Below are 67,559 nucleotides of genomic sequence, written 5' to 3'. Positions count from 1 at the left end.
TTTGATTCCATCATGAGTGGAGTTCAGAATGGTCTCTGATTGTAGGTGAACTATAAATCCCAGCAATCACTACTCCCAAATCTCAACTCTATTTTCTCCAAACTCCCACCAGTGTTCACATTTGGAAATATTGTGTATCCATGCCAAGTTTGGGCCAGATCCATCATTGTTTTGAGGCCACAGTACTCTCTAGATGTAGGTGAACGGCAACTCCAAAACTCAAGGTCAATGCCCACCAAACCCTTCCAGAGTATTTTCTGTTGGACATGGCAGGTCTCTGTGCCAAGTCTGGTTTGATTCCATCATTGGTGGAGTTCAGAATGGTCTCCGATTGTAGGTGAACTATAAATCCCACCAACTATAACTCCCAAATGTCAAGGTCTATCTTCCCCAAACTCCCACCAGTGTTCACATTTGGGCATATTGAGTATCCATGCCAAGTTTGGTCCAGATCCATCATTGTTTTGAGGCCACAGTGCTCTCTGGATGTAGGTGAACTATAACTCCAAAACTCAAAGTCAATGCCCACCAAACCCTTTCAGTATTTTTGGTCAGTCATGGGAGTTCTCTGTGCCAAGTTTGGTTCCATTCCATCACAACCTCTGAGGATGTCTACCATAGATGTAGGTGAAATGTCAGGAGAGAACGCTTCTGGGATATGGCCAAACAGGCCGAAAGACTTACAGCAACCCAGTGATTCCAGCCATGAAAGCCTTTGACAATACAATTGCATAATTGGTAAAGTTCAGAATGCTCTTTGATTGTAGATGAAATATAAATCCCAACAACTACAACTCCAAAATGTCAAGGTCCATGTTCCCCAAACTCCACCAGTGTTCACATTTGGGCATATTGAATATCCGTACCAAGTTTGCTCCAGATCCATCATTGTTTTGAGTCCACAGTGCTCTCTAGATGTAGCTGAACTACAACTCCAAAACTCAAGGTCAATGCCCACCAAACCCTTTCTAGTATTTTCTGTTGGTCATGGCAGATCTCTGTGCCAAGTTTGGTTTGATTCCATCATTGGTGGAGTTCAGAATGGTCTCTGATTGTAGGTGAACTATAAATCTCACCAACTACAACTCCCAAATGTCAAGGTCTATGTTTCCCAAACTCCCACCTGTGTTCACACGTGGGCATATTGAGTATTCGTGCCAAGTTTGGTCCAGATCCACCATTGTTTTGAGGCCACAATGCTCTCTGGATGTAGGTGAACTACAACTCCGAAACTCAAGGTCAATGCCCACCAAACCCTTCCAGTATCTTCTGTTGGTCATGGGAGTTCTCTGTGCCAAGTTTGGTTCAATTCCATCCCAACCTCTGAGGATGCCTGCCATAGATGTGGGTGTAATGTCAGGAGAGAATGCTTCTGGGACATGGCCAAATAGGCCGAAAGACAGCAACCCAGTGATTCCGGCCCTGAAAGCCTTTGACAATACAATTGCATAATTGGTAAAGTTCAGAATGCTCTTTGATTGTAGGTGAACTATAAATCCCAGCAACTACAACTCCAAAATGTCAAGGTCCATGCTTCCCAAACCAGTGTTCACATTTGAGCATATTGAGTATCCGTGCCAAGTTTGGTCCAGATCCATCATTGTTTTGAGTCCACTGTGCTCTCTGGATGTAGGTGAACTACAACTCCCAAACTCAAGGTCAATGCCCACCAAACCCTTCTGGTATTTTCTGTTGCTTATGGGAGTTCTCTGTGCCAAGTATGGTTCAATTCCATTGTTGGTGGAGTTCAGAATGCATTGATTGTAGGTGAACTATAAATCTCAGCAACTACAACTCTCAAATGTCAAGTATTTTTCCCCAAACTCCCACCATTTGGACATATTGAGTATTTTATTTATCGTATCAGGAGTGAACCAACGCATTTGAGAAAACACAAAGTTTAAAAACTTGGCATTCTATTAAATGTCCTTTGACCAGTATCTGGCCACTTGGAGTGCCTCTGGTGGTGCTATAAAAAGGTACCCCATTGTGCATGTGGCAGGGCTCAGGTTGCATTGTAGTAGGTGGTCTGTGCTTTGCTCTTCTCCACACTTGCATGTCATGGACTCTACTTTTTAGCCCCATTTCTTAAGGTTGACTTTGCATTTCATGGTGCCAGAGCACAGTCTGTTCATTACCTCCCAAGTCACCCAGTCTTCTGTGTGCCCAGGAGGAAGTCCCTCATTCGGTATCAGCCACGGATAGAGGTGCTAGGTTTCAGCCTGCCACTTTTGGACTCTCACTTGCTGAGGTGTTCCTGTGAGTATGTCTGTAGATCTTAGAAAACTATTTCTTGATTTAAGGCGTTGGCTTGCAAGCTGATATCCGAACAGGGCATGGGCTGAAGATGTCACTGCCTTGGTCCTTTCACTATTGGCTGCTGCTTCCCGGCGGATGTCAGGTGGTGCAATACCGGCTAGACAGTGTAATTTCTCCAGTGGTGTAGGAGGTGCAGGCACCCCGTGATAATGTGGCATGTCTCATGAAGAGCCACATCCACTGTTTTTAGCGTGGTGAGATGTGTTCCACACTGGGCATGCATACTCAGCAGCAGAGTAGCATAGTGCAAGGGCAGATGTCTTCACTGTATCTGGTTGTGATCCCCAGGTTGTGCCAGTCAGCTTTTGTATGATATTGTTTACAGCATCCACTTTTTGCCTGATATTAACACAGTGTTTCTTGTAGGTCAGAGAATGGTCCAAGGTTCTGAATAAGGGAAGGGGCGAGCGGCACACTGAGGGTGCGAATATACTTCAATTTGGTGGAAGGATAGAAAGGAGAGGAGGGTTAGGATAAAGTTTAGGGTTTGGGGTTACGGTAAGGGTTAGAATTAGGCTTAGAGGTTAGGTTTAGGGTTTGGGTTACGGTAAGGGTTTTACCATTAAAGAATTCTTATATTCCTTCTATAATATCTGTATCCCGTTCTGCGTTCCGCAAACAGCGCTTCCGAAGGAGCGAAGCGGAAAGAGCATAAGGCTCTGAGCTTCCGGACCCGGCTTTCATACTATTGGGTTGTTGTAGGTTTTCCGGGCTATATGGCCATGTTCTAGAGGCATTTTCTCCTGACGTTTCGCCTGCATCTATGGCAAGCATCTTCAGAGGTAGTGAGGTCATACTATTTCATCCTATTACCGCCAAATGCAACATTCACACTTGCCTCCAACAGAAAAGAGTTCTTTGTCCCACCCTGGACACTCCACAAATATATAACCCCCATTTTCCTAGTTTCCAACAGTCCTCACAACCTTTGAGAATGCCTGCCATAGATGTGGGCGAAACGTCAGGAGAGAATGCTTGTGGAACATGGCCATACAGCCCGGAAAACTCACAGCAACCTTATGTATAGATAGTTTAGGTTTGGCGCATTGTGTATCATTAAGACCCGGATGGTGGAATATGTGAATGTAGAATCCGTGGATACGGAGGAACGATTGTATATGGTACTCAAAGCCTCCTTTCAAAATGGACAGGCAACAAAAATGTATCAAAACCTGTAATATAACACAGTAAGCGTATTGCAATATACTATTTTGAAGCAAAAAAGCAATGTGAAAAAATTACAACTTAGCATCATTTTTATTATTTCTGAATGTACTAAGATGTCGGTATACAAAAGGATACAAAACACGTGACTTTACAGTTATTGTTTTCAGTGCAAGTTTTTATCCCGGAAAGTGAGAAGATGGAATTCATGGATGTCAGTTGGTGCCGAAATATATTGCACTATATCTTATTCTTAGGTTATATTTACTACAGTGATACTTAAGGTAACACATACAAGATTCTCAGGTATTTCTCATCTAATCACAGGCAGTTCCCAACCCACTAACTAGTTACAATATGGTTATTTGGTATTTGTTGGGAGCGAAGACTTGATATTTTTGTTAATAGTACAAAAGAGAGAGAGATATTGACAAGCTGGAATGTGTCCAGAGGAGAGCGACTAAAATGATAAAAGGTCTGGAGAACAAGCCCTATGAGGAGCGGCTTAAGGAGCTGGGCATGTTTAGCCTGAAGAAGAGAAGGCTGAGAGGAGATATGATAGCCATGTATAAATATGTGAGAGGAAGCCACAGAGAGGAGGGAGCAAGCTTGTTTTCTGCTTCCATGGAGACTAGGACGCGGAACAATGGCTTCAAACTACAAGAGAGGAGATTCCATTTGAACACGAGGAAGAACTTCCTGACTGTGAGAGCCATTCAGCAGTGGAACTCTCTGCCCTGGAGTGTGGTGGAGGCTCCATCTTTGGAAGCTTTTAAACAGAGGCTGGATGGCCATCTGTCAGGGGTGATTTGAATGCAATATTCCTGCTTCTTGGCAGGGGGTTGGACTGGATGGCCCATGAGGTCTCTTCCAACTCTTTGATTCTATGATTCTATGATTCTAAAATGTTAACTCTTGTTTCATAGGTTATGATTCTGTTCAGATAGATGGGATACCTGTATTTCACACAATAATGTTGGCAAACGTTATGTAAAGTTGAAGAGAAATAATTGATAAACTGACCCTTCCCCAACTTTAATTTAAAATGAGACCAATCTTTAAGTGTGTATAACCTGTTTTATTGGTTATGTGTGATATAGTGATACACCCAAAGCTAATGATTGCCATCTTTAGATTAAAAATTGGTCTATTAAAATGTAGAAAGATGTAAAGTAGTATTTTTAACTTGTTTATTTTGAACTCTTACAATAAAACTGAATATTGGAAGAATAAAGGAATCATTTTCACTTGCTGAATAGAAATTGCTGCATGACCACCATGCTAAAAAATAAAATTTTATTTGTCGTGTCAGAGCAACCAGTCCATTATATTACATTTCTAACAGAACAAAGCAAACAAACAGAAAAATACAGAACTTGTGAGTTTGATAGTTGGTTAAATGTCCTTTGACCAGTATCTGGCCACTTGGAGTGCCTTTGGTGTTGCTGCAAGAAGGTCCTCCATTGTGCATGTGGCAGGGCTCAGGTTGCATTGCAGCAGGTGGTCAGTGGTTTGCTCTTCTCCACACTCGCATGTCGAGGATTCCACTTTGTAGCCCCATTTCTCAAGATCTGCATCTCGTGGTGCCAGAGCGCAGTCTGTTCAGTGCCTTCCAAGTCGCTCAGTCTTCTGTGTGCCCAGGAGGGAGTCTCTCATTTGGTATCAGCCACTGGTTGAGGTGCTGGGTTTGGGCCTGCCACTTTTGGACTCTAACTTGCTGAGGTGTTCCAGCGAGTGTCTCTGTAGAACTTAGAAAACTATTTCTAGATTTAAGTCGTTGACGTGCGTGCTGGCTGATACCCAAACAGGGGATGAGCTGGAGATGTCTCTGCCTTGGTCCTTTCACTATTGGCTGCTGTCAGGTGGTGCAATACCGGCTAAGCAGTGTAATTTCTCCAGTGGTGGTACTCAAAGCCTCCTTTCAAAGTGGACAGGCAAAAAGCAGACACGTCATTGCCAGATCGTCTCACGTGGTGCGAGGTTGTCCAATCAAGGCATCGAGTTCCTTCTGCGTCGAACGAAGGTCTTTTCCACGTTCGACAAGGCCTCAATCACACTCAAAGGGGGGGGGGGGATCTTGGCACGTGACTCGGCCTCACTCTCTCTCCATTCCCTCCCGTTCACTCACTCTATAGAACACTCCCCGGAAGCCGTGGCAGAGAACTGGCCAATAGGAGAGTCGGAAGCGCCTTTCAGGAGCTGGCCAATCTCTGCTCGAGGACGAAGGAGCGCGAGGGGAGCGCGCGCAGCAGGGGCAGCCAATGGCGTGCGCGGGAAAAAAAAGTGTGCGTCCCGTGAGCCTCCACGGCCGGGCTGGCCTGCGTGCCTTGCGTCGCGGGGACCAATAGGAGCGGAGGACGCTGTGGAGCCTTGGCAAGGTGAGCGAGGGCGGGAGGGGCTCGGCTGTCTCTTTCTGTGGTGCTCGGAGCCGCATTGATTCCTCCGGAGAAGGTGAGTCCTGCAGAAGAGGGGCCGAGGTGGGGCCTAGGCGGAGAGAAGCAGAGAAGGAAGCGTGCCGGGAAAGGAAGTGGGTTGAGAGGGACCGAAGGAATGCAGGAAGGAAAGGGAAGACCTGGGTTCGAATCCCGGCTCGGCCGCGAAACCTATTGAATGACCTTGGGCCAGTTACACCCTCTCAGCCTCAGAGGAAGGCTGTGACAAACCTGTGAACGAATCTCCCCTAGAAGAAAAAAACTCATTTGACATTGTATTTTTTATCATTCTATATTTGCATTATTTTATATTGATTAAATAAAACCGGGATAGGTCTGACGTTTTGTTGTCATAGGTCGGGAAGGACTTGAAAGCCCCAAATAATTTTTTTTCAGAGATCAGCAATGGGTCAGTCATCCCTAGGCCAGGCAGACCAGTTTGGATTTTTAAAAAATTGTATTGACTGACAATAAATATAAAACAAAAACCAGACTACAGTTTTCAGATGCATAGTTTTATTATGCATTTTTAATCCACTGTAAGCCGCCTTGGGCCCTTAAGTGGGGAAAGGCAGGGTATAAATTTCTTAAATAAATAACAGTTTGTTGTGTAATCCAACATACTTATTCTAGCTACATTCATGTGGCTTAATGTAACAGATCAACACATAATAATAATAATAATAATAAATTGTGAGCTTAATAGGAGGACATACATTCGTTGTGTTTGAACGTATCTCCTCCTGTGAACCACCTCGGAGATTAGGATCATCTGGGGAGGCTTTGCTATCGGTTCTGTCTCCTTCACCAGCACGACTCATGGGGACAAGAGACAGGCCTTCTCCGTGGTGGCCCCTCAGCTGTGGAATTCCCTACCCAGTGATATCAGAGCAGGTCCCTGACCTTCAGAAGGAAAGTGAAAACCTGGCTCTGGGATCAAGCCTTTGGAGATTAACTACAGTGCAATAATAGCTACGGAATTATGTGCAATGACTTTTTGGAACACCCCTGGATTACGATTGTGAATGGCGTGATTTTTAATTGTGATTGTAATGTTTTATATGTTTTTAATGTGCATTTATTTTTAATTTTAAAACTTTAACTTTATGTATGTTGTTCAAAGGCATTGAATAGTTGCCAAATGTAAAGCCGTCCTGAGTTCACTTCGGGGTAGAGAAAGGCAGGATACAAATAGTGTAAATAAATAAATAATACATTAGGCGTTGATCTGTTACAAAGCCATATTGAACCCAAGTTGACTGACTTCTGGAGAAATATTCACCAGAGCTGTGGTTCCCTGTCTTTGGTTCTCCATATAGTTCAGATTACCAAACGCATAATCCAGATTATGTGTTTCAGTTGGATTATATGAGTTTACATTGCCATATAATCCAGTTCAAAGCAGATAATCTGGATTTTATATGGCAGTGTAGATGGGGCCTTAAACTTCAGCGACCAGAATTCCTAAGAAGTGGCCAAGATGGCTGGAGCTTCTGGGAGTTGAAGTCCCAAACATCTGGAAGGCCAAAGGTTTGGAATCACTGTACTATACTATGATCTTATTATACCATGATTACCTGTGGATTTTGAACTCTAGAGAGCATGGCTTTCTGGTACTACAACATCTAATTAGTCTTTTAAATGTCACCACAAGTCTTTTGATTCTCTATATGATATGCATGCCTACATTTTTAGAACTGTCATATAAAGGTAACTGCTGCATTGCATAACCTTGTAAATGTAATTTTTCAGTTAGGTGATATAATTGAAGTCAGCAGCCAGGAGCATTGGCTAATACTACTAACACAGTCCAAGTACTTTATGATTGAAGTAGATGACAGTGTAGATATGGAGAGAAAGGGCTATATTAAAATGCTTAGGGTACATCTCAGTGGCTGAAGAATATAGCAAAAACTGAAAAACAAGTTAGATAAAAAGGTGAAAGCTGCTTGGTGATAAGTTTGGTGGCATACTGGCTGTTTTCTGGGAGGGAAGTTAAAAAATTAATGTACTGCAAAATTTGTGACCTAGTCTCAGTTCTTTTCTTATGAACTCATCACAGAGCAATTATACACTTTAAATCCTGTGACTGCTTATTGCAAAATGGTGGGGTTTGTAGTTTAGTGATGTCCAGGACCTATCTGGCAGAGCAGTTTAAAGGTCCCTCCCTAAACTACAAGCCCCAGAATTTTGCAGGAGACCTACACAAGATTTAAAGTGGATAATTGCTCCAGTGCACTGGTTTGGTCTTCCAGTTGTTTTGGATTCAACTCCTAGAAATCACAGCCAGTTTACCCGCTGTTTGGAACTGTGGGAGCTGAAGTCCAAAATACCTGGAAGACCAAAGGTTGGGAACCACTTCTTTAGTGTGTTGAGGTTCTAGCTGCCTGTTTTCAGGTAATAAAACCCCTTGCTGAAATACTCTATAAAGACACCAAATTCCATCTGAACATGAAAGCTTAAAAGGGTCATCCCCAGTTAGAATTTGTATGGGAGATCTTCAGCAACTTTCAAGTGCTGTAGTAGGCTACATCTCAGAAAAAGAATCTGGCAAAGATCATCTTTGAATATTCATTCCTTTTCTAAGAAACAGGTGACACACACATGTGCACAAAACTATGTTTAGCATCTCTTCTAAAGAGCCATCTTTCAATGTACTATAGTTCCAAACATCCTTTTCCCTGTGTCTTATTATTTCTGTAAGAGAAGAAGAAACTTTTCATGGATGTTACTTACTTTGTTTTATCATTTTCTTGGCCCTCTTCCACACTACCTCTATATCACAGGATCTGATCACAAATTATCTGTTTATCCCAGATTATCTGGCAGTGGAGACTCATATAATCCAATTCAAATAAATTTATCCGGATCAGATCCTGGAGGGGAGGACAGTGTGGAAGGGGCCTTGGTTGTCACATAGGGTGCCAGTCTACAACTGGTGAGGTGTCACTGTTGCACAGTTCCTGGCTGTCAAGTAATTCTCCCTTAGTTCTGGTGGATAGACAGATTGATACTGTTATTGCAAGACTGATTTGACTTGGATTTGTTTTGGATTAGCACTTAGTAAATACCCTTATAGAAAGAGGGTTTTTTTCCTGTTGAAAAACAAAAAACAAATGGATTAGGAAAAATCATATACTTGTTTTTGGGAATGACATGACTATTTATTTTGTGTTATGTGTAAATCTGGCTTTTCTTCTTTTATTCAGGACAATCAATATGCAGGCTCCACTAGCTCTTATGGCTTCTCCAGCCCTGGTAAGAAATGTTTGGGTCAAAGATGTCTTAAACAGAGATTTATTAAGCAACCTTAATTATTTATTTTTCTCAGTTTATCATTCCAATTTTGCAGAAGCTGGCTAGGAGTAACTTGACCATAGAATATATTTTGGCTGAGATGCTACTTGAACCCATAGCAAGCCACAGTGGTTTCTGAAGTAACCTCGGGCAAGTCACACTCTCACCTTAGAGCAGTGGTTCTCAACCTGTTGGTCCCCAGGTGTTTTGGCCTACAACTCCCAGAAATCCCAGCCAGTTTACCAGCTGTTAGGTTTTTTGGGAGTTGGTGCCACAATTAATATTTATTAAGAAAATGTTTGGCCTGCCCAAGACTAGTTCATCCCTAATTGCAATCATATTATGTAACATTTAGCAGATTTGGCATAATGCATCAAATGGTGCAGTTTAATGTGAGTTCATACTGACTCAATGAGACTGAAAGTGGTCCTTGATTTAAGTGTTCCTCTTCTAAGTCCAGCTAAATTAAGATCCATCCCATTATGGATAAACAAGTGTTCTGGAAAATTGGCTAAATGGTGGAATGAAATTGTAAACTATGAATAAAAAGGTAAACTAAACAAGAACACAAATATTCAAATTTTGCTTACAATTAAGTAAATTCATATTCTTGTGCCTCGGCTGCTCTGTATTGTTCCCACTGGTTGCTCTATGGCTAGTGATCCTTAAGACTGAACTATACTGTGGTTATGTTCAGTACTCTAGAGTAGGAATGATCCCTTTATTAAAAAAATAAGATTATGATTCTGGTAGAAAGTGTATTTTGGGAATGTTTGATCCAGGGTGGTAGCCACAGCCTTCCGGGTGTTGTTGAACTATAACCCCCAGGTTTCTTTGCCATTAGAATTATTAGAGATGGTGTGTGACAATACCTGGGAGGCTACATGATTTCCTCTCATGTTAAATCTTTGGCCTCTACAATCTGAAGGTTTGCAGGGAGACTTAAATTTCAAACCCTGAAGAGCTGTGGGCATTCAGAATAGACAATACTTTATAGAACTGTTCTTCTTATTTTGATTGTTTATTTATTTCCTTTCCCCCCAGTTGCGCTGCTGTTCTCGAGCTTTAGCAAGGCCAGCTTCCCTTTCTATATTCAGCAGGCCAGAAACTCAGACTGTGCAGGTGAGAATAAATAACATGGCTTCACATTGTTGACTTATGCAACTTTTCACTTTAGTGTTTATTTGCATCATTTCTTCTTCTAAAAGGAAGACTAAAGTAGTGAACATGTTACAAAAACAAATACCCATCAAAGCACGTAAATGTCGCAAAGTAAATGTGCTAAAATAAGGGAATAAATAGAGAATATGTATATATATTAATCAATTTGTGAAAGCTAGGAGCCCCCGGTGGTGCAGTGGGTTAAACCCTTGCGCTTGCAGGACTGAAGACTGACAGGTCGCAGGTTTGAATCCGGGGAGAGTGTGGATGAGCTCCCTCTATCAGCTCCAGCTCCCCATGCGTGGACATGAGAGAAGCCTCCCACAATGATGGTAACACATCAAAACATCCGGACGTCCCCTGGGCAACGTACTTGCAGATGGCTAATTCTCTCACACCAGAAGCGACTTTCAGTTTCTCAAGTCGCTCCTGGCATGAGAAAAAAATTGTGAAAGCTAACTTCTTGGTCACTGAATATTCCAGTTATCTAATCACATTACAGGAGGCATCAGAAGACATGAATGTGATGGGTGTATCCCATGAATATGCCAGTTTTACCCCTTCCCAAGGAAAAGTTGGTATCAAATGAATCTTGTCTCATGTGGCTTGCAGATGTTGTTTGAATTGCACTGGAAGCTGCAGCTGTTCACACACCCTAAATACAATCTAACAAGGGACAATTTATTTGGCAGAAATAACTATTTCCAAAGATAAGAAACGTGAGGCTTTCTAGATATTGTTGGCTGTCATTTCTTTCAGTCTTAGCCTGCATAACCAGTGGTGTAAGCTGAAAATTGTGACTCCTAGTAGGCCATACATGACCAATGAGAGAGGGTTGGAGCTGTCATAAAAATATAGAAGACCAAAAGATCCCAATTTCTGTCCTAACTTACTTTAGGGAGAACTGGCTGAAATGATGTTGCTTTCATATTGCTGGCCATATTAACAGCTTGTTTTTTCTACAGCCCTTTGGCATTTCCAATCATCAGCTGGTTCATCGGGAATTCCAAACCAGTGCGGTCTCTCGTGACATTGATACTGCTGCTAAATTCATTGGTGCTGGTGCTGCTACTGTGGGAGTAGCAGGTTCAGGAGCAGGAATTGGGACAGTGTTTGGCAGTTTAATCATCGGCTATGCCAGGTAAACTAACTTAGAAAACCATTTCCACTTCATCACAATGGGCAGCTTAGAACCCCCCCCCCCCCCCCCAAGTAAAATACTTTGATCTAATTACACGTTTTGAGAAGGTCAAAGTTTTGAGGGACATGCAATCCTTCCAACTTGCTCAGAGAATGGCAGGTGAGGTTGGTAGTGGTAAAGAGACATGTTGGCACAAGTCCACTGAAGCCAATGCTGTTCACTGCAACATATTTACTTTAAAAAAAATCTTAATAGCCAAGGATATCCAACCTGAACTTCATGTAGCATATGCCATTTTATACTTTTTTCTTTGAAAACGCAATATGTTTCACACAAGACATTTATTCCCATGTAAAACATGTTTATAAGCTCTGCAGAATCCAGCACCATTTTAGTTCTTTTGTTGTTTTGTTATAATTAAAATCAGTTCAAAGTCTTTATAAGAAATAACAGCTGCATAACTTCTACATGGGGTGTTGTTCTAACATATAAAGCGAAAAAGGTGCAAGTTTTAACGATGGAGTGGTAACAGAAAGAGAAAAAGAAATGGTAATTGTGCACTTCACAGTTACAACAATAAGGTTACCTTATTGTATATTTTAAGGTTTTAACTATTGTTTTGGTTTTATTCTAAACCACTGTGAGTCTTGTTTAGAGATAAAAATGCAGGATAATAATGCCTAAAATGTAAGAGGATTATGTTTCAGACCCAAGATTATAATTTCTAACAAACAACCTAAAGGGAATACTATGCTCTTATCAGCTATTTTCCTGACAAGATGTACAGATATCGTGGCCAAACCAATAGGTTCAGTGAAATCCCACTTGAAAATTCAGAAAATAATGTTTTATTGTGCTAAAAAACCCCAATAATTTTATATGGACTGTTCATAAGGAAACAAAGTATGCACAGGATAAAAATGGTAACTGTTAAAATAGGGAAAGTAGGGGAAGGGAATCACTAATGTAATTTAAAAGGTAAAGGTTTCTCCTTGATATTAAGCCTAGTCATGTCCGACTCAGGGGGAGGAGAGGTGATGCTCATCTCCATTTCTAAGCTATAGACACCTCCAAGGTCATGTTGCTGGCATGACTGCATTGAATGCCGTTACCTTTCTGCTGGAGCGGTACCTATTGATCTACTCACATTTGCATGTTTTCGAACAGTGGGAGCTCACCCTACTCCCCGGATTCGAACTGCCAACCTTTCAGTCAGCAAGTTAAGCAGCTCAGCAGTTTAACCCACTGCACACTCCTCCAATATAATTTGGTTGAGGGCAATTGCATAAATAAATGAGCTCATTAGGACAAAATGGATTAAACCTACACAACTAAATACCTAAGCTCTCACATTGTGCTATAAAAGAAAACAGTAAATGATGGTGGCATAGAATGAAACTAGTAAAACTGATATTTAAGATTTTTCAGATATACAGGAAGTCAGCAGGATACAGATAATATAGGTTTTATGGGTTTGTTCTTAAGCTCAATTTGTATGTAAGTTGGAACAGGTACATTTTAAAGTGTAACCCCAGCCAATGTTTCTTTTAGTTTTTAGTAGCATAAGGAAAGGTTAATATCCCTGTGGTGTTTGTTTTGCTGTCTGTGCCCGTTTGAAGATTTCACCTCACTTTCTGGTCCTGTGAGAATTGGATTTTGAAAAAAATTAGCTTGTTGTGGAAACAAGGATTGATGACAAAGTTTTGGCAAATTTCCTCTCGCTACCTGTTATCTCACTCTCATTCGTAACTTATGAGTTGTATTCGAGTTGGATATCTGTAACTTGAGGATTGCCTATATATGATTAGGCTTTTGAAGAAAATGTAACCTAACCGGGCTTTTTATCTGTATACTATTTACAGGAACCCATCCCTCAAGCAGCAGTTGTTTTCTTATGCTATCCTGGGCTTTGCCCTCTCAGAGGCCATGGGGCTCTTCTGTTTGATGGTGGCATTTCTCATCTTGTTCGCCATGTGAAATCCTTGGAACTATGCTGCAGCTGCTGTCTGTCCATGTCCTCACTGGTTTGAACTTGCCTCCCTGTGCTAGGGTGTTCCAAACTTTCTCTAAATAAATAAGATTAAAGTTTTTTTGGTCTTGTGCCTTACTTCATTCTGCCTTTGCATCCTACTTTGTGTGGGTGTGTACGCACACATCAGTTTCATTTTGCAGTGAATAATAAAAATAGAATCCTCACACACACACTCTTGAGCTACCGAAGCTGAATTCTATGAAATACAATGAGTTTTAGTTTTCAGGGTGTTTCATCTTCTCTGTTAAAGACTGCTGGTACCCTGCCAAACAGCATTCATTCTACAATGTAGACGCAAAAAAAACAAAAGCTGGGGTTATGATCAGGCCATGTCCTGGTGACCTCTAAAACTCCCTCAACCAATATTTTTCCTTGAAGGTGATGGAGGGATTACCCTCCAAACATTATTTTAAAAACAGAAAAGCAATTTAAACTCCGCTCTCCACCTCAATAAGGAAAGTGGAAGGATGGCTGCAAAGGTTCCACTAATGGGAAAGAGAAGAGGCAGGCTTTGGCTTTAACTTTAAGAAGCAAGCCCTGATTTGCTGGAGGGCTGGTCCTATAAGACTGCAAGGAACAACCAAGCTGGAAGTTTACTGCTAGTGTGCAGGCGCAGCTTCATCCTGGTACATTGATGTGGAAAAAGAGATTTAGAAAGACTGGGTGGATGCTTAGGGAAACATTTCGACTCATGGCTCAATGCAATGGATTCATGGGATTGGTAGTTTGGTGGGGCAAAAGCACTATTTGATAGAAAATGCTAAAGACCGTGTAAAACTATTTATTTTAAACATTTATATTCCACTCTTCTCACCCTTCAGGGGACTCAGGGTGGAGCACAACATATATATATGGCAAACATTCAGTACCAGGATATAAAACTATAAATATACACAAACATTAAAATCACTTATATCCACTTTAAAATCAGTTGTTTAAAAACAATCTCAGGACACCATTCTATTATTGCCTCATTGCACTGCCCCAAAGGCTTGGTCCCACAGTCAGGTCTTCACCATCCTCCTGAAGGACAGGAGGGAGGGAGCTGATCTAATATTGCCAGGAAGGGCTTTCCATAGCCAGGGGGCAATCACTGTGAAGGCCACGTCAAATGTGCCTGTGATGGTGTCGAGACAGAGCAGGGACTTCCAAATCACCCAGTCTTGAGTATGCCCAGGAGGGAATTTCTCATCTGGTATCAGCTACTGATTGCACCACCTGACATCCGTCAGGAAGTAGCAGCCTGTAATGAAAGGGCCAGGACATTGACATCACCAGCCCATCCTCTGTTGGGTTATCAGCCAGCAAGCCAAGAAATAGCTTCTAAAGATTGACAGATACTCGCAGCAACACCTCAGCAAGTGAGAGTCCAAAAGTGGCAGGGAGAACCTCAATCAGTGGCTGATAAAAGATGACAAACTCCCCCTCCTGGACACACAGAATATTGACTTGGAAGACGCTGAACAGTCTGTGCTCTGGCACCACGAGATGCTGAGCCAATTTTAAGAATTGGGGCCACAAAGAGGAGTCCATGACATGTGAGTGTGGAAAAGAGCAAACCACAGACCACCTACTACAATACAGTCTGAGCGCAGCCACATAACACAATGGAGGAACTTCTCACAGCAACACCAAAGGTACCCAAAGTGGCCAGCTTCTGGTCAAAGGAAATTTAGTATAGGTAATGCCTAGTTTTCAACTTTGTTTGTTGTTTTTTTATATATCTGCATTCTCAATTTGCTTCTTACATGATCAACAAATAACGCCACTCACTGAGGTCCCAAACACCTGGAGTACCAAAGTTTGCCCAGGTCTGCTCTGTACTGTGCTGTTAGGCTGATAGGAACGACAGGAGTTGAAGTTCAAAGCACCTGGAGGACCAAAGTTTGTCCATGCCTGGTCCAGAATAACTCCCAAATATGTTGGTAACGGCGTCCATGCAGTTATGCCGGCCACATGACGAAGGTGTCTATGGACAACGCCGGGTCTTCGGCTTAGAAATGGAGATGAGCACCAACCCCCAGAGTCGGGCACGACTGGACTTAATGTCGGGAAAAACCTTTACCTTTATGGTGATGTACTGCAATACTCAAGTGGGATTCCTTCCCAGGTAATCCTCAGTGCCTGTGAGATAGACACATGACCCTTGCTCTGCTGAAAAAGGAGTCTAAGGAGAGTTGGAGCCCCCAGTGGCGCAGTGGGTTAAACCGCTGAGCTGCTGAGCTTGTTGACCGAAAGGTCAGCAAGTTCGAATCTGGGGAGCAGCATGAGCTTCCACTGTCAGCCTCAGCTTGTGCCAACCTAGCAGTTCAAAAACATGTAAATGTGAGTAGATCAATATATACCGGTCCGGCGAGAAGGTAACGGCGCTCTATGCAGTCATGGAATCATAGAGTTAGAAGAGACCTCATGGGCCACCCAGTCCAACCCCATTCTGCCAAGAAACAGGAAAATCGCATTCAAAGCACCCCCAACAGATGGCCATCCAGCCTCTGTTTAAAAGCCTCCAAAGAAGGAGCCTCCACATTTCGGGGCAGAGAGTTCCACTGCTGAACGGCTCTCACACGAAGTTCTTCCTAATGTTCAGATGGAATCTCCTTTCTTGTAGTTTGAAGCCATTGTTCGTAGTCTCCAGGGCAGCATAAAACAAGTTCGCTCCTTCCTCCCTATGACTTCCTCTCACATATTTATACATGGCTATCATGTCTCCTCTCAGCCTTCTCTTCTTCAGGCTATTGTCTATTATCTAATGTTTATTGCTATTGCTTTAATGTTTATTGTTTTGCTTTATGAGTTTTATTGTTGTATTTGTTATGCTGTTGTTTTTTGAGGGCCTTGAACTTTTGTAAGCTGCACCGAGTCCTTCGGGAGATGTTAGCGGGGTATAAATAAAGTTAATAATAATAATAATAAACATGCCCAGCTCCTTAAGCCGCTCCTCATAGGGCTTGTTCTCCAGACCCTAGCTGCCCTCCTCTGGACACATTCCAGCTTGTCAACATCTCTCTTCAATTGTGGTGCCCAGAATGGGACACAATATTCCAGGTGTGGTCTAACCAAGGCAGAATAGAGGAGTAGCATGACTTCCCTGGACTTCATACCGGCCACATGACCTTGGAGGTGTCTACGGACAACGCCGGCTCTTCGGCTTAGAAATGGAGATGAGCACCAACTCGAGAGTTGGACACGACTGGACTTAATATCAGGGGAAAACCTTTACCTAAGTAGGGGTTGTGTATAACGTTGACTGGCCCTCTTGATCCCTGCGGCGTCGCTGTCCCGCTCGACTTGCAGGCGCTCTGGTCTCCGTGACTCTATGGCTGTGGGCGGGGCTTAGCGGTCCGCTCTGCCCGCCCCTCGTCGCTGGTGGCGTGTCGGAGGTCCCGGAAGCGTCGTCGTCGTCGTCGTCCTGGTCTGTGGGCGATGATGGCGGAGAGTCCGGCGGCCGAGGAGGCTGCGGCGGCGGTGCTGGGCGGCGGGCCCGGGGCAGGTGGCGGCAGCGGGCCTGCGGGGCCTGGCGGGGGCCCGGGCGTGTTCCTACCGGCCGAGCTGTGGGCGGTGGCGGGGCTGGGCTCGGGCGGAGGGGGCTCCTCGGCGGCTACTGCCGCGTCCGGAGGGGCCTCCCCTGTGCCGGGCATCCCTCCCTCCGCCGCCGCCGCTGCAGCTGCCGCCGGCGTCCTGCTCTCGCACTCGGCCTTCTGGGACCCCACCACCAGCGGGGACTGGGACGGCGAGAGGCCCAGCGCCGCCTGCCTCCTCCGCATCAAACGGTAAGCAGCCCGCCTGGCTTGCAGTGAGGTGAGGCCCGGAAAAGAAAGGCCTTGCCAGGCAACAACTCCCAGCATTCCGTCGCATTCAGCCGTGGTGGACCAAACTGCATTCATTCTGCTTCACCAAACTACAACTCCCAGCATGCCGTAGCCTTGGCAGTTCAAGCGAGGTCAATCTGCACCCGCACTCACTTCCAGTCACCTTCATGGTAGCAATGAGGGACCAGTCAGATCTTCCTCACACTCTTCATATCTCATGGCTCATTGGTGTTGTGATATTTATTTGTTTGTTTGTTTATTCCTTTATCCATTGATGAGGAACCTATATAGACCAATGTTTCTTAACCCTCCTAATACCGCAACTCCTTAATACAGTTCTTCGTGTTGTGGTGACCCACAACCATAACATTATTTTCTTTGCTACTTCATAACTGCACCATGCACCATAGAGGTTTCATTTAGCCCGGTGTTTCTCAACCTTCCTAATGCTAAATGAAACCTCCATAGTGCATGGTGCAGTTATGAAGTAGCAATGAAAATAATGTTATGGTTGTGGGTCACCACAACATGAGGAACATGTTCCTCATGAGTTCCTCATGTTGTGGTGACCCACAACCATAACATTATTTTCCTTGCTACTTCATAACTGCACCATGCACCATGGGGGTTTCATTTAGCCCAGTGTTTCTTAACCTTCCTAATATTGCAACCCCTTAATACAGTTCCTCATGTTGTGGTGACCCCCAACCATAATATTATTTTCCTTGCTACTTCATAATTGTAATTTTCCTACTGTTATGAATCATTACATAAATATCTAATATACAGGATGGATTTACATTCACTGGACCAAATTTGGCACAAATGTCCGATATGCCCAAATTTGAATACTGGTGGCATTGGGGGGGAGACTGATGTTGTCATTTGGGAGTTGTAGTTGCTGGGATTTATAGTTCACCTACAATCAAAGAGCGTTCTGAACTCCACCAATGATGGAATTGAACCAAACTTGGCACACAGAACCCCCATGACCAACAGAAAATATTGTATATTCTGACTGTCTTCAGCAACCCCTCCAATACCCCTTTGCGACCCACCCAGGGTCCCAACCTCCAAGTTGAGAAACACTGCTATAGACCAATGTTTCTTAACCTTCCTAATACTGCAACCCCTTAATACAGTTCTTCATGTTGTGGTGACCCACAACCATAATATTGTTTTCCTTGCTACTTCATAATTGCACCATGCACCATGGGGGTTTCATTTAGCCCAGCGTTTCTCAACCTTCCTAATGCCACAACCTCTTAATACAGTTCCTCATGTTGTGGTGACCCACAACCATAACATTATTTTCCTTGCTGCTTCATAACTGTAATTTCCCTACTGTTATGAATCATTACGTAAATATCTGATATGCAGGATGGATTTTCATTCACTGGACCAAATTTGGCACAAATACTCAATACGCCCAAATTTGGATACTGGTGGGGTTGGGAGGGGATTGATTTTGTCATTTGGGAGTTGTAGTTGCTGGGATTTATTGTTCACCTACAATCAAAGAGCATTCTGAACTCCACCAACAATGGAATTGAACCAAACTTGGCACACAGAATGCCTATGATCAGCAGAAAATACTGGAAGGACTTGGTGGGCATTGACCTTGAGTTTTGGAGTTGTAGTTCACCTCCATCCAGGGAGCACTGTGGACTCAAACTATGATAGATCTGGACCAAACTTGGCACAAATACTCAATATGCCCAAATGTGAACACTGGTGGAGTTTGGGGAAAATAGACCTCGATATTTGGGAGTTATAGTTGCTGAGATTTATAGTTCACCTAAAATCAAAGAGCATTCTGAACCCCACCAATGATAGAATTGGGCCAGACTTCCCACACAGGACCCACATGACCAACAGAAAATATGGTATTTTCGGATGGTCTTTGGCTACCCCTCTGACACCCTCTCACGACCCCCCGGTTGATAAGCGCTGCTATATATACTATTTTTAGTCTCCTCTGCCAAAACATGCGGATGCCTCCCCAAACTACAAACCTGAGCATTCTGCAGAATTGTGCTATGGCAGTTAAAATGGTATCAAAATGCATTTGTTCTGTAGTGTAGATTAGGCATGGGTAAACTTTGGCTCTCCAGGTATTTTGGACTTCCAACTCTAACAATTCCTAACAGCTTCAAGCCCCTTACTTTCCCCCCCTCAGCCGCTTAAGTGGCTGAGGGAGAAAAGGAAAGGGCCTGAGGCTGCTAGGAATTGTGGAAGTTGAAGTCCAAAACACCTGGAGGGCCGAAGTTTGCCCATGCCTAGTGTAGATTCACCCACAGTGAACAATTTGGGGGTGTTTTCGATTTGGGTAAACCAGATAAAGAAAGCACAATCTGGTACAACCATTTGCTTAATGTCCGCCTTAAATTGAGAGTCATAAACATCCCCCCCCCCCCCAAAAGTATTATATATTGTAACATTATCGAAATTTGACCCTAGATTTATCCATCCTGTATATAGTTTTCTCACTATGTTTTGTTTACTTGCTGGTATGTTTTTACATATGACAATTTTAAGGTGCATCTACATCAGGCATGGGCAAATTTTGGCCTTGTGTTTTGGACTCCAACTCCCAGAAATCCCAGCCAGTTTACAGACTGTTATGAATTGTGGGAGGTGAAGGCAAAAACACCTAGAGGGCTGGAGTTTGCCCATGCCGTATCTACACTGTAGAATTAATGCTGTTTGGCATTTGACTGCCATGGCCCAATGCTATGGAATTATGGGATTGGTAGTTTGGTGAGGAACCAGCAATCTAGTACAGAGAAGGCTAAAGGCCTTGTAAAACTACAAATCCCATTATTCCATAGTCTTGAGCCATGGAAGTCAAAGTGTTGTCAAACGGCATTAATTTTGCAGTATAGATGAACTCACTTCCTTTCACCCTTCTTGCATTTTGACCGCTGCTCAGGAAAGATGCATCCTTAGAATACTAGATTTAATAGGAATGGAAGGGGTGCTGTTTCTGTACATGTGCAGAATGCATATTCCTGTCATTATCTGGGTGTATTGCTTTCCTCTTACCTTTTTGAACGAAGAGGGAAGGTATCTTCTTCATGGTGCCATAAAGCTCCTCAAAGGATGTTAAAGGAAGGGTTGCAGTGCCTTTACACCTACCTGGTGGGTAACTGGTGTGGCACCAGGGTACTCTGACATAGCACTGATTTGTTGCCAACTGCTTTCAAGTCGACTTATGGCAATGCCATGAATGTGAGTCCTCCAAGCTCTCAACAACCCTGCTCAGGTCTTACAGATTCAGGGCTGTGGCTTCCTCATTGAGTTGATCCATCTGGAATGCAGTCTTCCACTTTTCCTGCCAGACTTTATTGTCATTTCTAGTGAGTCATGTCTTCATGATATGTTTAAAGTACAGGGAGTTCCCGAGTTACCAACAAGATAGGTTCCGTAGGTTTGTTCTTAAGTTGAAGTTGTATGTAAGTCAGAACAGGGATATTTTTAAAGTGTAACGCCAGCCAATAATATATATTTCATAGAATCATAGAGTTGGAAGAGACCTCAGGGGCCATCCAGTCCAACCCCCTGCCAAGAAGCAGGAAATTTGCATTCAAAGCACCCCCGACAGATGGCCATCCAGACTCTCTTTAAAAACTTCCACAAAGAAGGAGCCTCCAGCACACTCCTGGGCAGAGAGTTCCACTGCTGAACGGCTCCCACAGTCAGGAAGTTCTTCCTAAAGTTCAGATGGAATCTCCTTTCTTGTAGTTTGAAGCCATTGTTCCGCATCCTAGTCTCCAGGGCAGCAGAAAACAAACCTGCTCCTGCCTCCCTATGGCTTCCCCTCACATAGTTATACATGGCTATTACGTCTCCTCTCAGCCTTCTCTTCTTCAGGTAAACATGCCCAGCTCTTTAAGCCGCTCCTCATAGGGCTTGTTCTCCAGACCCTTGATCATTTTATTCGCCCTGGATCTAGACACTATACACCTATTGATGCAGGCCATTTGTTAGCTTTGGATGGCATAGGGAAGGTTTAACACCCTTGTGGTGTTTGTTTTCCTGTCTTTGCCCGTGTTCAGAAGATTTCACCTCACTTTCTGCCCCTGTGATAATTGGATTTTGAAATACACTATTTGGCTTGCTGTGGGAACAAGAATTGGTGAGAAAGCTTCAGTGGAGACATATTTCCCCCATGATAACTCTCTTAGGAGTGAATTTCCCTTTGTAGGGGTAGATTTCTCTAACTTCCTGTTGTCTCACCCCTGTTCATAACTACGAGTTATTTGTAAATTGGAAGTTTGTAACTCAGGGACTGCTTGTACAACAGTCTCAGTTTAGACATCTTAGCTTTTAGGGAAAATTGCTGTAATGTCCATTTATTAGAATTTTTAGCAGTCCACAGTATCTGCAGAACCCATCTCTCACACTTCAAATGAGTTGATTTTGTTCCTAGCAGTGCTTTTTCCTGTCCAGCTATGCCTTGCCAGTCGAAACCCGATCTATCCGAGACCTACTTGCTTTTCGGAAAGCCTGTAAAACCAACAAGCTTTCGATGGGTGGATAACTCGGGACTATGTCTGTTCTTGTTTTATTGTATTTTAAAGTTAATTGTATTGTTTTAATCTACTGCTGTAAACTGCTTCGAGCTATATTGGGAGTAGCGGTATACAAGTTAAATAAATAAATAACTGTACATACAATTATCATGACTGTACAAAATACAGATCATTCCTACTTCAAGATATCTTCAGGATCTGGCCTAATTCCTTCACCAAGATGGAGATGGGGAGCCACACCTTTTGATTTTCTATTCAACTTGCAGTTTCGGTTTTCCATCTTGTCAGGGTTTCTTTTTTGTGGTTGATGACAGTATTTAGTACATGGGTTTAGTGAAAGTTCACTAAGTTGTATGAGGCCCCTCCCTAGTATGGTGCCTCTGACAGCCTTGAAGAGCCTATAATCGACTCTATATGAAGAATATAGCCTTTTAGATTGTTTCCACCCCAAGCTCAACTTCCTTGTTGTGCTTCAGATAACAGTTCTTATAGAAGATAGTTACAACCTCATTGCAAGTGAGTAATCTAAAAATGAATGCATTCCCCCTTCTGTTCCTTCCTGGAATTCATGTATGACTCAAACCACAAAACTGGCCACACTTTCAGTTATTGTCTTGGTTTTGTTTTGTCCCCTCCCTGAGCTTAGTTTATTTGATTTGTATATACTGTAATGAAATACTGTGCGTTGGCTGGATGTGGAAGTTGAAATCGAAAAGGCAACAGAACTGTAAAGTTCTGTTTGCAGTTTTCTGCCATAGATCAAGACCAGTCCCTCTCCTAAAGCAGGAAGCATTTTCTCATGGTTGTAAATCTAAAGAGCAGGAGGATGACAGTGCTTCTATGATTCCATGTGCTGCTCTTCATGCTGTTCTTTTGGTTTATCATTTTTAGATCAAGCAGTGAAAAGTAAGTCTCGCAAATAGATGTTTTGTTTCAGAATAAATGCAGATGCAGGGGCTCTATTTTGCAAAATACAAAAGAAATCTTGAGAATATGGTTTACTATATTAAGAATATGGTTTACTATGATTGACAGGAGGGTTACATCACCTTAAAACTGGGCTAGATGATCCTGCCTTTGTGCCTATAGGCAATAAACTATACAAGGACAGGCCTGTAATGAGCGACATGAAAGGCCTCATACCACAATACAGTTTGGGAATTTTTTTCTCCTTCAGGTTTCCATAATTCCCATTTCACTACTGAGAATACTGTTCAATGTGCTTAATCCTTGGCAAAAGGGAGAATTTGAAGGCAGATTTCCAAATTCACCTGCATGACCTGTTAGCTTTCTTCATTCACCTTTTTGTGCCATAGTACATGTTAATACTTCAACAAATATTAAAGTCTCTCCAAGTGCCGCACCCAACATACCATTCTAGGTAGAGAAGAAAATGAGAGCACAAATGCTTCAGGTCCAAGAGTGAACAGTTGATTGGCCTCCAGATATTATTGGATTGCAATTGACTAAGCTGGCTAGAGCTGATGGAACTTGGAAGCCAACAGTACCTGGGGGAGGGGGGTCAAATATTACCCACATCTTCATAGTTCCCCACTTTAATGTACTTGGGTCATGCCACAAATTCCCATATAAAGGAATTCCTACCCGATAACTGTTGAAAATGTTTGTTTAATACAGACAAAATCTTTGTCATTTCCAAGTCTGTATAACTTGATAAGACCTGCCCGCGATGTTCTGGAGAACTGGTTGGTGGCAATTCTGCATGGCTGTAGTTCCAAGGCAGATGTTTTGTCTAACTCCAGAGCCTTATTTGTATGTATGTATGTGTATATATTTGGGGGTGGGGGCAGTGAAGATGGACAGTTTCGGTTTCTTTGTATAGCTAAACTTTAGGAGCAGTTTTGCCAGTTTTATGTAATCCCAGAAACAAAACCTTTATTATTAAGACTAACAAAGGACCATGAAATGAAAGCAAACTGTCTTACTTCTTAGGAAAGGGTGTATAAGGTTCCTGGTGTGTCAGACCAAAGTAGCAGCCGAGACTTGCACTACGCACATGACCTCCATCAGGAAACCTGTGTCAGAATTTGGAAGTGTGGATGTTCTGGGAATTGGATGCTAAAAATGTAACTTTTCCTAATTCTGGCCTACAGTAGTTGTAATGTTCTGTAGTCATTTCTTTAACACGTCAGACTAGTTTGCAGGTTTTTAACAACTAGCCTTGCTCATTATTCTGTGAAAGAGTAGTTTTCAAGTTACATTGTCTGGCCATCCACTTTTAGTCTGGCATTCTGTGTTCAGGTCAAAATATGGACATAGTTATACTTAGTAAGAGAGCAAAGTTCTGGATAGGTTGCAGTAAGTATGATATGTGCCTTCCTATTACAGTACTTGTTTTTCCCTCTCCCCTTCATTTTGTGAAGTGTCATGATTCAAGGTGTGGCTTGAATCATGACACCAAATATATATAAAAGGTGTGGCTTGAATCATGACACTTACAAGGTTTCATAATCATGGTTTTTCTCTTCCTTCCTCTTCCTCTCTGTGAGTAGCTTATATGTTGAATTTGTTTGAGGCTTCCTGTGAAAGTATATCATGCACTGAGTGTAAAGAGTCTAATGGCAGAAAGAATAAAGTATTGATCAAAATAGAGAGAAGTGTAAGAGCTAGGAGGGTGTCTGCAGAAAGTGGGATAGAACTACTCATGATTTGGGACTTTTACAAAATATTTTGGGGAAACTGCTTTACCTTAACTACAGGGGCATCTTCTGGTAGATTTTTGTTCATTTATTATTTAATAATAATAATTTTATTTTTATACCCCGCCTCCATTTTCCTGAGGGGACTCGGGGTAGCTTACATGGGGCCAAGCCCGATCAACACAATTAAAACATAACACATTTAAAATGCATAACAACAGTATAAAACAAAATAAGAACAACAACAGACATATTTCTAAAGAATTCAGAAAGAGACTTTGAGGGCTGCAGTGGCAAGCTGGGTGCATAGGAGATTGCACTTGACTGAATGCTTGTTTACTTTCCCCCCTCTACAGGGACATCATGTCAATATATAAAGAGCCACCTCCTGGAATGTTTGTTGTGCCTGACCCCCATGATATGACCAAGGTAAGTGGGACGTGAATGTTTTCTCCTGTAGTGCATCTTTCTGAACGGGGTTAGAGGGAGCCTGCAGGTTATAGAAGGAGGTTGCTGCATTAGAGTTTCTTACAGTGACCTGTAATTCCATTTAGTCAGAAGTCCCTGGGAAGAGCAGCAGAGAAACTGACCATCTTGCTCTGACAGAGCGACATTCACTTCAAGTCTCTCCACCTTTTAAGTACTTTTCAGCTTGTCCTGTGTTCATGCTGAAAAACAAATTGAAATGAGGAAGAATGAAAGTATGTGGATACTATTAGAACAATTCGTACCTAACCATCTTGCTGCTAATTCTTCTATGTTACTCAGGTGCTGTGTGTAAATCAAAATACAATGCACAGTGTGTGGCTTCAGGCTTACAATGGAAAAGAGGAAAGGGAAGCAGAAACAAAATGGAAAGGAGAGAGAAGAGTTTGAAAAACCAGGAAAAATTAGTGAGTTGTTATCAAATAGAGACCTTTAAATAAGGCTGCCCCCGGCCTTTCTTTTGCAAATTGAGGACTGTGTGATCTTTGAGGGACAAATCCAGGACATCCTCATCTTTAAAATCAATTCTTTTGTGCCAGAGGCTACCCCAAGAAAAGTCGAATGGTACTTAAATTGTGCAGACTCTTCATGTTCTCATATGTTTTGCTGTGTTTGCCTTTTTCTGCCTAGTCTATCTGTGGTTGAGAACTCGATTTAGAATCAAGCCAAAGTGAAAATCAAAGTCAAAGCCAACAGACAAACCTGCCTGGGAAAGGCATTCCACACTCAGGGGATCGCCACTGAAAATCCTTATTCTTGTTTCACCTCATTTGACCCTGGAGATTATTTTACATAACTGAAAAAATATATATAAAAGATGGGAGAATCCTTCAGGTTCCCCAACCCCAGCAGCTTCAGGACTTTGACAGTGAATGCCTTATCTGAAATGTTTGGGTGTTTTGGATTTTTATTTTATTATAGAATGCTTGTATTTCCATATACATACATAATGAGTTATCTTAGAAATGAGACCCAACTCTACACACAAAATTCATATACACCTTATAGTCTGAAGGTAATTTTATACAATATTTGTAATAATTTTGTGCATGAAATAAAGTCTGCTTACGTTAAACCAGGCATAGGCAAACTTCAGCCCTCCAGGTGTTTTGGACTTCAACTCCCACAATTTGCTGTTAGGATTTCTGGGAGTTAAAGTCCAAAACACATGGAAGGGCAAAGTTTGTCTATGCCTGCGATAAGCCACCTGAAAGTAAGCCTCAACCACCCATCTCAGCCATAGCTCAATATCTCAGCCACCCATCTGAATGATTTTGGAATTTTGGATAAGGGATGCTCATTTTGAATTGGGTCCACAAACAGTTTGAGAAGCGTGTTTGCTTCCAGTATATATTGTAAGCCTTTTGGGTTAGGAACCAACCTCTAATTTTTGTTGCACTGTAAAGCACCACCATCATCCAGAAGTAATTAGTAATGGCACCAATATCTGTGTCTCCTTATATAAACATTGTTGAAAGGAGTCTTGCAGGTATGATGTCTTGGATCAGGGCTGTTCATTGTGAGGACACAGGACGCTGGCTTTTCACAGTTCCTTTCCCCAACTCACACTGTTATAAAAAAAAAATCTCATTCAGTTATGAACCCTCTTTATTCGGTATTCAGCCAAGCCGTTACTATGGTCTATAAAGCAACTAGCAGAATATTCTTGGTAGCACAGCAGTAGGGCAGCCCTGTCCATTACTTTTCATTAGGGAAAATTACCAGTCCCATTTGGTGGGATTCCACCTCTAACACTGTATTGTAATTTCTAGATGTTTGGAGGAGTGTGAAATAATTTGATGGATTATTCTGTTCATAGATGGATTCAGGTAGAATTCAAGTAGTCATTTTAACTTGGATCCTAAAATGGCCAATGCACACACAAGGCTAATGACTAATCACATGAATTACCCTAAGATGTTTTGGATGCTTCTCTGAGGAGCCTTTGGCATGTGGGCTGGGCCAAGAAGCAAAGAGCCATAATATTGGTGTTTGGCTTCTTTATTTGGAAGTGCGCATTTTGCCCTTGGAAGTAAACATTTCCTGAAGGCAACTCACACAGGCTAGAGAACCAACATCTAAAACCTAATAGAAATCATAGACATGCAAGGATTGAAATCAAAACTGTAGAAATGTCACCATTAATCAGTAGAGAAATGGTATTAAAGATCCATCCACTCCAGTAAATATTGAACCAGAAAATAATGTTCTTTAAAGCTTTGCAGTGGTTCTCAACCTGTGGGTCCCCAGATGTTTTGGCCTTCAACTCCAATAAATCCTAACAACTGGTAAACTAGCTGGGATTTCTGGGAGTTGTAGGCCAAAACACCTGGGGACCCACAGGTTGAGAACCACTGTTCAGAAGTAAAGAAGGAAAGAGCCAAGTGTATCTTGGTGTAAAGGTAGGTTCCAGAAATGTAAGAGCACCACTGAAAGGACTTTGTCATCCATCCCCATCAAACAGGCTTGAGTGGCAGGTTTTCTCTACCAAATCTTAAGCACATTTATGTATTTTAAGGAGTGTCCCCAGATAACTTTGTCCTGCACCATTTAGGACTTTATAGATGAAGACTAGCACTTCAACCTCAGCCAGAAGCTGACTTCTGATGTCAAAGTGACTTCATGAAAGACAAGTAGCAAAGTTATGGCAGAGTTGTACAGCTGCCATGGGTGTCAAATGGAGCTATCTGTTGAGTGCAACTGCGTTCTCCAGCCTTCCTTTTACAATCAGGCAATTATAGGTGACCAGTGAGTAGAAGATAGAGCAATGCCTAGTTCATACAAACAAGTTCTGTGTAATGCTTAGCTCACACTTTTCTAGGATAACCTGCTTCAAAGTGCAAGTGGAAAATGTTCAAAAAGCTTTCCAGAAAAGTTAATTTAGATGTAAGAGGCTATACTACCAAAATTTTTCAAAGAACCTCTAGCCCTCAATTATTGTCATTCACAGTTCCTTTCCTCTTTGACCAACCATACTCACTGAAGCCTTCTGATTTTGTCATCCAGCAACATCTTCCTGCCTTTATTCTAAGACTGTGCTGCTCAAAGGGGTGAGCTCTGATGCGGCACCAGTCCACAACCCATTGACTCCTCTCAGTTCTGCCTCCGTCTCAAGTGCAGTTGATGGGGATGAGAGAGAGGGCCTTCTCAGTGGTCGCCCCCCGTCTCTGGAATACCCTCCCGAGGGAGATCAGACTAGCACCCACTCTTCAAGCCTTCTGTACACAGTTGAAGCCATGTTTTTTTCAACAAGCCTTCAGCCATTCATTCTTTAATGAATATACATGAGGACCCATAGATTTCACCAAGCATTTTACATGGCTGAGATTGATTATTGTTACTTTATACCTGCAGCTATTGCTGTATTTTACTGATTTTTACCGGGGGGTGGGGTGGTTGTGAAGTGAGAGATGTATGTTGGCTGTTATTGTTTTATATTATAGTTTCTGCAATTTTTGTACTTCATGTGTTTGCACCTTTGAATGCTTTGTAAGCCACCCTGAGTCCCTCTGGGAGATGGTGACGGGGTATTAAAAATTTATTATTATTTATTTTTATTATTAATTGATGAAGAGTTTTGAGGAAAGCAAAAAAAAGTTGTAACCCATCAGTAGAAATCCAGTTCCTGTATATAAGAAACATGTTGATCTCTCACATCAGATAGCCTAAGAAACTTCCCATAAAGATTTTTAGGTAAAGAAATATTTATAGGGGAGGGGACTCTATAGCATTGCACTGTGAAAAGGTGTTTAAAGATAATAATTATTATAACTTTATTCTTCTAACCATCTCCCCAAAGAAACTCGGAACAGCTTACACATGGCACAAGGTGCCTAAAAACAACATAAAATAAAGCATAGTATAAAATACAAATGAAAAAAACATATAGGCATATAAAACAACAACTTAGGACTCAATTAATAGAGCGCTCATCTTCCAGTGGTGGTAAGCTACTGTAAAAAGTGGCCAGCTGTAAACAAGGATCACATTTTACCACCTTGCCTTTGTGAATGAAGCCTGATACTCAAATCCTTGGCCTCTCTGAGAGCTATCTTTTCCTGTTGGCCTATGGAGGCAGCCATTCTTGAATCATAACCAGCGGCTGTCCTGCGTCCTGCGCAGGCTCTGCCGGTGTTCCACCGAATCGGAAATGTTTGCGCGAGCTGGGCTTTTCTCTTCCAGATTCATGCGTTGATCACAGGCCCCTTTGACACGCCTTACGAAGGGGGTTTCTTCTTGTTCCTGTTTCGCTGTCCTCCAGATTATCCCATCCATCCACCACGGGTCAAGCTGATGACAACTGGGAATAACACAGTGAGGTTTAACCCTAACTTCTACCGCAATGGGAAGGTCTGCCTCAGTATTCTAGGGTAAGGCACTAGGGTAAATAAATTTTTAAGGACTGTGTTTCTTTAAAGCACATATAGGTTAATCTAGAGCAGGCTTCACAACCTGTGGCCCTCCCAAGTGTTTTGGACTTCAGCTCCCAGAATCCCTGACTATGGGACAAGCTGGCTGAGGCTTCGGGGAGTTGGAATGCCAAATATCTGTAGGGCCAAAGGTTGTGCAGGCTTGATCTAAAGCAATGTGGGGGTGGTGACTCTTATATTTTTCCCCGTTATACCCACTGTGTACAGTTAGTTCTCTCTTTCCGGGAAACTCCTGGGATGACCAGCCGGTGGCTCAAGGAGCTTAAGGAGCAAGGAACCAGACTGCCAGATTGGAGGCAGATTTTCACATAGCATGCTTCTTTTAGGCACTACGTGGACATCATGAAAAACAGGACCGAATCTGAAACCTTTTGCAGCCTGAGGAAGAGGAGCAAATCTCCTCATTTTTAGTATGCATTGTATAGAAGTCTATTCGAGTAGGCCAGATCTCAAAGACGTACCTTTTCAGACCCCAGAATGTGTCCTTTTTACATATAAACCCAGTTAGGTTACTTCGGCACACGAGGCAGAAATATTCTTCAATAATCCCTTTCCAACCTTGGATATTTGGCCCAAGAATGCCATAGAATTCCACTGTAGGGTGTAGAAAATGCCTAAAAAAGACATATTTTGTTGGACCTGGATCATTGTGGTTGGGGATCATATTGTGTTTGTTTTGTGTGTGAAAATAAAATCCTTTTTTGTCCTGTAGCACTTGGACTGGTCCCGCCTGGAGTCCTGCACAGAGTATTTCTTCAGTCCTTATTTCTATACAATCACTAATGACTGAGAACCCCTATCACAATGAACCTGGTTTCGAACAGGTAAGACAGCTGGTTTCTGGATTGATGCAGCCTGTGGAATTCTCTGTCACAGCATTTTGAAATATTTGGTATAACAACTTGCTTAGAAGAGTTCAGAGACATTGCAAAGCATTGGGCTCCATCCCAGAAAACTTGCTCCAAAGTTGTAACATATTTTCTTTATTATTTATTTAGCTTAGAATCATAGACTCTAAGAGATCATAGGGGCCATCCAATCCAACCCCCTGCCATACATGAATATACAACCAAAGCATTCCCATCCAGTCCCTGCTTAAAAAGGTCTCCCTAATGTTTAGATGTAATCTCCTTTATTTTAGTTTGAATCTTATTATTAGTCTCAGGAGCAGCAGAAAATAAACTTGTTCCCAGCTAAGTACGATATTTTTTCAAATATTTAAATATAGCTGTCATGTCTCCCTATGCTGTTTCTTATAGGGCTTGGCTTCCAGATCTTTTACTATTTTGTCTGGACATGTTCATACTTGTCAATATTCAATAGTCTCTTTGAGTCACTCTTTTAGATAGAAAAAATGGGATAGAAATACAAATAATAAATTCTTAAATTGTGGTTCCCAGAATTGGACATAGTATTCCAGAATAGTGTTGCTTCCCTCAATCTAGATCTGCACTCTTGTCCATACTATTGGGGATAATGGATCATGACCTGTTAGGATTGCAATCTAATTGGAGTAGCAGAGTTTAATTGATAAAGATAATTGCTGGACGTGTAGATATTTTGTTTCTGTTTGATGCTTTCAGCAGACAATGATGCAATCAGACTTCTTTTAAAAATAACATATTGTTTACTGATAACTTGTGTATTTAAAAATACAGGCACATTTCTTGTCAAGGATTTAAAACTTCATTAACGTTTCAGAGAGTTTGTATCTTGAGCTTATAATCTTTAACAGTTTCTAAATAAACTATGTTGCTTTATACGGCTCTCTTTAATGAGAGTTTACTTTCAAATAAAACACAAGCCTCAACAGTTTCTATCTTCCTAACATGAGCTTCTGCACTCTTAACAGTCTCAACAGACATTCTCTACTGGGCTCAAAGCTCAACTGACACTTCTAACTGTCATCCTGTTTAAACCTGAACATTCTAAACTGTCACTGAGTCAGCACGTGACCTGCAGCCCCTCCCACTGCTTTAGGTATATAGAGATAAGGAAACTGCAGATTGAATAAGACATATACTTCAGGTTATAAAACAATATTATCAGAACAGATAAACATCATATAGAGGAGGCTTGAGAAGGTTGCTTCCTCCAACAGGCTTGAATCTCATTGGCTATTTAGCTGTCACATCACACTGTTGGCTCTTGTTCACCTTGTGGTTTATTAAGACCCCCTCAATCCTTTTCACATATACTGTTTTCAAGCCAGGTGTCATCCATCCTATGTCTATGCAGCCATTTATTCTAAGTATAGGATCTTACATTTGTCTCTGTTACTAATTCATTTTTTTACTTTTGGTCCAGCTCTGTAATCTGTTAAAAGTCCCCTATGGTCCCAGCTTATTTTGTGTGTTTTGCAAATTTGATAACCATTGACCCACATTTCTCCCTGTATGGGTCCTGAGGCAGCTTACCAGCTTGCTTCGCAAGGTCTCCCATGATATTCCCACAAAGAAGCTGGTAAAATGTGGGCTACATAATGCTACTGTTAGTTTGATTTGGAATTGGTTAACCGTCCAAAGGGTGCTAAGCAATGGTCCCTCTTCATCCTGGAGAGAAGTGACTACTGGTGCCACAGGTTTCTGTCCTGGACAGAGTGCTAGTCAACATCTTTATCAATGATTGAGGGATAGCTAATACCTTGATATTCCCAGACAGGGAAGGGAGAATTACACCCAAGTGACTAAGTTAACTGAGACTTCTTAATAGTTAGTAGTGGGTTGCTGTGAGTTTTCCGGGCTGTATGGCCATGTTCAAGAAGCATTTTCTCATGATGTTTCGCCAGGAGAGAATGCTTTTGGAACATGGCCATATAGCCCAGAAAACTCACAGCAACCCAGTGATTCCAGCCATGAAAGCCTACAGCAACAGAATAGTTCAGGAGTATTCACAGTCTTTAGCCTGATTCTGGTATTTGCTACCATGAGATCACTTTGCTCCATTTCCTCTGTTATTACTATCCCGACATGGAAGGCCTCCAGACAAAAATAGAAGGTTCTCCTCTTCAGATGCATCACTTCCATGTGAGGAGAACAAAGACAAAGCAGGGGCAGAATTAAGTTCTCTCATGTGTAGGGAAGTAGAAAGATTACTGCTTGAACTTTTGTCTTTTCTCTGTCTTGCTTTGTTCTTTTCCCTTCGCTCTCATTTTTTCTGGATGGAATATGTTCTGGTAGGCTGTATAAATGGAAAGGTTTTACAAGGTGTTCTTGGAAACTGATATCTTGCAGGAAAGGCATCCAGGAGACAGTAAGAATTACAATGAGTGCATTCGGCATGAGACCATCAGAGTTGCTGTGTGTGACATGCTGGAAGGAAAGTGTCCATGTCCAGAACCTTTACGGTATGTGTTGTGGGTCTTGGCAACTTAAATAATGGATTTTATACTTCTGGTGTGAGTGGGAGTGATATCCCTCTTGGGAGGTTAGATATAGCTATCTTTTTGGACTGCAATTCCGAGAATCCCCCAGCCAGGACAACCAGTGGTCATGCTTGTTGTTGGAGTCTAAGAATTGCAATCAAAATAAACAAAATTTTGCCTAGCTCTGTCTCAGCCATTCCTTACCCATGCCCACTGGTAGGAAGCCCACCACATGGCATAAACAGACTTAACTTCTTTGAGTGTCCCTGCTAATGTTTGCCACTAAGAAAAGCTTGGTAGTTCTATGTATGATATTTCTTGAATAGTTCTACCTCAGTTTTTGAAGTTCATATCTTTTGCTCCGAAAGTTTACACCAATAATACAGACAGCCATATTTCAGGTGTTGTGATGAATTCTACCTCCCAACACGAACCCCATTTTTTTATTTTCCAATCTGGCTGAGTTGGACAAAGAGTCAATTGACTTTTCTGGGACTTATGATATCCCATTTCTTGATTTCTTAGTTGAAAATATTTCTCCCTTTCCTTATGGGATAGGAGGCTGAGAAATGTAGTATATATTAAGACTTTAAAATAAGTATAGAGTTAAAATCATAATTTTATTGTGGTGGTCTTGGCCTATAAAGCCCTATATGGCTCCGGCCCAGCTTACTTGTCCGAACATATATCTCTCTACGTTCTGCTTCGTAGTTTAAGATCCACTGGGGAGGTCCTGCTCTCGGTCCCACCGGCCTCGCAAACGCGTCTGGTAGGGATGAGGGACAGGGCCTTTTTGGTGGTGACCCCCACTTGTGGAATTTGCTCCCCACAAGATTAGATTGGCGTCCTCCCTCCTTTCCTTTAGGAAAAAACTTAAATCGTGGTTTTGGAACCAGGCTTTGGCTAGCAGGCACAACGGCACTTTGGACATTGAACTGGACCATATGATTGTTATGATAATGGAAATGGCCGTATGACTGTATAAGTAGTGTTATTGTTTTTAATCTATTGTGTATTTATGGTTTTGTATTGTTGTTTATATTGTGATATTGCGGCATCGAATTGTTGCCAGTGTTAGCCGCTCTAAGTCCCCCCTCGGGGGTTGAGAAGGGCGGGGTAGAAATGCTGTAAATAAATAAATAAATCATGCCCCACAATTTCCAACCAGTTGTCTCTCAAAGGAGCTTAAAATGATATATCAAAAATACTACAGGTGCTTCAACATTAGGGACTTCTAGAGTGTGCATGTGATGGTTTTTTTTTTTTTTTTTTTGATTTCTTGCAAATGATGGAATGAGCCAAGAATCAGTCTCTGGAAAGAGGAGAAGGAATGTGGCACAGTTAGATTTTGGGAGCTGATTGACTAATGCAGCTAATAGGCAAAGCAGGAATACTCCTGTATTTCAATAGCTTAAAATAATATTGGATTTCACATACTCCCCCTTATGGTATGTCCAAATGAGAGAGAGACCACATTTGCACAGGACAATGATCTTACATTCTAGAGGTTGCTCATTTATTATTCTTTAGTGCGCATGCTGGCACATTGCATCCCATTGCTGTCATTTGTTTTGTTGAATCTAGCTGCCACACTCTGGCTTGTTTGGGATCATCCAAAATTCCATATGGTTTGCACTTTCCCTCCTGTTTAGTTTCCATATATTGAATCTCTCACTGATGGGAGAAGCAAAGTGGAATGATTGGGAATTGCGTTTCTGCAGGCCAGCTTGTGATTCTCTAAAGGATGACTTTTATCATTTGTGCAAATGTGGCCACAGAAAACCCATCGTGATAAGACTAAAATGATAGTGAACCTTACTATTTACGCACTTACAGTAGAATTTATTCCCTGTACAAATATTTTTTCCTATGTAATGTGTGAAAGAAAAAATATTCATTGCCCTTACAAAATTTCTGTGAAGAGTGCTGGGATACTAGATGTAAAATGCTTCTAGCTATTGTGTTAGTCAATGGTTCTCAGCCTGTGGTCCCCAGGTGTTTTGGCCTACAATTCCCAGAAATCCCAGCCAGTTTACCAGCTGCTGGGATTTCTGGGAGTTGAAGGCCAAAACATCTGGGGACCCACAGGTTGAGAACCACTGTCTTAGATAATTCTGTAAAACAACCTGGGGTATGTCTGCTTAAAACATTTTTCACAGCCCACAGTAGGTAATTACCCCCTGGATGAATTTTCCATTGTATTCTTACTATGTGGCTTCATGTTTTGCTGATTTTGTTTGCTAGTGGCGTTATGGAGAAGTCCTTCATGGAGTATTATGATTTCTACGAGGGGGTGTGCAAAGAAAGGCTGCATCTCCAAGGACAGACAATGCAGGTAAGGATGAGGTAGTGAACTCATAGTTAGATGTCATCTCTTAATTGGTTTATTTTAAAAACACAGAAAATAGGTTGCCTTGTTTGGTTTTCCATTGAAGAAGTGGGATTCAGAGAGTTGTAAATTAGTGAAAATAACTTGGGTCTGGTCTGTTTGCAGCACCAGAAATGAGCTGAAGGTTGCGGTGTGAGACAGTGGAAGTTAGGCAAGACTCAAGTCTAGCCTGACTGTTGGAGCAGAGTCAAGTCAAGAGGCCAGGGAGGAAAGATTTGGACTCTCTGAACTTGTGGGGAGGGTGGGAAGTTTCCACGTAGATTCAGTCTTTGAAAACAATTTTCTGTAAGTTTTATCCATTTGATCCTTCAACCTGAGATGTAATTTACTCATGACTCTTACGATTTCTGTACTAGTAGAAACAAGAACAAATAACTTCCTGTGAGGCTTTTGAAATAGTGTCTGAGGTTTAGCATTGAACCAGATAAAGCTGGAAAATTGAAACTACTCAGTGTCATTCCATAAAGACAGGAAAGTGCTACTTTGGCCCAGCTACCATTTTCTCACACAGTCATTTAAGAAGGCCTGGTATAATGCTAGATGTTTATTGCCTCTGTTGCTTAAATTGTGTCTTTGCTTCTGTTCTTTGTCCTGGAGGGGGACAGCTTACTTTTGATTAAACAAGTGGAAAATCACAATATAATTTAGGATAAGGAGTTATAACTTCTCATTGGAAATCTCTTCTCATGTACAGCAGATGCTGTTGAGCGAGTGGGCTTATTAACAAAAGATGTACAGTAAGGTAACTTATTAGCAGCAGCGTGACCCAGCACCAGTAGCCCAAAGTGATAAAAAGAACAAAAACACACAGAAAAATGTTATCTCATCCATAGGAGGCTTTTCTTTGTACTAAAATAATATGGTTGCACTATTTACAAGAACAAGGTTTCTATAACACAAATGAAGTTCATTATACTTCCTTCGTTGCTTCCACTCTGGGCTTCTTTCTTATGCAGATAAACAGCTTCCCTCTCACAGATCCTCCTCTCACACAGAACTTAACACTGGAGCTTTTTACATACAGCTTTAGACACGAGGCCTTCAACCTGGAGCTTCTCTCACCGAAGCTTCTCCCAGACTAAGGCCTACCTCACACTGTGAGGCTTTCTCACAGATTGAGACTTTTCTCCCACTGAGGCAAACTAACACAGAGGCCCACTAAGCTACAGGCACACCTGCTTATGTTGAACTGCAGCTTTTGCTGAGTCATTGCATCCATTTAACCCTTTCAATGCTTGACTCACATTTTTGTAATTAAAAATACCTAGTTAATTTATAATATTTCTGAAAAATGCCTCATTAAAACCAGATCTTCCTTTGCTGCCATCTTAGTTTAATTCACATTTTTCTTTCCAGGATCCTTTCGGCGAGAAGCGAGGACACTTTGACTACCAGTCTCTTCTAGTGCGTTTGCAAGGAATTCGTCTCAAGGTGCAGGAGAAACACCAGCAGGAAAACCCAGACATAGACTCAGAGAGCAGTTCCTCTGAAACGGAGACGGACACTCAAGGCAGCATTAAGGCTTAGAGATCTCCCATCTAATTGCTTGGGAACCCAAGACCTAGGGGTGGGGATCTTCTGACTCCAGGCGCTGTGGAGGATCCTGGCTAGACCCGAGAACCAGTCTGGTTCCAGAGTGGAGACAACCTGGGCAGAGAAGCATCCTTTGGTCATCTCCTTCAGTGCTCTGGTTTTTTGTTTAAAAACAAAAAAGAGGATTTGATGCTAAAACTGAATTGGGCTTGTCACAGGCGATATTTTGAAAATGGTCCTTTTCTCCACTGGAGAACGTACGAGCCGTTGGCATACAGGCATTCTGGAAGAACCTGTGATAGATGGGTTTCTGTCTCTTCCTGCCTAACTTCCTCCCTCTTGATTCTAAAAGAGCATGAGATTGAGAATGACTGTCGGATTCATCGTCTTGGTTCCAAAGCATACTGCTTCCTCGTAGCACCTCCCTCCCGGCTTGCCCCCACGCCATGGTGGACTCCCAGCCATCATCAAGTCTGTTAAAGCACTTTTTGACAGTTTATATAAACAAGTCCCCGCTGCCACCATCATCACAAAATTTTTCATATTTGCTTTGTTGTAGCTTCTTAGTCGGGTTGGTATTGTCTGTTTTAGAAAGACCAAAGAGGAGGAGTTTTAGCTGGAATGGCTGTGTGGCGATTTAAGTTGTCAAAGCTTTACTCATTTGTTGAACTTCCCCCTGCCCTTGAATTTCATTTGGGAAAGAAAAAAACCCCAAAATTTAAATGTTTCAAGCTTGAGAGCAACAAGCGTTATTTCATGTTACAACATTCATTTTGGTCGTTCCCAGAAAAAAAGCCCTTTAAGTTGCATCTAATTTGGAGGAGGGCCTAGTGTTCCAGTTCAGGAAAACAGAGTGCTACTGAGGAGACCCAGTTTTGCATTACTGGTAGCGTTCACAGCATAAGAGAGTACATATGTAGAAAGGAAGCCCAACCATGCTAACTGGAAGCTTTGAGATTACATCATGCAGTTGGACCTCCCAGTTTTTGGAAGAAACAGTTAAGAGTTTAGTGATGTCCAAATCATACAGGTAACCTGGGCAGCGTCAATGTGAATCAGATTACAGATTCAAGCGTAAACAGGAACCATTGAAGTGCTCTATTGAAGGACATGATCTCCTTCAACAAAATCCTCTGTTGAAAGTGAAGTCTGGGATTGCACGCGCGTGTGTCGCTATCAAATCTGCCATAAATCCTTTCTCTCAGCTTGCTCTGCTGTGATAGAGATAAGGCTGCAACTTGAAGGACACACTTTCTGAAGATTGAATTGACGACAACCACTCTCCCGGCTGGTAATTATTATTATTATTAGTTTAGTTCGTAGACAGATCCAGAAACCTTTTGAGTGCTTCCTCCCCTCCTTCGTTCTTCTAGAAACATCTTAAAATTGTTTGAAAACTGGAAGAACATTATTAACCTATAGGAGAACATTCTTATCCAGAGCTGAGATGGGGAAAATGCAAGATGAGTTGGGAGGTTTGCACTCAGCCAGTTTATGAAGATGAATGGAACTCCACAGGCAACCACCTTCCTGTCTTCCTCTGCTTGGCCCTATCTGCTGGCATACAGTCTTCCAGGTCTTCTTGCATCTCTCTGGAGTGGAGAGAAAGGGAAGGGGCATTGCTTCAAACCATTCAGGAGCTTTCCTGGTAGCAAAACATTTCTGTATGTCTGCGTTTGGGATGGGACAGAATTGTTTCCCAATCCCCACCACTAAAGCCACATGAGGGGGAAGAAGACTCTTAAAGAGTGATGAATAAGCTGATGGAATCAAACAGAAGCACTTCAGCGCAAGATTGCATTTTGATGCCTAGCGAAGAAGGCACCCACAAGGCAGTTAATCGTATCATGTTCATTTTTAATCTTATGGGGTGCAATCTATCGGAAGTCAGATGTGATTAACCCCCTTCCCCCACATTGAAATCAAAGGGACTTGAATGCACAGTTAATGTTATGAGTCCCACTGAAATCAGTAGGACTTGGATAGTAGGCCTTATATTCTCTGGACTGTGCCAATTGTACAAATTTGGCTTTTCTCCCCATTCTGTAGTTCCCTGCACTAGACGTGCTTCCAATTCAGAGCACCGGCTCATTTTGGTGATCAGAATACCAGGCGCATGTTGGCTGTTGAACCATTGCAAACATTTCCTTTAAACACACTCATACAACAAAACATGAAAATGCCTTATGTGGTTGTTTGTTTTTCACACGGCTCGCATGTGGATGTAAGAAAAAAACAAAACAAAGGAATATGGTTTTCTAGTTGCCCGTAGTCATCTGTCAGCGGTTTTCTGAATGTTTCCATTTCAAAAAGTGACAATCCTAGATGACTGATCTAGACAAATGTTTAGTGACAGAATTTTAGGCCTAACAAGCTGAGAAAAAAATGAAACAAATGCACAAGGGTTTTCAAATAATGAAACCTTGTTTATATAAAATTGTACATAAAGGGTTTTTTGTGCAATAAAGTTTGTTTTGGCAGGATCTGACGTTTCTTCTGTGTGCTGCTTTGTGGCTCTCGGGTTCTTCAGGGGTTGGATTCAATTCCAGAAAAGTTCCGCAGTTATGCATTCCAACAATGTATTGAGCCAAGAGAAAAGGGCTGGGCCAAGAAGACAACTGAAGTTTATTTTAAATACTCTGAAGACAACAGATCCTAAGAAAACCTTATGAAATGATGTCACTCTAAGTTGATGGACAACTTGAAGACGCTTATTTAACTGTCTTTTTGCTTAAGGTTCTTACTATCAATAACTACAGTAGAGTCTCGCTTATCCAACCTTCGCTCATCCAACGTTCTCTATTATCCAACGCAGTCTGCCTCCTGCCCAAATCCACAGCTGTTTCAACACATTGGAATGTTTTGGTACTAAATTCGTAAATACAGTAATTGCTACATATCGTTACTGTGAATTGAACTGCTTTTTCTGTCGCTTTATCGTAAAACATGTTTTGGGTGCTTAATTTGTAAAATCATAATGAAATTTGACATTTAATAGGCTTTTTCTTAATCCCTCCTTATTATCCAACATTTTCGCTTATCCAATGTTCTGCCGGCCTGTTTATGTTGGATAAGCAAGACTCTACTGTATATTAGTATTATATATTACTATATATAACTGAAATAACACTTCTGAACATCTGCTATATATTTTGTGCACTGGCATATCTTTGTTCCTAACTGTTCAGAGATAACCAGGTATATCAGTCTAACAACTGAGAAGCCTAATTTGCCTTGCATGAATACTAGTGGATATTTCCCACTAAGGAGAAGATTCACTCAAATGAGTATTGTTTATAAGCAAGACTCTATGTCTTAATTGAGGCTTTCCAACATTCAGAATAAGGGAAATCAAACAGTATTGCAATAGGGAAGGTTGTATGGGCCAACCAGGAAGGCATGATTTGGCCTAGGGACTCAATGTTCGTCATCCCTGTGACAGAAGCTCACAGAGCAGTTCCAAAAAGGGAAGGTGTCTTTCACGCAAATCCCTCAGCTTCTTCTGCAGTCCAGATTTAGCTATATCCCATAGGAGTGTCAGCAGAGAGCTTAAATAATATACAGTAGTTTGAATTGTGCTTGATAACATTCTCTTTTGCCAGTTGCATTGTGTTCTCCTTTGGTGGAACAGGCAACATATAAGGTAAATATTTCCTACTATAATTGTAGAGTTTAGAAATTGAGTCGGAATGGAAAAGAGACATCCTATAGTCCATATGCAGTCACGTTTTTATCTTTACAAAGGATTTCCCAGTCGTAAGAATTAGAAACTTGCTAACAAAATGTCTTTCTCTACAGTTAGCCGAAGTCTCATATTCAGTGGCCACTTTACATAAAGATATTGAACAAAAACTCAAAAGGATTCAATACCGCTCCATCTTATGTTACTAAAATATGAGGTGCTTCTCCATTTAATGCAAAATGTGTCATTTGATTCCATCATACAATGGATTGTCAAGGTAAGGCTTCCTTGGCTTCTTCTGGAGTGATTTCTTGAGAATAAAGCTCTGTGAAGAGGGCAGGCAACCAGTACTGCGGCTCTGATGGAGCCTGGGTATCAAGCCAGGCCATGCCTTCTTTGAGCAGGTGATCCTGTATTGGAAGGGAAATAATCATATCACAGAATGGTCCAGGACTAGGACATGTGTATGTAAAAATATCCTAGATTTTCTTACACACACCAAATAAGTCAGCAGTGCTCCCATGAAACCTTCAGACATTCTGCTGTGTGAATAGATTGCTTATTTACTACTAGCGGTCCCCTGCCACACGTTGCTGTGGCCCAATCTATGTATATGTGTTTTTTTGTGTGTATATATTTGTGTACATATGTATATGTGGTTTTGCGCATGAGTTGTAATGTATTTTTTTATTTTTTGGCTTTGTAAGTCCCTACCGCTGTGTTTTTATGAGTGATGGCCACTCACTGGCCTGATAGGTGTATTGTGTCCAAATTTGGTATCAATTCGTCCAGTGGTTTTTTAGTTATGTTAATCCAACAAACGAACATTACATTTTTATTTATATAGATACTTAGGCCAGAAAAGTACCACAGAATCATACTGAAGGACCTAGAGAGCCCCACAAACACCTTCTTTTACACAGGTAAAAGAAACCACAGATGTTTATTCCATAGATTGTATTTTTCTAATTTTACAGTATAAGGTGCAACCACTTAGCTCCAACTTTGTTCATGCAATAGATTGACTAGCAGTCGTTTAAAACAAATGATTAAAAACATTTACAGTGATTAATGAAATGAGTAACTTCCTGGCAGCTATTGCAAATATTGCTACCACAGATGACACAAGGTTATTTTCCAGTAACTACACCACTATAACATATGAAGAGCATAAGAAATCTACCCTTTTGGCTACAACTTCAGTAATCGCCTCACTAGCATACCGACTAGGGATTCTGGGAATTGCAGGCCAAAAAGTTAATCTAATGCTATAGGATATTACTTCAATGTTTAGATAGAAAAGGATGAAAGTAAAATAACAGATTTCTAGTCCGTATTTGTCTCTGCAAATATAACGATTGGTATTCCCACAAAAAAAATTACTCCCAATGCAATACTGCTGCGAAATTCGGCTTCATGTTAGTAGGAAAAGTAATATATTTATCTTTTTACATACCAGCACCTGCTTGGCTCGTTCTGTCTCCCACTTTAAACTGGACTTAATTTCACTGACAGTTACATACCCCTTTTTCTGAAAGGGAAAAAAAAGAAAAAGCATTAATTTCAAAAGCTGTCCACTAACATGTAAAGATGAGTGGAAACGTATTGTCAAAGGCTTTCATGGCTGGAATCACTGGGTTTTTATAGGTTTTTGGGGGTCTGTATGGCCATGAAGGCTGATCTGGCTGGGGTGGTCCATGCCTTGGTCACCTCTAGAATGGATTACTGCAATGCGCTCTACGTGGGGCTGCCCTTGAAGACGGCTCGGAAACTTCAATTGGTCCAGCGGGCAGCAGCCAGGTTACTAACCGGAGCTCATTATCAAGAGAGGTCTACCCCTCTGTTTAAGGAGCTCCATTGGCTGCCATTTGTTTTCCGAGCCCAATTCAAGGTGCAGGTGCTCACCTACAAAGCCCTAAATGGTTTGGGACCACCCTACCTGCGTGACCGCATCACCATCTACGAACCCACGCGCTCGTTACGGTCATCTGGAGAGGCCCTGCTCGTGATCCCACCCACGTCGCAAGTGCGCTTGGTGGGGACACGTGACAGGGCCTTTTCTGTGGCGGCCCCCCGACTTTGGAACGCCCTCCCAAAAGATCTCAGACAGGCCCCCACTCTAGCCGTTTTCAGAAGGAACTTAAAAACTTGGCTGTTCCGTTGTGCCTTCCCAGACTAGGAATCCCCACCCAAGTCCTAGTAGCACCTTAGCATAACAAATTGTCGCTGCACATCGCACTTTTAACCCTACGTACCTCCTGCCATTCAGCACTTTTAACCCTTGTACCCCAGTGCGCCGGCCGAACCAATTTTTAATAATGTCCTGATGTACTGCCATTGTTGTTATTTTGCTTATTGTTTGATTTGTGTAGTATTGCGGTGTTATGTTATTTTGCTTATTGTTTGATTTGCCTTGTTGTTGTGATGTTATATTCTCTATTGTATTGTGTTTGAGGCTTCGGCCTGTGTAAGCCGCATCGAGTCCTCCGGGAGATGCTAGCGGGGTACAAATAAAGTTAATAATAATAATAATAATAATGTTCTAGAGGCATTCTCTCCTGGCGTTTCACCTGCACCTATGGCAGGCATCCTCAGAGGTTGTGAGGTCTGTTGGAACTAGGAAAATAGGGTTTATATATCTGTGGAATATATCTGTGGAAAAAACCTACAACAACCTAATGAGTGGAAACGTTGGACCAGTAAGCAGACTGAAGGTCATATTGAATCAAGTCCTCTTTATAAGCAAGGATTCATAGCTCAGAAGAGAAAGGCTGGCAGGTGGGTGAACCCACCCTCCCATCCGATTTAAAGGCCCATCTATACTGATCTATCAAAGTAACGTGTCTGCCTTTGAATTCTGTTCTAAACTGAATTTTGTTATAAAGTAATGCTACATATCCTGCATGAACGTGGGGGTTTTTTGGGGGGAGGGGGGTGTTGTGTCAGTCGCAACTTGAGAAACTGCAAGTCGCTTCTGGTGTAAGAGAATTTGCCATCTGCAAGGACATTGCCCAGAGAATTCCCAAATGTTTTTGATGTTTTACCATCCTTGTGGGAGGCTTCTCTCATGTCCCCGCATGAAAAGCTGGAGCTGACAGAGGGAGCTCATCCATGCGCTCCCCAGACGTGAACCTCCAACTTGTCGGTCTTCAGTCCTGCCAGCACAAGGGTTTAACCCATTGTGCTACCGGGATCTAACATATGGTTAGATCCTGAGATGCGACTGATGGTAAAATATTTCCTGAAAAAGAGTTTGAAAGAGAAGCGGCAACTCATGTTCACGCTAGCTCATCCCCTCTTTGCATGCCTACCTCAGCAAGCTGTATCACAACAGTGTGATCCATGTTCAGTTCCGCTGGCACAGACTGGATCAGGTAGGTTCCGCCGACAGGAAGGATCCCAAAGCCATTTCCTAGAACTTTCAGCTTCTTAATCGCTCGGATGAGATCATCCCTGAAGAGTCAAGGAAAGAAAAGTCAGGCTTGGCCTGAAATTAAGGGAACTGCAAATTTCAGTTCAGTAGGTTGCAATTCTTTGGAAGCCAAAGAACAAAGCACATGATATAAAACTAGACTTCTTTAGTATCAAAACTTTGATATGAAGCACATGCACACAAACACAAGTTTCTAGCTCTTACAGCTGTTAAAATGTATTTGAATGAGAGATGGATCAAAACATTTTCTGGCCAGAGATAGATTCCACCCTCCCATCCCCAGTCTTATTCCATGTATACAAACTCTTTGGTTTGAGAGCTGAATTTTACCCCAATACCGTCAACAAGACAGTGTCTAACACCACACAACTGAGGGCATCACGCTAGTTGCTTTTGAGTCCCATTTTGGTGGGAAGGTGAGACACATATCAAAACCCATCTGCCTGGTTTAGAGGTTGTAGGAAAAATTGTGTCCTCAGCTTGACCACTGAAAGCTGTACAGCCACAGCCAAGTAAGATAGTCACATTTACTTGAGCTACAGGGTTTATTTTTTTCAAGCACCCTAAAATAATGAATTTAACAAGAGATCACTTGATCTCCCAACACAATGCTTACTGGCTGACATCCTGGGCAAATTTCCCTCTTCCCTTGAGCACTTGCTGGTGGAGCTCCTCCAGTGTTATTAGGCCTAGTTGAGAAGAAGAAAGCATGTTCAAAGTGTTGTCGAAGGAAACCACGAAAATGAACAAAATCTGGCTACCAGTATTTAAAAAACTCTAAAATCAGGACTGTAAATAAAGAATAACATTCAGAAAACTGGAAAATTCCAGGCATGAAACAATCGGAGCCAGTTAACACCTCCCAACAAAGGATTCCCCCAGGCAGGAAGCAGGCAGGCTCTGAAGCTGAAAGGCCATTCAGTGCTAATCAAGGTGATCAGTTGCACCAGTCACACTTGTCTCAGGCAGACGAGTTCTTTCTCCCAAACCGGACATTCCACGGATATATAAACCCCACTTGACTAGTTTCCAACAGACCTCACAACCTCTGAGGATGCCTGCCATAGGTGTGGGCAAAATGTCAGAAGAGAATGCTTCCGGAACATGGTCCTACAGCCCGGAAAACTCACAGCAACCCAGAAAGTATGTTAAGATTCAGCCAGAAACATGAGAAATCTGAATCTAACCTACTGTATTAACAGACCAAAATAGCAATCCTATATAACAGGGCTAAGAAGCATGTGGTCCCCCAAATACTGTTTTCCAAACACTGCTGAGTGTTGCTTAACCTGTGTTGGAAATCCTATACACATATACCAGGGAATAAGTCTCATTAAAGGTGATGGGGCATAATTCTGCCTAAATGTGATGTTATATTAGTAAAGGTAAAAGTTTTTCCCTGACAATAAGTCCAGTTGTGTCTGACTCGGGGGGTTGGTGCTCATCTCCATTTCTAAGCCGAAGAGCCGGTGTTGTCCGTAGACACCTCCAAGTTCATGTGGCCGGCGTGGCTGCATGAAGTGCCGTTACCTTCCCGCTGGAGCGGTACCTATTGATCTACTCACATTTGCATGTTTTCAAACTGCTAGGTTGGCAGAAGCTGGGGCTAACAGTGGGAGCTCACCCTGCTCCCCAGATTCGAACCTGCAACCTTTCGGTCAACAAGTTCAGCAGCTCAGCGCTTTAACCGGGGCTCCTGATGTTACATTAAACATAACCAATTTCAAACTGATAGAGCATTGAGAGCAAAAGAAGTTTGCGGATACTAGCAAATGATGCCAAAAGTGGGGGGAGAAAGTGAAGAGTTAGTGATAAACATATATACCACACATACATATACATATACAATCCTGGGAAGATTGAGTACTGGATATGATCCTCACCTCCATTTCTGTGCTTCAAAGCCAGACAGACTTCAATAATCTGGACCCCTAATTCGTAATAGAAATCTCCAACCCCCAACATTTCGGACCAGAATCCTTTGCCAGCTGCAGAAAAGAAAGTGAAAAAAATATAAATATATTAAAAACTACATTATCTTTTTTTAAAAACCCACCCGTTGTTCCAAGAGTTCATTACTTATTACAGTATTTAATATAATGCCAAGTTTTTAAACTTTGTGCTTTTAAAATACATTTTAACTGTACCCTTGGTTTGCTTTTGATACGATAAACAAATAAATAACAGTATTGCAATAATTTACTTTCTTTTGTTAGACTGCAAGTGGCATTACATTTCACCATATATTGCAATCCAATAAAAACCTAATGTGCCCAAATCTACCAGGAATTCCCTTCTCCCTCTTTCTCTCTCCAACAAACCCCAGATCCCCGTTTCTTACAGGCCAGCGGATCAACCCCAATCGTTGCACACATGTCTTGGAACTGGACTCTGAACTGGGGATTTTTACGGATCTCTTGTTTGTGTTTACTGGCAAACTCTTCCAGGTTCGTTTTGAACGTGTCCAGCTGCTTGGACATCTGTGCGTGAAGTCAAGAAAGACAAAAGAGAGGTGAATTAGGCTAAACCTGAAAGGTTAGTTGTATTCTTTCTTAACAATTTTTCATTCTAATAACAAACTAGTAGGTATACAAAAGGAACATCCAAAGACATTTCCACGAAGAAACAATGGATCTCAAAGTTCTTTTGTGTCTGCTTTTCACACACATTTATTTATTTATTATTTATTTAAAGCATTTCTATTCCGCCCTTCTCACCCCGAAGGGGACTCAGGGCGGAGCACAACATATAAACGGCAAACATTCAATGCCAAACATATTATACCATACACATACAAAAGCATTAAAATTGCATATCTCGACGTTAAAATCCACTAGTTAAAACTGTCTCAACAACCATATCGAATTGGGTTGGTATACTAAGGGTTCCTATCGCTGCCTCATTGCACAGTCCCAAAGGGTCGGTCCCACAGCCACGTTTTTATCATCCTTCTAAAGGACAAGAGGGAGGGGGGTGACCTGATCTCATTAGGAAGGGAGTTCCATAGCCAAGGGGCAATCACTGAGAAGGCCCTGTCTCTTGTCCCTGCCAAACGCGCCTGTGATGGTGGTGGGACCGAGAGCAGAGCCTCCCCAGAAGATCTTAATCTCCGCAGTGGTTCATAGAGAAGATGCATTCAGACAGGTAAATTGGGCCGGGGCCGTTAAAGTCTGCACACTAAGATTAGACAAAGTCAATACAGTACAGTAGAGACTCTTATTTTTGCAAGGGTTGTGGGTTCAGGACCTTTTCAGAACTGGGAAAGCTGCAAATTTTAAAACCATGCGATGAATCTCTAGGTCAGTGTTTCTCACCCTTCCTAATGCTGCGACCCCTTAATACAATTCCTCGTGTTGTGGTGACCCCCAACCATAAAATTATTTTCATTGCTACTTCATAACTCTAATTTTGCTACTGTTATGAATCATAACATAAATATCTGATATGCAGGGTGTATTTTCATTCACTGGATGAAATTTGGCACATATATCTGATACACCCAAATTTTAATCCTGGTAGAGTTGGGGAAGGGTTGATTTTGTCATTTGGGGTTGTAGTTGCTGGGATTTACAGTTCACTTACAATCAAAGAGCATTCTGAACTCTACCAATGATTGAACTGTATTGTCAAAGGCTTTCATGCCCGGAATCACCGGGTTTCTGTCAGTCTTTCAGGCTGTATGGCCATGTTCAAGGAGCATTCTCTCCTGACGTTTTGTCTGCATCTATGGCAGGCATCCTCAGAGGTTGTGAGGTTGTGATGGAATTGAACCAAACTTGGCACACAGAACTCCCATGACCAACAGAAAATACTGGAAAGGTTTGGTGGGCATTGACCTTGAGTTTTGGAGTTGTAGTTCACCTCCATCCAGAGAGCACTGTGGACTCAAACAATGATGGATCAATATGCCCAAATGTGAACACTGGTGGAATTTGGGGGAAATAGACCTTGACATTTGGGAGTTGTAGTTGCTGGGATTTATTGTTCCAACAATCAAAGAACATTCTGAACCCCACCAACGATAGAATTGGGCCAAACTTTCCACACAGAACCCCCCTGACCAAAAGAAAATACTGTGTTTTCTGATGGTCTTTAGCGACACCCCCCCCCCCCCCCCGGGGTCTCAATCCCCAGGTTGAGAAACGCTGCTCTAGGTCATCCATCATGTCACTATGATCTACTTACAGCGGTGGTTTACTGCAAAATCATGCTGGAGATCCTACAAATGTCCAAAGGGGTGTTTCCCTTCAGAATGTCTAGATCTTCCAGCATCAATCTATGATCTGTTTACAGCAGATGTTGATCACAAAGTTGGTTTCAAACTGTGGTCTTTTCCTAACTGTTGCCTGCGATCATGACAACATCAAGGGCAATAGGTTCTAAGATTAAATATGCATTGTACATAAAAAGCCTGGGCTAACAGAGAAAAGAGCTTATACGGTCACGTATTATGCAACAATCATCCCTCCAAGTCCAAAAGCAACCACTGGTGCATCCCACACCTCACCTGGGCTAACTGGTCCTCAGCCAAAACTGTCCCACGTTCCTTGTATTTTGCCTACAAAGGAGAAAAAAATGACAACAACCCATTGTTAAAATCAAAGTTCTATTGTTCTCCTGGGTATTTGGTCTTGTTTCTAAGGTCATCATAGGAAGCAACTGTGGAGGATTCATAGGAAGTCTGTTTGAAAAGCTTTTACTACTGAGTCCAAACAGTAGAACTCTCTGCCTCATGAAATTGAGTAACTAAATGCATACTCAGTAACAAATTATTTTTAAAATACAGTGATACTGGGGAATCAGTCATCAAAAGGGGGAAGGCAAATTTAAAAAATTGTTTGCATTTCTAGAAAGGATATAAGCAATAACAAGAAATGGCTTAATTTTCATGGATAGTGGAAAGAAAAGTTGACTGAGCAAACATCAGAACAGAGGCCCAGAACACAGAGAGTAAATACTAGCTGTTATTATAGAACGGGATCTTGAAGTCAGTAGCATATTATACCTTTATGTTGTATTTAATTGTGTTTTTATCTGATTGTTATGTTTTGCTATGTTTTATTTTATTTGTGTTTTTGTTTTAATGGATTGTTTTGGTTTGATATTTTGCAGACATTTTGTCCCATGTGTAAGCCGCCCCGAGTCCTTTCAGGGAGTTGGAAGAAGGGTATAAAAATAAAGTTGTTGTTGTTGTTGTCATTATTATTATTAGCATTCATAATCACAAAATCATAGAGTTGGACAAGATCACAACAGCCATCTGCCCAAACCCTTGCCATAAAGGAATACACAATCAAAGCACTCCTGACAGATGGCCATCCAACCTCTGCTTATATGTTTTGGTAGACTAAAGCAAGAAGCATCTGAGGAAGTACACTTAAGCTGAACTGTCATGACTCTTTCCATGGGATTGTGGGAGCTATAATTTTGACAAGATCTTTATTATTATTATTATTATTATTATTATTATTATTAATTTTGAACTTTTTTACCCCGCCCTTTTCAACCCATGGGGGGACTGAGGGCAGCTTCCAATTCTCTGACAAAGTGTGCTAGTAAAAGAAAAAGGTTTTCCCTGACATTAAGTCCAGTCGTGTCTAACTGGGGGTTGGTGATCATCTCCATTTCTAAGCTGAAGAGTGGTTGTTGTCCATAGACACCTCCAATGTCATGTGGCCAGCATGGCAGCATGGAGCGCCGTTACCTTCCTGCCAAGGCAGTACCTATTGATCTCCCGCTGTTAGCCTCAGCTTCTGCCAACCTAGCAGTTTGAAGACTCACATTTGAATGTCTTAAAAATGCTAGGTTGGCAGAAGCTGAGGCTAACAGCGGGAGTTCACTCCGCTCCCTTTTCGGTCAGCAAGTTCAGCAGCTCAGCTGTTCAACCCACTGCACCCCCAAAGTGTGCTACTGCCTCACTAAACTATAAATCCCATAATTCCATGGCATTTAGCCATGGCAGTTAAAGTAGTGTCAAACTGAATAAATTCACCCAAAGTCGATAAAAGCTGGTGTTACCAATTTATTTCTCACAGTTATCTACACTAGAGTAGAATGGATGCAGTTTGACACCACTTCTGCCATGGCTCAATGCTATGGAATCGTGGGAGTTGTAGTTTGGTGAAGCGCCAGCACTCTTTGCCAGAGATGGCTAAAGATCTTGCAAAAACTGCCATGCCTCAATGATATGGAGTGACAGGAGTTGTAGTTTTGGGTTGTTGTGAGTTTCCCGGGCTGTATGGCCATGTTCCAGAAGCATTTTCTTCTCACATTTTGCCCACATCTATGGGAGGCATCCTCAGAGATTGTGAGGTCTGTTGGAAACTAGGCAAGTGAGGTTTATATATCTGTGGAATGTCCAGAGTGGAAGAAAGAACTCTTGTCTGTTTGATGCGTGTGAATGTTTTAATTGGTCGCCTTCATTAGCATTGAATGGTCTTGCAATATATATTTGTACTAAAGGTATTTTTTACTATGCTTTATTTTGTGTTGGCATTGAATAGTGCCTGTTGGTAGCCGTCCAGAGTCCCTCTTCGGAGGTTGAGAAGAACGAGATATAAATGTTCCAAATAAATAAATAAACTGCAGGTTCAAAGACTTGCAGATTCTTGCCTGGGGGGAATCCTTTGTTGGGAGGTGTTAGCTAGCCCTGATTATTTCATGTCTGGAATTCCCTTGTTGTTTGAGTCGTCCTCTGTATTTACTGTCCTTATTTAGTTATTTACTTTATTACTGATTATTTACAATCAGAACAAGCTAACACCTCCCAACAAAGGATTGCCCTCAGGCAGGAATCAGCAAGTCTTTGAAGCTGCGAGGCCATTAAATGCTAATTGCACCAGATTTAAAGCGGATTCATTCTCTAGTGTGATAAGATCGGAAGTTTTGCAAAGTCTTTTAGCCTTCTCTACCCCGGTGGCGCAGTGGGTTAAAGCACTGAGCTGCTGAGCTTGTTGACCAAAAGGTCGCAGGTTCGATTCCAGGGAGCGGTGTGAGCTTCTGCTGTCAGCCCTAGCTTCTGCCAACCTAGCAGTTCGAAAACATGCAAATGTGAGTAGATCAATAGGTACCGCTCTGGCGGGAAGGTAACGGCGCTCCATGCAGTCATGCTGGCCACATGGCCTTGGAGGTGTCTACGGACAACGCTGGCTCTTCGGCTTAGAAATGGAGATGAGCACCACACCCCAGAGTCAGACATGACTGGCCTTAATGTCAGGGGACAACCTTTACCTTTACTTACTAAACAGCCATGGGAGTTGTAGTTTGGTGACACACACCAGCACCCTTTGGCAGGGAAGACTTGTAAAACTACGACTCCCAGGATTCCATAACATTGAGCCACGGCAGTGGTGTCGATATTCATTAATTCTAAAGTGTAGTTGTATCCAAAAGACCAGGCAGTGGGGAGAAAGAAATCCAAACTTTGACACCTCCCTCCCCCCGCTTGAGAAATGAACTCGTCCTTCCCCAATCTACAAAGGCTGGGAATGCAAGGAAGATACCATGAAAGAGAGAAATATGGGGTGCAGGAAGGGGAAATCCGACTCTCCCCCCCCCCCCCCCCGTCTTGAGAAATGAACCTGTCCTCTTCAATCTACAAAGCCTGGGAATGCAAGGATACCATAAAAGAGAGAAATATGGGGGATGAAGGGGAAATTCGCCTCCCCCCCCGTCTTGAGAAATGAACCCGTCCTTCCCAATCTACAAAGGTTGGGAATGAAAGGAAGATATCATAAAAGAGAGAGATATGGGGAGGAAGGGGAAATCCGCCTCCCCCCATCTTGAGAAATGAACCAGTCCTTCCTCAATCAACAAAGGCTGAGAATGAAAGGAAGATACCATGACAGAGAGAGATATGGGGGGAGGAAGGGGGAAATCCCACCTCTGCCAGTTTCTTTTTGGCGATGGCACCGGCCCCCACTCCCCGGTGGTGCATCTTTGCGGTGGGATCCTCGGACTCTCCTGTTTGCCGGGGAGGTGACAGACTGGAGGAACACGCCCCTCTTCTGACGTTATCTTCCCGCGACAGGAAGGAAGGGTGCTGGGCCTGCTAGGGTGTTTCTCTTCTCTCCAGCGCCATTGCCACACATTCAAGAGGCATTCATGCAGTTTGAATTCCACTTTAGTGACTCACTGTTATGGAATCATGGGAGTTGTGGTTTGATGAGGCAGAGAGATGTTGACAAGCTGGAATGTGGAGGGTCTGGACAACAAGCCCTATGAGGAGCGGCTTAAAGAGCTGGGCATGTTTAGCCTGAAGAAGAGAAGGCTGAGAGGAGACATGATAGCCATGTATAAATATGTGAGAGGAAGTCATAGAGAGGAGGGAGCAAGCTTGTTTACTGCTGTCCTGGAGACTAGGATGTGGAACAATGGCTTCAAACTACAAGAAAGGAGATTCCAACTAAACTTCCTGACTGTGAGAGCCGTTCAGCAGTGGAACTCTCTGCCCTGGAGTATGGTGAAGGCTCCTTCTTTGGAAGCTTTTAAACAAAGGCTGGATGGCCATCTGTCAGGGGTGCTTTGAATGCAATTTTCCTGCTTCTTGGCAGGGGGTTGGACTGGATGGCCCATGAGGTCTCTTCCAACTCTATGATCTAGTAAAACTACAACACCCAAATTATTCCATACCATTGAGCTCTGCAATTAAACTGGTGTCAAACTTCGTTAATTCTACGGTGCAGATGTACCCTAAGCCTACTTCTTCAAATGCATCTTAAGAGCATGCACCTTAAATGCATCTCCACCACACTCTGAGGCAGAGAGTTCCACTGCTGAACGGCTCTCACAGTCAGGAAGTTCTTCCTAATGTTCTGATGGAATAAAAGATAAAGGTAAAGTTTTCCCCTGACATTAAGCCTAGTTGTGTCCAACTCTGGGGGTTGGTGCTCATCTCCATTTCTAGGCTGAAGAGCCAGCATTGTCCGTAGACACCTCCAAGGTCATGTGGTCAGCATGACTGTATGTAACATCTATACCTTCCCGCAGAAGCAGTACCTATTGGTTTACTCACATTTCAATGTTTTTGAACTGCTAGGTTGGCAGGAGCTAGGCTAACAGCAGGAGCTCATCCCGCTCCCCAGATCCAAACTGCCAACCTTTTGGTCAGCAAGTTCAGCAGCTCAGTGGTTTAACCTGCTGCGCTACTGGGGACAATAGACCTTTGCAGATTGTTAATTGAGGGGCCGGAGGTTTAGCACAGCTGGTAAATCATCAGCAGTTATAAGATCTATCAACCAAAAGGTTGCAAGTTCAAAACCCCGGGTTGACGTGAGCTACCAACTGTCGCCCTAGCTCATTGTTTACCTAAGCAATTCAAAAACACCTTTAGCTGTAATTAGAGAAATTAGGTACCACTAAAAAGCGGGGGTGGTGTTTTACGACGCCATAAAGAAGATCAGAAAATGCTGGGTGACCAAAAGGAAGGAGGAAGTCCTTATGGCTCGTAGAGAATAGAGCAACAGCACCCCCTGGACTCAAGCTCAACCTTCCATGGCACCAAAAACATCTGAAACAAACCATTTCCTGTTCTGTCTGTCTGTGTATTGTCTATACAAAGTGGCATTGAATGTTTGCCGAAGATATGTTCTGTGATTCACACTGAGTCCGCTTCAGAGTGAGAAGGGCGGAATATAAATAAAGTGTTATTATTATTAAAACGACAAATCCCATGGTTCCATATCATTGAGTCATTACAGTCAAAGTATTGTCAAACTGCATTCATTCTATAGTATAGAATCTATACTGTAGAAATCTATTAAAATCCATCTATTTTCAAAAGTCAATTCCATATTTTGAGTCAGGTGGTGATTACCCCCAGGTAAGTATGTTTCATATTCTAGTTTTAGGAAGGAATAAGTCCCATTGACATTCGCTACTTTATTTCCAGTAACAGCCAGACCTATGGTGGCCTAATAAGAGAGAAATGTCTTTGGAGGCTGTCTTGCTACTAGTATCAACCTTTTCAATAGCTTGGAATCAGTTAAATATGTGATTATAATGCCCTCTAGTGGTATTTTGCAAAATTGTAAATATTGCAACAGTTTTCATTATATGAATGTAGTTGGTGATAGAGACAAGCACTGGGGGCTTTTCAAATCAAGTGCTTCACAGTCTGGGTACCACTAGAGGTAGCCATAGGAGTTATTTTTCCATGTCAAGAGAGAATTGAGAAACTGCAAGTTGCTTCTGGTGTGAAAGAATTGGCCTTCTGCAAGGACATTGCCCAAGGGATGGCTGGATGTTTTACCATTCTGTGAGAGGCTTCTCTCATGTCCCTGCATGAGGGGCCGGAGCTGACAGACAGGAGCTCATCCCGCTCCCCAGATTCAAACAACCAACCTTTCGGTCAGCAGTCCTGCCGGCACAAGGGTTTAACTCACTGCGCCGCCAAGGTCAGAAGTGAAGACATGCAACAACAACCATAAAAAGGTTCTCCAAATCATATGTGATCTTCTATCTTGCAGCTCCAGTGGAAGTAAGAGCAGCTCTAACATTAACCAAAGTGAGGCGACCACCTCAAATGATGGAAGGTGGTGGAGTGCAATGGCTGTTCCTCAAGCTTCCTGGCCATTTCCATCCATTGGAGAACAAAGGATCCCATCTACAGTGGTCATTTAATACAGTTTCAAAACAGTATTGATGGAAATGGTTTCACTGTGTAGATGATTACATAGGAAATCTTTGAGCCTGTTGGAGGCTCGAATGGTAATACAGCATAGAGCATTAGTGTACATTAAGGAGTTTTTTTCTTTGTACGGGTCAAAAATGCATTAACTGGTCACTGTAGATGGGGCCTGTGTGACATATGGTTATCCTATTCCTCTAAACCCATGGTTCTCAACCTGAGGGTCTCCAGGTCTTTTGGGCTTCAACTCCTAGAAATCCTAACAGCTAATAAATTAGCTGAGATTTCTGGTAGTTGTAGGCCAAAACACCTGGGGACCCATAGGTTGAGAACCACTGCCCTCAGATATGCTAATAAATGTCATTAATAATAATAATAATAATAATAATAATAATAATAATACTTTATTTGTAGTCCACCCTATCTCTCCAGGGGGACTCAGGGCAGCTCCCAACATAATACATTTATTTATTTACCTATTTACTTCATTTATATCCCATCCTTCTCAACATCACAGGGGACTCAAGGCAACTTACAAAAAAGTCATAATTTGATGCCAATTTTACATACATAAATTAAAACATATATATTAAAAACAATAGTTAAAACATAAAATATTTAAATCTGTTTAATTTAATCTGTTACATTAAAAACCACACAGTCCAAAAGAATATTCCAGGAGCCGTTCCATAAATTGCACTATTCCATAGTCACTTATTTTTCAGGCAAACATTCAATTCAGTAATTCCATCGTGAGGCTGATCAGTAGCTTTGGTATGTGGAATGGTTACTATGAAATTATAGTCAGTCCTCTGTATACACAAATTCAACCATTCATGACTTGAAAATAATCCAGTTTTGCCATTCTATATCAGAGACATTATTTGACTACATCATTGTATATAATAGGACTTGAAAGCCCAACAGATATCAAAGGCTCACTATGTTACAGATCTTAGAAAAGTTGCATTGCAACTCCACTGACCATGCTGACTGAGGATAATGGAAACTGTGGTCCCAAAAGTTACAATTTCAAGCTCTGGACAGGGGACATTACTTCATTATGTACTACAGATGAACCTCTTCTTTGCCTATATCAACATGCCACAGGTTGGCCACACTTGAAGTAAGCCACCCACCTTTTTAAATAGAATAAGAGCTCATTTATAGATATGCCTATTGTATGTTCAGGATGACATACATTGAATTGTGGGTCAATTTGAAACTAAGAGGGGAAAGACTGACAACACAGAAACTGGGACAATGACATAAATTGTGTCTAGTTTCAGGATCCAACAAACCAATCAGAAAGCAGACTTAATTGGGTTAATTGTTTGATTTGTTTTTAGTGATGTTGGCCCCTTGAACACATCTTTTGACAATAGAAAAGTACAGCCATGTTAAATGGAGTTAATGAAAGGTGGGCATGTTCCTTGGCTATCTCCATTGATGAACAAACCTACAAGTTAGTTAAATTTTCTTTCTGTTTTTTCCTTACTAAATAATATTCTGAAACACATTTCAATTTGAGAATACACTTTTTATTGTTCTTAGTAGCACGTCATCATTACTGATAGGTACTCATTACCAAAAGGCACAAAAGAAAGACTGTAGAAGTAGTTGCATCTTCCTCCTCAATCTACTGCATCCTGGGGAAAACAAAAACATGGTTGATGAAAAACTTGGTTTAAGAGCCTGATGAATGAGTTCCTGAGACCAAGTGTTCATTAGTTCATTAGTCCACGAGCATCCAAAGCTGAGCAGCATTGTCACAGTTGTCATCATTCCTGTCTCATAAAGCAGAAATAAATCTACCTTTTCTAAAGTCTCAGAATTCTATGTTGGGGCATAGGTTCAAAAAACTAACTAAATGAATGCGTTGCTGTGAGTTTTCCGGGCTGTATGGCCAGGTTCCAGAAGCATTCTCTCCTGACATTTTGCCCACATCTATGTCAAGCATCCTCAGAGGTTATGATAGATGTTCTATATTAGATAAAATTGCTGTGAATATTTTGGTTTGAATCTAACTATTAAACCTACTAGATTAACATAATTATGACGAATTTGTATTATGTTGGTTTCAATATGACTAAGCCTGAAACCAAAATACTTAACAGTGGCATGTGTCAGGCTATGCACAGTCAGCACTTGAGTGCCAATAAGCAACAGGGAGGAATACCTGAGAGTTTCTGGCATAATGCCATCAAGATTGCATCTTTCAGAAAATCTGCTGCTTCACAGGTTTGGCTTCTATACAATGATAGCATGTTGGTAACTAACATGGTTCTACTCTACAAATCCTGGGATTTATAGTATTTAGAATTCTCTGCCATTCTCTGCACATTTTAATTTTTCTTCTTTTTCTATTTTGTTTTTTGTATTTGATATTACATTAATGTAACTGTCTACATTTCATTTGATATTATTTGCTGTACTTGATTTGATCTGATGTAATTGTTCGGGCTTGGCCTCATGTTAGCCGCCCAGAGTCCCCGTCAAGGAGATGGTTGTGGGGTATAAATAAAGTTTTATTATTATTTCTTGAAACACAACAAGATGAGTCCACAGCAGACACTCTGCTGGTTGTTGAATTGGATCACACGTCGGACACTTCCCAAGTGTCTAGGACTGTGTGATGTATCGGCGAATAATGTGTGCAGATCCCAGTAAGGTGGCCTTCTGCAACTGGCAGATGGTAATTTTATCAATGCCGATTGTGTTTAAGTGCAGGCCAAGGTCTTTAGGCACTGCACCCAGTGTGCCGATCACCACTGGGACCACCTTTACTGGCTTGTGCTAGTGTCTTTGCAGTTCGATCTTTAAATCCTCATATCGTGTCAGCTTTTCCAGTTGTTTCTCTGCAATCCTGTTGTCACCTGGGATTGCGACATCAACAATCCATACTTTGTTTTTTAACACGATTGTGAGGTCAAGAATATTATGCTCCAAATCTCTGTCTGAATCCGGAAGTCCCAGAGGAATTTGGCATATTGTTATTATTATTATTATTGTTGTTGTTGTTGTTGTTGTTGTTATTATTATTATTATTAGGGCAGGCATGGGCAAACTTCAGCCCTCCAGGTGTTTTGGACTTCAACTACCACAATTCTTAACAGCCGATAGGCATTGTGAGAGTTGAAGTCCAAAACACCTGGAGGGCCGAAGTTTGCCCATGTCTACTCTATTGTCTCCCTAAAATACAAATCCCAGGATTCCATAGCTGTAATAGTTACAGTGAAATCAAAGTACTGTCATGTTGTGACTATAACAAGGATTGTGCCCACAGCCCAACCATACTTGGCTGTTGAATTGGGGGGGGGGGGGGACAGAGCCATTCACTCACATTGGTTTGCAAAGGTCAGCAGAAATAAGCCAAAAGATAAATTCTTGCTTCAAGATGTTCTTCCAGTCATCCAAACCATTTGACAGAGGAAGCCTACAAAAAAAATTTGTGAGGTTTATATTTCCTGACTCTGGGATCCCAGAGATTGAGATAGTAAAAAAATAAAGAGAAGTTGTGAAAGCGCTGTAGTTTGAGTGAAGCTGGGAAAGATCCCAGGCATATGGTGGCCTAGGCAAGTCAAAACATGTGATGCTGGCACTGCAGAATTGTCAGGGTATGTGCGTGCACACACTTGTGTGTGTACTTTCAAGTCGCCTGTCTACTTATGGTGCAACCATGGATTTCATTGTTTTTCTTAGGTGGTTTTGCCAATTCCTTCCTCTCAAACACAGCCTAAAGCACCTGGTATTTGTTGCCAATCCATACAATTCCTGTTATAGACTTCAATTGATGTTTCATGCCTTACAGGAAATTACTAATTGTAACAAAGAGAGGATGGATGCAGTAAGCATTGACATTCCCGACATCCCATTTCCCAAAATGGTTACCAGTTATTATGTTATTATGCTGACCGAAAGGTCGCAGGTTTGAATCCTGGGAGCGGCATGAGCAACCGCTTGTAGCCCCAGCTCCTGCCAACCTAGCAGTTCAAGTAGGTAGATCAGTAGGTACCGCTCCGGCGGGAAGGTAATAGTAATGCCGGACACATGACCTTGGGGGTGTCTATGGACAACGCCGGCTCTTTGACTTAGAAATGGAGATGAGCACCACCTCCCAGAGTCGAACACGACTGGACTTAATGTCAGGGGAAAACCTTTACCTTTACCTTATTATGTTACAGTACACCATGGTGTCCTTACTGTTTTCAAAAGTATCTGTGATACATAACTCCATACAATCAAAGCAATTTTTGCTTCTGTGTGTGCTTTCAAATCTTTACAAACAAATGCCAACCTTACAATGAACCTGTCAAGGGAAGAATTTGCTCAGAGTGGTTTTTCCCTTGCCTTTCTCTGAGGATATTATGAATGGCACTTAAATATTGAGTGAAAATATGGGAACCTTAGGTTAGTTTAGTCTCTGTCCTAAGATTTAAATGTTCCACCTATACTAAAATACATCCTTGAGTCTCATTCTTGGAAAAGATAGAAAAATAAATGAAATCATGTGTTACTTATATGAAATAGAACCTTATTGTAGTATAGATGTGATTTAAACTCACCTCTGTTTTCCCACATTTGACAAAAGCCAGCGAATGCACTCCTTTGCCTCCTTAGTTCCAACTTTAGTGCCTTCATTCCTTTCCTGCAATTCTGGGAGTTTGACTTCTCTCTTGGATGGCTCAAGGCTGTTACTTGGGGGAAATACATAAGAAGAAGATACAATTCTTAGATCCCAATAAGGATGTAAACAAACTACTTTTTCAGTTGGGTTTGTAAAAAGACATTACTTTTTCCTTCTCTAAACTATGTTCAATATACCCTGGGATTGCTTTGTGTAATGGAAATCCTGATAGAAGAAAATAGGAGTCTGATAATAACCCTTATTTTAGAAAGGATAATGTGACTAGTTTTTGAGAGTTACACTAAACTACATCCATACAAAATTGCCTATGCTTTGTAAGGCTCACATATGGAGGATGGAGACATGGGCAAGGTCAAACCATTCCATCTTTCTTTGTTTGCGGTGGTGCAGTGGGTTAAACTGCTGAACTTGCTGACCAAAAGGTAACAGGTTTGAATCTAGGGAACGGGGTGAGCTCCCGCTGTTAGCCCCAGCTTCTGACAACCTAGCAGTTCGAAAACATACAAATGTGAGTAGATCAATAGGTATTGTTATGCTGTTTTATGCTTTTTTAAAATTGTAATTTGTTATTGCTCTGCTTTTAATTGTATGTTGTCTGGGTCTGGCCCCATGTAAGCCGCCCCGAGTCCCTTCAGGGAGATGCAGGCGGGGTAGAAAAATAAACTCCTCCTCCTCCTCCTCCTCCTCCTCCTCCTCCTCCTCCTCCTCCTTCTACCGCTCTGGCAGGAAGTTAATGGTGTTCAATGCAGATATGCCGGCCACATGACCTTGGAGGTGTCTATGGACAACGTTGGCTCTTCAGCTTAGAAATGAAGATGAGCATCAACCCCAGAGTTGTACACAACTGAACTTAATGACAGGGAATAACTTTATCTGTTGATCCAAAATGGGTTAAACCTTTGTGCCAGCAGGACTGAAGGTTGGAGGTTCAAATCTGGGGTGAGTGCAGATGAGCTCCCTCTGTCAGCTCCAGCTCCTCATGCAGGGATGTGAGAGAAGCCTCCCACAAGGATGGTAAAACATGAAAAACATCCGGGTGTCCCCTGGGCAACATCCTTGCAGACGACCAATTCTCTCACACCAGAAGTGACTTGCAGTTTCTCAAGTCGCTTCTGACACACATACACAAAAATCCAGGATAGAAATTTAGGAAGGATGTGTGCTATGACTTACTCAATCCGGTTCTCCCTCCTGTTCAAGAGCCATTCTACAAAGTTCTTCTTCAGCATGTTGTCCAAAGTTCGGCTGTAATCGCTCGCTAAGGTTCCTTCTGAATACCTTCTGTTCAGGAACCTAGAATCCTTTGTGTTGTCCCTAAGAGCAAATGCACACAGAGTATCAATAAAGAGGAAATGTTTGTGAATAGCTTAAAACAGAGCTCAGTTCATTTGCTCACATTTCCTACTATTCTTTTTTTTTGCACTTGAGATGATAAGATAGTTCTAATTTGCAGTTTCTTATTCCATCCAAGTGTGACCTACTATAGTTTGCTGTTATATCCATATCCCATGCTGAAACTAAACCATAGTTTGGACTCTTGGCTTGTGCAAACTACTATTATAGATATGAGTATGAAAGATATTGTTATGGCTTTCTGCATCTTTCTTTGAATGCTAAGGAAGAGGAGAAGGGAGGGGTGTAGTTTAAGTGCTGCTCACATCCCAGTTCTCCAAACCAGTCCCAATTAATAGCAGCCTGAATCTGTGGAACTGGTGCTTAAAGCTTTTCATTTTATGCAGCCTTTGGCTCATAATTGCAATGTGACATTGAAAAATTCATAAAGTTGTAGCAGACCAAAGCAAACATATTTGTTCTAAGTTATTGGTAGCTTAGTACATGGATTTTGTGCAATAAAAAGCCTTTACGACCAATCAATGCATCTGTAGTGAATAATGTACAACAGGGACATACATTTCATTTGGCGAGGGTTATAGTTCCTGCCTTTTGGCGGGTTTATGAACCAAGTTTTGCAATTCCATCTGGTTTTGGTCCATGTCACTTCTGCAACTGGGTAAAGAATACTAGGATGCGGATTTCAATCCAGGTTTAGTTTTGTTACTGTTGTTTTGCAATAATGTAGCAAAATAATGTGTCCATAGTTGAGTTGGGGGAAAACTTTATCTTTAAAACTAAAGTTAAAATGGACAAATACATTGATTCAATCCCAAGGTTTTGAGTTCTTCACTCTTCAACATGTGTATTTGAAATGATTTGTATTAAAATCCTATTACTACCGAATTAAGGCTCACATATTTTCCTTTTCTGCCCTTTAAAGGACCTCATCTTTAAAGGCTGGCAGGTGCAACAGAATAGTTAGGAATAGTTTCACCCACTGAAATAGTCCAGTACAACTAATAGGGGAATTTTAATGTATTGTCGAAGGCTTTCATGGCTGGAATCACTGGGTTGTTGTGAGTTTTCCTGGCTATATGGCTCTGATCCAGAAGCATCCTCTCCTGACAATTGACCTGCATCTATGGCAGGCATCCTGAGAGGTTGTGTGTTCTATTGGAAACTAAGAAAATTGGGTCTATATATATCTATGGAATGTCCAGGGTGGGAGAAAGTACTCTTGTCTGTTTGAGGCAGGTGTGAATGCTGCAATTGGCCACCTTGATTTAATGGCCTCACAGTTTCAAGGTCTGGCTTCTTACTGCCTTGGGGAATCCTTTGTTGGGAGGTGATCTGCTGGCCCTGATTGTTTCTTGTCTGGAATTCTCCTGTTTTTGAATGTTGTTCTTTATTTACTATTATGATTTTAGAGTGTTTTAATACTGGTTGCCAGATTTTGTTCATTTTCATAATTTCCTCCTTTCTTTCTCCCACCCCGGACATCCCACAGATATATAAATCCAATTTTCTTAGTTTCCAATAGGCCTCACAACCTCTGAGAATGCTTGCCATAGATGCTAGTGAAATGTCAGGAGAGAATGCTTCTGGAGCATCGCCATACAGCCCAAAAACTCAAAACAACCCAGGGGAATTTTAGTTAGGGTGGAATACAAATAAAGTTTCATTATTATTATTATTATTATTATTATTATTATTATTATTATTTCTACTACTTTCTAGAGAACTAACCAAAACTTTCAAAAACTTTCCCATATGGAAGAAGGAAAAAACTCAATGTTTAAAATATTTGAATGTAGGAGAAAGTAGAACAGCCATGATTTTCCCTTCATTCTTCACCCCTAAGCATTTTCTGTCCTGTTTTCTCATATATCTGTAAACTACTACTTTTAATATTTGTTCTAAAATGCGCATTTATGTATGCATTAAAAATATGTTTAAAACATTGTTAACATAAGTTAGAACCGATGTTGAAACATGGAAGTTAAAGCATTGAAAGAAATATGAAATCTGATGAATAGATAGGTTCACATTAAAAGTGGCAAAGATCAAATTCCTTAAAGATATGCAATTTATTGATGAATACTAACCTGGTGCCATTCTCCTCCATCAGCACAAAGCTAAGAGAGACTAAAAGGAGAGAGAGAACTTGGAAGGCCATCATGTCTGCTGATGAATTCTGCAATTAAAAAAATGAGAGCATACATTATGCAAGATAGGCAAAATACATTCAGATTGAATGAAAAGAGTTTTTCAAACAAATAGTCCAATTTGCTTATTTGTTTTTTCATTTTTTAAAAAATTACAGAGCAATTAACAGATATAGCCTGCTAATATCAGATGCAATTGAACCACAGGACTACCAATCTTGAATATGTAGAATTTAGCTATATTACTTTTGACATTCCTCTGTCCAGTCTGTTACCTCTTGCTCTAAATCACCCTATCACTGGTCTAGGTTTGCTTCAGTTTGCTTTCAATAAATAGTTAACAAAAATCACAATTATATTGTAGGTTGAGATTTTTAAAAAATATATTGTGAAGAATGTTATGGATTTTTTTTCCTAGGCTTGGATTTTTTTATATGTAATTTTTTTAAAAGTACAGATTTGAACCTTTATCTGTATTAATTCTGAAATAAGGTAGGCAACCTTTTCCTTTCCAAAAGACTGCTCATCTATAAGGCATGCAAGCAAAGCATGTTTCTTTCCTTGTTTGGAATAGAATTTTAAAATGGTTTTATTGGTTTTAACTATGTATTTTTAATAAGCCCTGTGTTTAATTCTATTTTAATATTTGTGTGCTCTGGGTTTTAATTTACATATTGCATGATGTTTACTGTTCACCGTATTGAGTCTACTTTGGGAGATAAAGCCGGACATACATATACAGGAGAGTCTCGCTTATCCAACATAAACAGGCCGACAGAATGTTTGATAAGCGAAAATGTTGGATAATAAGGAGCGATTCAGGAAAAGCCTATTAAACGTCAAATTACATTATGATTTTACAAATTAAGCACCAAAACATCGTGTTTTACAACAAATTGAAAGAAAAAGCAGTTCGATACACAGTAAAATTATGTTGTAATTACTGTATTTACGAATTTCACACCAAAACATTGCAATGTATTGAAACAGCTGTGGATCCGGGCAGGAGACAGACTATGTTGAATAATACAGAAGGTTGGATGAGCAAAGGTTGGATAAGTGAGACTCAAACCAAACCCTAATGACGCTTCTTCATTCTCCTAAAATATTTTCTCTTCTTTTCAGTAGTGAACAATTTTTTCTTTATTTTTTTAACCAGAGGAAAGGCTGAAAGACCTACATTGCTTAGATAAGTGAGACTCTACTGTACTACATCACTATCCATCATCATAACATCATCATAGATAAACTTACTTAATTTGACTTAAATTCGGAGAGAATATCAATTCACCAATATTTGTGAAACTCTTTGTATTCAACATGGAAAGAACTTGAAGTTTTTATAAAACTGAATGCAAAGCAAAGCTGGAAAAGATTGGCTCATTCCTAAATTATTTCCTTCCACTTTTAACAGAGGTTATACAGTGTTACCCCTATGATGCACCTTCCCCCATCCCAAACTGAAAGCCTTACCCCACTGTTCATCCTTTTTGGGCTTTTTCTGTTCCTACCTCAACCAGGGTTTTATCATTTTACCTTGTCCATTTGGCCTGCCCATTGTGTTTGATTTTATATATGTCAATCTCCTTTGTTTATTTTATTTTGCTACTTTATGTATTTTATTCTGATGAAATCTTTGTTGCCTGCACTTTGTATTTTATTTTGCTGTATTGTATCTTTGGGCTTGGCCTTATGTTAGCCGCCCCGAGTCGCCTTTGGGGAGATGGTGGTGGGTATAAATAATAATAATAATAATAATAGTAATAATAATAATAATAATAATATGGTATAATAATATTGCTTCTCTTTGCAGAGTATGATAAAGTTACTGTTTTAGCAACTTAGGACAGTTTCCCTAATATCCCAGCCAGCATCTAGGATTCCCAGAGTGAAAAATTAGGATGACTCCAGTCCCTTTACGTTTTGTAGGATAAGTATTTTCAGAGGTGTTACCTAGTTTTGTGACAGACAATATCTTCTGAAATGTCCTTTTCTGCACATCTTCTAAGGAATTCTCTCCTGTTTTCACTCTGGCAACCCTTGCATGGCCACTGCTGGAAACACTGCTCAAAAGATCACTTTCCTAGGCTCCGGTACTGCGGGTCACAAACAAATGCAATGCCTTACCTTTTGGATCTTTCAAAGTAGCTCTTGAGGCACAATGGGAATCTGGCATTCAACAGGAGACCCGGGGACTCCTTATATACCCAAGGGTGTGACAAAGCAAAGCCATTTCCTTGAAGCAAAACAGGAAGCCCCGCACCTAATCAAACCAGATTAAAAGCAATTTAGATCAGCGACTCTGGGTTCATTGACCTTTGGAGCATGAAAATGCCCTTTTAGAGCATGTTTGCACTCATGGCAATTAAACTTTTTGCTGTGTTGCTAAAATGGAGATCCGGTGCATTTTCTATAATTAAAGCCATTAACCATCCAGATTTCCCCCAGAACCCTTCCTCTGTTAATTAGCAGGCCCCAGTGGACGATGCCCATGCGGACTGCCTTGACTGTGACCTGTCGTCCATTTTGGCCGTTTCCCGTTTAAGGCTGGACTGCAGTTGACTTTCAAGCAGATAAATGACAAAGCATCCAGCCATTTTACCATTTAGCATAATTGAGTCCCCACAGGCAAGAAACAGAACATCGAACAGTACGTTGCAACTATAGCAAAGCTCTACTCATCTTTGATTTTAAATCCAAAACCAGAAATTGGACTTAAAATGCCAAGTGTCTAGTAAAATTATTCTTTTTCCTACAGAGCATTGTTTCCCCGAATGCTCACAATGATGCTCCAAAGTGCATTGTTTTCTTCTTAATTTTAGACTTGTTTCTGCTTTTTTCTTTCTTTTAAAAGATGGCTGGGAATTATGCCACCCTCTGGATGTTGTTGGATTTTTGTTCCCAATAGCCTTAGTCAGCATAGGCAATGTTGAAGATTGCTGGGAGTTGCAGTTTGAGAAGCCAGACTTGGCCACAGTGGTCCACACTCTTGTTACTTCCCAAATAGACTACTGCAATGTGCTCTAAGTGGGGTTGCCTTTGATGACTGTTCGGAGAATTCAAGTGGTCCAATGAGTGGCAGCCAGATTACTCACTGGAGTGGCGGACAGGGAACACACAACCCCCCTGTTACACCTGTTCCACTGACTGCCAATCTGCTATCGAGCACAATTCAAAGTGTTAGCTTTAGCCTATAAAGCCGTAAACGGTTCTGGCCCAGCTTACCTGTCTGAATGTATCTCTATGAAACACCTCGGAGGTTAAGCTCTTCTGGAGAGGCCCTGCTCTTGGTTCCACCTCCTTTGCAGGTGCAGTTGGTGGGGATGAGAGACAGGGCCTTCTCAGTAGTGGCTCCTCGGCTATGGAACTTTCTTCCCAGCGAACTCAGATCAGCTCCCTCCCTTCTGACCTTTAGAAAGAAATTAATAACATGGCTGTGGGACCAAGCCTTCGGACAGTGAACTCAGTGCATTAAGTGATATGGAATAAGTGCAATTACGACCGGAATTGCTTCTGGATTATGATTTTGAATTGTGTGGTTTTAATAATTGGTGTTAATTTTTAGATGTTTTTCAGTTTTATGGTTTTTAATGCATATGTTTATTTTATTGTATGCTTGTATATGTGGCATTGAATTGTTGTTTATTTGTAAACCTCTTTGAGTTCCCTTCAGGGAGAGAAGGGTGGGGTATAAATACAGTAAATAAATAAACATCTGGAGGATTGCACAATTCACACTCCTGTTTTTAAATACCTTTACTTGGTTCTTCTTTCTGAACTCTAAAAGCCAGCATCTCACTGTAACACCTGTTTTCGAAACCGAAGATAGGATGGATGGGTGGGTGGATTTAAACTATGAAATCCTGCCTTCACTAGTAACATTTTATTTTATTCAGGTCCAAGCCAAAATGTTTTACCACACAGCATTAAAAGTTATTTATAAGGAGAATTGTTATAGTGACAGACTGTATAGGACTAGGTCATCATCCTACCATTGCTCAGCCTGGATGGCTTCAAGGTGTCACGATGGCCATTCTTCTAAAAATAAGTTAACATCTCACTAATTCTTATTTCTACTGTTTTTTTTAAAGGAACTTACCAAGCTCTGATTGAGACAACAGATAAGAAGATATTCCCATGGCTTCATAATACTTTTGGTTTGCATTCTTATGGAAAAGGGTCATGTTTTAACAGAGAATATGCAGAACAGATATGGCAGCAAGTCTGCATTTCATTATTTGCACCATCCAATCTAGGGAAGTCGAATAATAAAAGTGTCAGTTTAGGAAATCATTACAATAGCTCTATTTTTTTCACACAAAGATAATGTTATGCACCATTTGTTGCTGTTTATTCGTTTAATCGCTTCCTACTCTTTGTGACCTCCTGAAACAACCCATGCCAGAGTTCCCTGTTGGCCGTGGCCACCCCCAGCTCCTTCAAGGTCAAGCCAGTCACTTCACGGATACCATCCATGCATCTTGCCCTTGGTCGGCCCCTCTTCTTTTTTTTCTTTCATTTTCCTCAGCATCATTACCTTCTCCAATCTTTACTGTCTTCTCATTATGTGGCCAAAGTACTTCATCTTTGCCTCTAATATCCTTCCCTCCAGTGAGCAGTCGGGCTTTATTTCCTGAAGTATGAACTGGTTGGATCTTCTGGCGGTCCAAGGCATTCTCAGAATTTTCCTCCAACACCACAGTTCAAAAGCGTTTATCTTCCTTTGCTCAGTCTTCCTTATGGTCCACCTCTCACATCCATAGGTTACTACGGGGAATACCATGGCTTTATTTCTGTCACTGTAAATAATTCAATAGGAATAATCAATACATTCAGTCATTAATTAGAATTCATTAGTCACAATTAATTAATTTGCGACTGGATAATGCCTAAGTGCTTTCTCCCACCTCAACGTTC

General features: G+C 41.5%; 4 protein-coding genes across 6 annotated transcripts; 2 read left to right on the top strand and 2 right to left on the bottom strand.

Moving 5' to 3' along the window:
* The first annotated feature begins 5,762 nt into the window (after nt 1-5,762).
* Nucleotides 5,763-13,603, top strand: ATP5MC1 (ATP synthase membrane subunit c locus 1). 2 transcript variants are annotated; one of them, XM_060780860.2, is made up of 5 exons: nt 5,763-5,861; nt 9,125-9,173; nt 10,257-10,334; nt 11,339-11,514; nt 13,377-13,603. In XM_060780860.2, the coding sequence occupies exons 2-5, from the start codon at nt 9,135-9,137 to the stop codon at nt 13,489-13,491; spliced, it is 408 nt and encodes a 135-aa protein (XP_060636843.1). In that variant the 5' UTR covers nt 5,763-5,861; nt 9,125-9,134; the 3' UTR covers nt 13,492-13,603. The 2 variants fall into 2 exon arrangements, with proteins under 2 accessions (XP_060636843.1, XP_060636842.1); XM_060780859.2 differs by having other exon boundaries at nt 5,825-5,934.
* Nucleotides 13,604-16,887: 3,284 nt separating this feature from the next.
* UBE2Z (ubiquitin conjugating enzyme E2 Z) lies at nt 16,888-39,235 on the top strand. Its single transcript, XM_060780855.2, has 7 exons — nt 16,888-17,316; nt 24,907-24,979; nt 29,219-29,406; nt 30,179-30,290; nt 32,700-32,812; nt 35,075-35,165; nt 36,576-39,235. Exons 1-7 carry the CDS (start codon nt 16,970-16,972, stop codon nt 36,744-36,746), a joined length of 1,095 nt encoding a protein of 364 aa, XP_060636838.2. The 5' UTR covers nt 16,888-16,969; the 3' UTR covers nt 36,747-39,235.
* SNF8 (SNF8 subunit of ESCRT-II) lies at nt 39,158-51,876 on the bottom strand. The gene is made up of 8 exons (XM_060780856.2): nt 51,750-51,876; nt 48,375-48,425; nt 46,209-46,347; nt 45,751-45,855; nt 44,484-44,556; nt 43,746-43,887; nt 41,891-41,965; nt 39,158-40,844 (listed from the first exon to the last, which is right to left on the bottom strand). Exons 1-8 carry the CDS (start codon nt 51,801-51,803, stop codon nt 40,707-40,709), a joined length of 777 nt encoding a protein of 258 aa, XP_060636839.1. The 5' UTR covers nt 51,804-51,876; the 3' UTR covers nt 39,158-40,706.
* Nucleotides 51,877-56,013: 4,137 nt separating this feature from the next.
* On the bottom strand, nt 56,014-66,026 carry GIP (gastric inhibitory polypeptide). 2 transcript variants are annotated; one of them, XM_067469502.1, is made up of 7 exons: nt 65,868-66,026; nt 64,770-64,905; nt 62,583-62,671; nt 60,316-60,456; nt 59,060-59,191; nt 57,838-57,930; nt 56,014-56,143 (listed from the first exon to the last, which is right to left on the bottom strand). In XM_067469502.1, exons 3-7 carry the CDS (start codon nt 62,654-62,656, stop codon nt 56,134-56,136), a joined length of 450 nt encoding a protein of 149 aa, XP_067325603.1. In that variant the 5' UTR covers nt 62,657-62,671; nt 64,770-64,905; nt 65,868-66,026; the 3' UTR covers nt 56,014-56,133. The 2 variants fall into 2 exon arrangements, with proteins under 2 accessions (XP_067325603.1, XP_060639117.2); XM_060783134.2 differs by lacking the exon at nt 65,868-66,026 and having other exon boundaries at nt 64,770-65,150.
* Between the last annotated feature and the right edge of the window lie 1,533 nt (nt 66,027-67,559).

This window comes from Anolis sagrei, chromosome 6, assembly GCF_037176765.1.
Source record: "Anolis sagrei isolate rAnoSag1 chromosome 6, rAnoSag1.mat, whole genome shotgun sequence".
NCBI classification, from domain to species: domain Eukaryota; kingdom Metazoa; phylum Chordata; class Lepidosauria; order Squamata; family Dactyloidae; genus Anolis; species Anolis sagrei.
Note: the sequence above shows the minus strand (reverse complement) of the source record. Positions and strands in the feature narration are given on the sequence as shown.

Bases quoted from the DNA above. Each gene is read 5' to 3' on its own strand.
- ATP5MC1 (XM_060780860.2), top strand. From the start codon at position 9,135: ATGCAGGCTCCACTAGCTCTTATGGCTTCTCCAGCCCTG. The intron at 10,335-11,338 runs GTGAGAATAAAT...TTTTTTCTACAG, and splicing joins CAGAAACTCAGACTGTGCAG to CCCTTTGGCATTTCCAATCA. The intron at 11,515-13,376 runs GTAAACTAACTT...TACTATTTACAG, and splicing joins TTAATCATCGGCTATGCCAG to GAACCCATCCCTCAAGCAGC.
- UBE2Z (XM_060780855.2), top strand. From the start codon at position 16,970: ATGATGGCGGAGAGTCCGGCGGCCGAGGAGGCTGCGGCGGCGGTGCTG. The intron at 24,980-29,218 runs GTAAGTGGGACG...TTTCTCTTCCAG, and splicing joins ACCCCCATGATATGACCAAG to ATTCATGCGTTGATCACAGG. The intron at 29,407-30,178 runs GTAAGGCACTAG...TTTGTCCTGTAG, and splicing joins GTCTGCCTCAGTATTCTAGG to CACTTGGACTGGTCCCGCCT.
- SNF8 (XM_060780856.2), bottom strand. From the start codon at position 51,803: ATGCACCACCGGGGAGTGGGGGCCGGTGCCATCGCCAAAAAGAAACTG. The intron at 46,348-48,374 runs GTGAGGTGTGGG...CTTCACGCACAG, and splicing joins CTGAGGACCAGTTAGCCCAG to ATGTCCAAGCAGCTGGACAC. The intron at 45,856-46,208 runs GTAAGAAACGGG...TCTTTTCTGCAG, and splicing joins TGGGGTTGATCCGCTGGCCT to CTGGCAAAGGATTCTGGTCC.
- GIP (XM_067469502.1), bottom strand. From the start codon at position 62,656: ATGATGGCCTTCCAAGTTCTCTCTCTCCTTTTAGTCTCTCTTAGCTTT. The intron at 60,457-62,582 runs GTTAGTATTCAT...ATTTGCTCTTAG, and splicing joins ATGGAGGAGAATGGCACCAG to GGACAACACAAAGGATTCTA. The intron at 57,931-59,059 runs GTGAGTTTAAAT...TTTTTTTTGTAG, and splicing joins TCAAATGTGGGAAAACAGAG to GCTTCCTCTGTCAAATGGTT.